This window comes from Harpia harpyja, chromosome 7, assembly GCF_026419915.1.
Source record: "Harpia harpyja isolate bHarHar1 chromosome 7, bHarHar1 primary haplotype, whole genome shotgun sequence".
NCBI classification, from domain to species: Eukaryota; Metazoa; Chordata; class Aves; order Accipitriformes; family Accipitridae; genus Harpia; species Harpia harpyja.
Window position 1 is genome coordinate 15,968,162 of NC_068946.1, and position 60,948 is coordinate 16,029,109.

General features: G+C 46.6%; 1 long non-coding RNA gene across 1 annotated transcript; it reads left to right on the plus strand.

Moving 5' to 3' along the window:
* The first annotated feature begins 11,245 nt into the window (after window positions 1-11,245).
* On the plus strand, window positions 11,246-59,842 carry LOC128144487 (uncharacterized). Its single transcript, XR_008236097.1, has 4 exons — window positions 11,246-11,788; window positions 39,234-39,346; window positions 58,808-58,923; window positions 59,704-59,842. It is a non-coding gene; the product is annotated as an uncharacterized LOC128144487 (long non-coding RNA).
* Window positions 59,843-60,948: the final 1,106 nt, after the last annotated feature.

A 60,948-nucleotide genomic window follows, 5' to 3' on the forward strand; every position in this document is an offset into this window, starting at 1 on the left:
AGCCCCCTGAAAGTCTGGATGCAAACCTGAAGTGCATTAAACCTTCTCCAGGGAGGGCGGTTTCACACTTGGAAAGCTTTGTGAGGTTTCCAGTGTTTGCTGCTTCCAGTCAGGCTGAAGTCCAAAAGTGCAAAGGCCTGTGAAAATGATTAATAAAGAACAAAAACCCAGACCCTGAAACAGGTTCAGCTCTGCAACTCTGAAATTCGAGGTTTGCAGAGGTCTCACTTTTTACTCAGGTAGATTTGCTCTTTTGAAGCTGAAAACCCATTCTTCAAACTGGATTCAACCCCAGGTGCTGTTTGTATAAGGGTTAAGAGCATCTCAAGGTATAAATTGCCAGTGTCCATCAACATCAGTGGGTTATACTCCTTTACGTGGCTGGGAAGTCTGGTCCGGGTGGTTCAGTAGAAGTAAATGGGATTTACTTGCATGGGTGGGTAAGTGCTTCTGTAAGATGTACATCTGCTAGATGAGCCTTCTGCCTGCAATTTGCCATTGTTCTTGATGGCAACCTCTTTTATCTTGTGTCAGTAAGAAAGTCCCAGACACCTCTTGGCCTGGATTTCTTTGTATGAGGCTTCTTGATTCCCCTCTGTTCTGCGAGACCAGCAGCTTGTTGCCTGTGGTGTGTGTTGGACCTAGGAGGTGTTTGGGGGAAGGGGAAGCTGTTTCCCATTTGAGCCATCTGCGTTGCTTGTAAGGAAAGTCTGCCTTACCAAAGGGTAGCACCTCTGGAGATGGTATAGCCTCAGAGATGAATTGTTGTCATGCAGAATATAAAAGGAAGCAAATGCTTGGGATTATGAGTCAAGTTTTGGTGATGATTTAGCATTGGCTGGAAAGCAGCCCTGGCTTGAAGGGTCCTTCTCTTTGGCCATGCATCTTCTGATCTGCTTCCATGTGTTGAGTGTTGTTATTCCAATGCAGAGATGGCTCCCATGAATAATAGGACATTCTGTATATCAGCAGCTCATCGCCTCCATCACGGGATGCCCGCTCCTGAGTTACAGGTGGTACTCCCGTGCTCATGGCTGGTATCCAGGGCAAGACACCTTGGCCTGGCTGAAGCCAATGGGATGTCATTGACAAATGGGAGCTGATCTCTGCTCAGCTAATCCTGATTTGTAAGATCAGACCTCAGGGCCTTCGAGGGGTTTCCTGTGACCTCTTGTAATCTTCAGCTGTTCAGAAAGTTGGGGCATCTGGCAAAGGTACAGTGAGCTGTCTTGAGGCCTGTTGTGTGGTTGGCATAACTGAGGTCTCAGTCTGATGTACTAGGGTAGCAGCAGTCATTAGTAAGAACAATTATATGGTCATCAATAAAAGAGACTGATAGCACTTACTGAAATTGGCTTCTTTGTACTACTTGTACTATATATATGCTATGCTATATATTTATACTAATATTGAGCTAGTCCTGGGAGTGGAGAACATGGCAACATAGAGCACCAGAAATACTACTTGGGATCTCACAAATCTCTTCTCCTTTCCTGTGGTGAGTGACCAACTGCTTCCACTTTACAAGGCATTGAATTACATCCACGTTGCTTAGGAGCTAAAACTGTTTCATCTTGCATGGTGATGGAAAAGGGAACTTTCAATGAACTGCAAGTTGTCAGATTTGTGTTACACAAGTAATACCTTCCTGCAGGGAGTCGTCATTAGCCGATTTAATTGCCTTCCCCGCTTCCATTGACAGCTGAAGTTGTGCATTAGAGGAAGACAGCAAAGGAGACACGTTCAAAACAAGACTCCGGAGTAACCCAGCATCCCATGCCTGTAGGAGAAGAAAGCTGGAGGCAACTGATGGGGGAAGAGCAAAGCCGTTGACTGTTTCCAGGACCTGTGGTTCACAGGTAAGGAGGGGGTTTTTTGCCCTTTGCTGCTGCATGCTGTAAGTTAAGCTGCCATCTTAACCAGGAGCATGTTCAGTTCTGATTTAGAGTCAGCTGAGGCGTTGTTTGAACTTTTTTGTAGTGCACAGCTTCTCTGTTTGGTTGCTCTTCTTTGTTTGCAGGGGGTGAAGATGAGAGTGTGGGTTTGGGAGAGCCAAGGAGCCCACGCTGAAGTGGTAGAGTTTTGCACCATTCTTAGCAGCAGCATCTGCTTGATAACCATCACTGTATTCGTCAGGATAGATAAAACTCATCCAAGGTGTTCTGCTGGATTGGCTTGACTGTACTCTTTCTCTGCCTCATGTGGTAGCCTTCTCCTCCTCCTGCAAACATGGGGCTGATTCGTGCCCTGCATTTCCATCGGTTCCAGGAGCCTTATCTCTGCCTTGCAGCTGCGAGAAGAGCAAGACTCTGTCCTATCTCTGGTGCTGCAGGCACAGCTCCGCACGAGCCGGCACCTGAAATCCTAACAGCAGGGCTGGTAGCGAGCACCAAGTTCTCTGCTCATCTTTTCCCTTACCCTTGCAGGTCCATCCCAGTCAAGGGTTATTTCTCTGGGCCCCTTCACAAACATGCACAAGCGATGATGCTTTGTAAAAGCTGTTTTGTAGCCATACCAGCATGGGAACAAGAGCAATGTGTGTTTCAAGCCGGCTCCCTCCCTTATGCAGTGATGCTCTTGCTGCCTGCAGTGCTCCCATAACCAAGGCGAGGTTTGTAGGAAGTAATATCTCTTGTTAGATTAGCTGATAGATTTGGGAAAAAACAGACAAGCCATTCTTCAGGCTAAAAGCATATCTCTTTTTCCCCAGTTGTATCAGCACTGGTTTTTCCAGTGGTATCTGCATCACGTGTAACCAGCTCATAGAGGACATGCACCGTGGTATCCATGCTATCAAACACTGTGAGACACTGCAGGAGTTATATGCCTGTTATTGGCAGCAACCTGTGATCTGGTAGAGTCCAATTCTTACGCACCTCTGTCTGAAAGCCCCTTGGTAGATGATCCCGGCTTGGATGGGGGCTTCCCATCCGTACTCTGTTATTCAGTCACTTACAAACATGCGAGGTAGAAAGCATCTTCTCTTGGTAGAAAGCATCTCTTCTCTTGGTAGAAAGCACCTCTGGAAGCGCATTCCCCAGGCAGCTCGTGAAAGCACATAGCCCCCTTCTAATCCACATTTAACAGACTGAACTGGCTTGTTAGGAAACTCCTCCGAGATAATATCATAGCTATTTGAAGTCTCTTTTGTTTTATAGTTTAATCCACTTATTTCCACCACCACCACCCCCCCCCCCCCGCCTCCGGCTGCAATAGCAGCCAGTTGTTTCTGGGCAAGTCTAATATGGGTTAGTAATATATCATGGGGTAAAATTACAGGTTATTCTTTAGTGCCAGACATTTGGAAGCATCTGGTTAGATAGAGAAGTACCCAGCATAGATAAATCATGTTTAAAAAGCTTGTAATATTTTTTTTTTAACTGCTTTTATTTTTTTTATTTTTTGTGTGCTTCCACCTCCTGGAGCATCTCCCCAGCTGGCTGTGGGGGAGTGATTGTCAGTGAAAGCCCAGCCCAGCGGATGCTCTGCTGGAAAGACAAGTAAGTAGTGGAAATGCTCTGAATTCACTTTTATACCTCATTTACTAGGGATTGCCTTTAAAAGCTGATTCTTCAGCTGAAGTGGGTTTCCTTTTACTCTCTTGGCAAAGGAAATATTTTGCACAGGGCTCTTGTCAGAGCATCTGTTCCCTTCATTTAAAAACTGGCTTTTTAAGCTATGCTTTTAAAGTATGTAGTATAGCAGTGCTTATATAGTAATTCCCCACTCCATTTTATGATAGGATGCTCTCGTCAGCTGCATATACCTTTGTCTGTTGGGATTGGAGTTTTCCAGCTGAGGTGTCTGCCTTGGACTGAGTTCTTCTGGGGAAGTACCAGCTCAGAGTGAAACAGTCATTTCTGAGAATAAGACTGTGGAAAACCAAATAATTTGGTCCACGTTGAAGCAAGCCTGGCTCTCTCTTGTGGAAAAGGCAAGGAGAAAAGAGAAGACATATTAGAGCTTTTCAGTTAATTCCCTGAATATGCCTATACATGGACCATGTTTTATCCTAACAATGTCTTCCTCTGCACCCAGGAATACAGGGCAGAATTGTCCTTATATTTGTGCAAGCGCGAGGGCTTTGGCCTGAAAGAAATGGATGGCCTGTCGTCGGGTGGAACTTGATCTCCATTTGGTGGCTTCCAGTAGGATGAAAAGAAGCAGTGAACTGGCTGGAAACATGATTAGTTTGCAGTTCGTGCTTTTATCATGTCTGAGACTATTTTTATTTTTTTTTTTTTTAAAGGCAGACCACATCACAAAATGGAAGAAGGTATATGGTTTCCATAACACATAAAAGCCTGGATGAGCTAATCACACTAGGGTGTCCCTGGGGTAGTCCATCATCCTAAAACCACCAGGGATGCGAAGTTGCCCGCTAGAAGGACGGAGCTGGTTTTGTTCAGGCAGCAGGACCTGCAGTGGCCCGGCAGGCAGCCTGTATTTCTGGCAAGGAGCAGCACCAGTGAAGAACTGGTGTGGTTGTCAGGGAGGGAGCATCCAAGTGAAGTAGGTGATGGGCAGCTTGGACTGCTGGGCCACCTCCAGCCTGGGACTTACAGTTTGGGAAGGAGAGGATGGTTCCTCTGTCCGTGCCTCCTTTGCTAATTGCTGCTGAGCCAGGCCATCCAGCATTTGCAGGTGGAAAGATCAGCTCTGTCAGCACCTGCCTTTTGGGTTCATTTCCCTTGGTATTGTAGAGGGAGTGGGTCAAACTGTTTTTTATTAGAGACTTCACCCCAAACCACAGTGATCCTGCAGCACACGTGTCTGCATGCAAAATGACCGTGGATCAGTCAAATGCAAGGTCAGAGGTGAACGAGGTGGGATTCAGGCTGTATTTCCAGGAAGATGGTCTGCTGTATTTGGCCAGAGCTGAGTCCAGATGCAGACCAGGAGCTTGCCCCGCAGTAAGCTTGTCTCCGGATTAGGGGTCAGCAGCCAGGCAAAACCCAGCCACACTTCTCTCCTTTCGTATTTGGAGATGCCAAAGGGGCAGCAGCTGTGGGACACGTCCCTCGAGGAGCTGTGTCACTCTGTCACCCTGCGAATGGGTGCAAGGGTGAATCATGCACTGCATTTCCCAGCCTCCGATAGCAGCGACGGGGTGGGGGGGCAAACAGCTTGGGGTGCAGTGAGCTGGCTGGCTGCTGTCCTAAAAAGAAGACCATGGCATTTTTCTCTCCAGGGTAGCCCTGAAAGTGAAGATATTCAAAGGTAAACAACAGCAATAAAAGAGATGCATTTACGTGAGCTAGAGCCCTGGCCTGTTGTTCGTCAGCTGATGGGCAATTAAACTCTCCCAACAGGTTGTCTGCCTGTACGTGATAAGATAGGAGGGTGTGAGTGGGGTATTATTGATAGTTTCTGGACGCACCGTGTCCTGGGGATTTACACTGGGGAATGATGCAAGCAGACATCTCCCCTGGAACACCCTTTATGTTCAATTCACAACCGATTTGCTTTGAACAAACCAAGATGCGTGTAATCTGCATGAGAAAAGCTTGCAGAGGGACAGGGGCTCAGCCAGCTTCAGCTGCGAGAGCTGATCCAATAACGTACTAACTTACGTGTGGGTAGCGTAACTGGGTGGGCTTGGAAAGGCCTTTTTGGCGGCAGCCCAGCTTCCAGGGAAAGCACGAGAGGCAGCTGACTTCCAGAGCAGGTTTGGTAGCTGAGGGCTGAAAACTCGCTGGATTAGCGGGTCCTGCAAGCCCAACTTGCTAGGCAAAATTTCTCTGAGCTGATTTCTGCAGGGCTTGATCTCTGTATTTATATGTCTTGAAACAAAGAGTGGCCGAAGCCTGCAAACGACATCGTTATCACTAATCATACAAAGCAAAAATGAGCTTCTGCAATGCTGCCCTTCCTGGGACAAAGGCAGGCATTTTGATGATGGCGGGGCAAAGCGGAAGTTCCAGAAGTTTGTAAGAATACGTGTAGAAAGGTAAAGAAAATGCCTGAGTTTGTAGAGGTAGTGTAGTGAGAGACATTTTTTTGTGCAGGGATGTGATGCTGTGTATGTAGCACCTGAGCCATGTGCTTAAATTGGGATGCATGCATGCCCTTGCCAGCCAGGAGGATGCTGCCACCTCTCTTTGTCGTGCACTTCGCTTTGGTCGGATGAGTTTGTGTGCTGAGCTGCCCACAGTGCCTCATAGGGTGGGTGAATTGAATTAGTCTTAGGGAGAGAGGTTTGGCCTTTCCTGCCTTAAGGATGGTGATGGAGGGGACAAAGCCAGGGGTGAGGATGAGGGGAGGTCGGAGGGTCTTGCTACCTTTGAGAGGAGATGGACGGAGCACAGGTGTTCTGGCCAGTCTCCCCAGCTTTTGCTATTCTGTCCCTTTCCATCCCAGCACCAACTGGGTGCTGATGCTGGCAGGAGAGGTTGGTACCCCAGCTGCCGTTGCCTCTGGCAACCTGTTGCCCTTGGCAACATCCTCTCTTGCCCATAGGCTTGTGCCCTTCAAACCTGAGTTTGGTGTTGTAGCAGAGTAAAAGGAAGGTGTTCTGCTGGGGTTGCTTTACTTCAGTTTGAGCTGACCTTTTCCAGTTCTCTCATCTCTGAATTAATCCATCCTCTGCTTCTTTTCAGTCCTGCTGGAAATCTTTACGTGCAGGGGCATTACTCAGCGGAGTATTTAGCCCAAGTGCATTATGGAAAGGCAGGAAGAGCTTCTGGTTGTGCTGTATCTGCAGCATAGGTGTTAAAGATGTATTTGTGAGCCAGTCAGAGAAGAATGCTGAGGAAATCCTGTTCGGGTTAATCTTGTTTAATTTTATAATAAAAAACAGATGGCTGGCCATCTGCTGCTTCTTGCAATCAAATATCTCACAATTAACAGTAATTTACTTGCCCTGAGACTTCCATGATCTTCGTGTGCGTTTTTCTCCCTTTAACCTGAGTATGTGTGGTCCCTTCCTAGAGCGGTGCTGAGCGTAAGCCTAGCCCTGGAGCTGCCTGTAGAAACTCGTGGTGGAGAGCAGTGCAGGGCTCCCAGGAGGCATCTGCTTTCTTGCTGGACCTTCCACTTAACACCCCCAAAACCAGAGGCAGGCAGTGTATTTTCTGCGTTTCAGACCCTGGAGGAACCACGTTCAGGGTAAGCTAAGCGAATCTCAGTACATATCTGCATATGCGTCGTTGCAAGAGATATAAGATGACACTAAAGGGAAATATACAAATTAGATCTATGTTTTCTACCAGGCTATGGGATTTCTTCAGAGCTCAAAATGATTATAGCTAAAGTGGGTTTTCTCCGTCAGTTTAAGTTACTGAACGTAATTAAACGATGCAGGTGATCCTCTGTACTAGGAAAGCTTTCTGAGGGAATTAGCAGCAAAATGCAATGCAGAATAAAACCCACGGGGCAAATATGCTGTTCTTCTGTGCATTTTTTCCTCCAGGAGGCTTAGAGACCCCCAGGATTCATCCCACATAAGCTGTTCAGTGGTAATGCCAGGTGTGATGGGCAATTACCAGCTGCAGAACCAGACAGCGCATCGCTAGCTCGTTTTGGTTGATCCCAAGGATGAATTTGGACCTTTGTGACTTGCAGTATAATAGAGGTGCCTTCTATTTCTGATAGCGCTAATGAATTTGCAGTCAGGCGGTGGAAGTATCCTGCTTTTCAGGGTGATGGGAGCCATGTCTATTTGATAATGCCGGATTTTTACATGGTGCTGGTGCAGCTGAAAATGGCATGTCTTGTTCTGAAATGCTAGTCTGCTGGTTCTGTTACATTATTTCCAGAGGTGACACTGGGAGTAGAGATTGGCCTCTTCAATAACTTCAGGCCTCTTTTGAATATGTCCTTCCCCAACCACCTCTGTAGTTTAATGTCATCAATGGTGAATGTAAATAAATGAATTCCAGATGAGAGATCTGCATGTAGGTAAAAGCTCTCCCAGGCATTCCTATGTGATTGCTAGCTGTTTACTATTCTAATATTTTTTTGCTAGCAGATGAAGAAAAGTAATTGAACTCTTCCCCTCCTCCTCTGCAAAATCACTGGCTTTGTATGCAGTCAGTGTGCTGGTGTTAACTTCATCAGGGAATCAGGTCATGGAGCTAAAAGATATATTCAGATAGCAGGGTACGCTAGACTGCTGCTATGCTTCATCCTCCAAGTTGTTTATTTAAATAGAGAGAAGCCTTCTGAAGGGCAAGAGCTCATTTTAACAGGGCTCCCAAAGGGGACTTCAGGCCATCGGTGGGATCTACAGAGCTAGCAGGTATAGGGTTTCATGCTGCCCCAGCCGCCAAATGATCAGATCTTGGAGGTGCAGCTTGGGAGTGGATCTGACATCCATCCAGAACAGCTCACCATCCAGTCTAGGTAACTGCAGTTAGAAAAACAAAGTGTTTAGTGGAATGGCATGAACACACAGGTCAATAAAATGGTTGTTGTTATTAGAGCAGTGGAAAAATGCTACGTATAACGATCCAGGACCTGCATACCTTGCGCAGAACACATTTTGGAACCTCTCCGTCCTGTTCCCCCCTTTTTCCCCCCTTTCTTGGTGGGACAAGGACAGACTCTTTTGTCCCTCGATGCTTACATTTTCCCCATAGTGCAGCCTGTGTCTACAGCATCTTTTTCAGAAGAAGGGTAAGAATGGATGATCCAATGATTAGGACCTGTATCTGGCAGGTAACCCCACAGAGGGTACTCTCTTTCTTCTGGGGTATGTGCCACTTTGGGATGTCGCTAAGGATGCGATTACAAGTTTTGGTCCAAACTCTGCTCCAGTTCAGGTTTTCCCACCCTCTGGGTTATTTATGTGGCATGGACAGAGGCCCTGCCACTCTCTGGGTGGGTTTGCTCCCACCTGTACATCCCCCATCCTTGTTCCTGCCGCCGGTATGGCATGAGCCCACACCGTTGGTGGAGCTTGGCTCCATCTGCTTGGTGTGCTTGCTGCCCAAGGGGTGTGCAGACCATGAGACTCGCTCAAGCGTGCTCTTCACCCTGCCCCTTGAACACTTGGAGTCGTTGACCCTGCAGGGCTCATCACCCCATTGCTGCCGCTCAGCAGGCTGGGCAAAAGCGTGAACACCCAGCAGACCTCTGATGCTGCTTTAAAGGGTCTGTGCCATCCCTGCTAGGCAGAGCAAAGTCAAGAGGCACTGGGGACAAATAAAGGATGATGAATCAGCCATGCCAGGAAGTGAACCTTGCTCTTTAGGAGAGCTGGATCTTGCCAGCACAAAAGCTAGATTACAAAGCCATTTCCTCCAATTACCTTCTCTGTCAAATCTCTGTGTCGTCTGGCACTAGGAAACCTTGGATCTAAATTCATTGTGAATTGGGGCAACGACACCAGAGATTTCTAAATTAATATCCTGCCAAGAGGAATTGAGCTTGTTTTTTCCAATCATGTCAGTTCTGATTCCTTTGCTTGTCAGAGAAAACTTTGGCTTGCCATCTGGTTTCAAGGGCATGAGTTAGGGAAATCGTAGGTTGCTCAGCCCAGCATGTAGAGCTTGTTGCACAGCAGCTGCAGGGAGCTTTATGTGGAAAAAAAAACGAAACAGGGCTTTGTGGGCTATTCTTGGCACCTGGCAAAGAGCAAAGGGGGAGACCAGAGGCACAGGGTGATGGTGAGAAGGAAAGAGAAGGCACCATCTCCTCCCTGAAACAGCGGGAATGTGTACAGGTTGTGCACAGGGAAATCCGAGTGTGGTGTGGGAGTCACATAATTCAGAAAAATGGATTAATAGGCTATACATATACTTGTAAAGAAGGTGGTTTTGTGGTCTGGAATTGTGTGGCGCAGGCAGTCAGTGTGTGAGTCCATTCTCTGACCCCCATTCATTCTTTTGGAAGAGAAATAGTAATGAATTAAATAACATCCAAAGCTTTAGGGGTGCCCCTAACCAGAAGTTAGGATCCTGCTCTCGCTTCCCCACTAGCTTTCTGCCTCCTCTCCCTTGGGAGGAAAGTCTGTGATGTCCCCCTTTCTCCACACACGGCTCGGTGCTGGAGGTGGCTGTTGCTGAAAGGATGGCAAGGAGATGTTTCCACAGAGACCTCCTCTCTGCAGAAAGGCAGTGGCATGTCTCTCCTTGGTAGCTGTTTACCAGAAGTGCCTCAGACCCCTTGCCATTATTCAACTCCGAAAAATGAACACAGTGTTGCACTTACACGGCTCTTGGAAACCTGCAGCAGAGTGGACTGGGATGCGTTACTGTCCTCTTCGGGTCTTCCCAATAGAAAGTTATGAAAGTTAGCCATTCTGGATGCATTTAAAGACCATGGTGTGTTTGCTCTGTAGGCTAGCTTAGATACATTCAACTGAATGTCAAAGGACTCCTTTGCACTGCAAAACCCATGGACCTTAATATTCCCGGGAAAGGAGCAGCACATTGACCAGCTACTGTGCTCTAATGCCACCTAGTTGGGGTCTGGTGACCCTGTTACCTGAAATGCATGCTTTTACAGGCTGGGATGACTCTGGGACAGCGTTCTCCACAGCTGCTGCTGATGGGAATGCTACAGACCCAGAAGGTAAGCTGTGGTGGGGTTGGTGGGAATTGGGAAGGTCTGCGTGTCCTTGTCCCACTGCAGACAGACCGGGACAGTCTTCAGAAAGGGGGGGTGCAGGTCATAGGGGAGGACCACACAGCAGCAGGGGACAGCTCAGTGCCTGGCACATCTCCTCCTCTAGGAGCAGATTTGGGGTGCCGGTGAGCCGGGTGGCTCCATTGCCAGACCATGCTGAGAAGAGGCAGAGCCAGGGATGCCAAAAACTACAGACCTTGAGTGCCGGCCACGTTGCTGTGAAGGGGGCTGGTGCGTGTGGCTGGGTGAGAGAAGCCCCCAAAGAAGAAATCCTGAAATCCTGTAGGAGCCGCCAGCCTGAGCAATGTGTGAAGGGCTTTTTAGGATGGTGAAGCTGATTGCCATGTGGATGATGGTTTATGTCCCTCCCGTTAGCTGCTCCTCTTCTTTGTGGGCGAAGGAGCCTCGTGGGGTGCGCTGGAGCTGAGCCCCCTCAGCCGGTGCCACAGGGGATGCACGGTTCCTTTGTCAGGGCATCAAGACGTCGGCAGCGGGTGCCCAGCCAGCGGGTCGCATCTCTGCAAAGGCACCGTCAGCCCTGGGTGCCAGCGTTCCCACCCAGCCATTGAGAAGGGGGCACCTGGTTTCCCCGGGCATCCCTGCCATCAGCTGCAGCTGCCAGTGCGGGGACCATCCCCCGGGGCCATGTGCCTCCCCTCCCGGCCCCTTCGCAGCTGCAGGTGAAGGGTCTCTGTGCATGCAGCATCTCGGGGAACGCAACGCTATCGGTGCCAACTGCCAGCCCTGCAGGGGGAGGCTGCCGCTGCGCCGGCAGGGAATTTGGAGAGCTTTCCAGATCTCTCCCCCATAAGCTGTTTGTAGAAAGCCATCTGCCCGCCCCGGGTACTGAGCTGGGGTCCGGCACAGGCGTGCCGGAGCTGGAAAGGCACAGCAATGGGCGACGTCCCTCTTCTCTTAATATTAAACCCACGTCCTGCCCGTGGCTGCCCGCACTGCTCAGCTCCTGACAAAAGGATGAAAAGATGGGCAGCCTCATGCTTTCCGGACGAGCCAGCAGCTGCGGAGGTGTTGGTGGTCAGTGCCGGGAGCACAGGGGCTGCGTGACCAAGCACCTCATTTATCAACCCCCCCCCCGCCCCCTGCACACCCAGCAGCCCCAGCTCCTTATCTCTCTTCCCAGCACTGGCGTGGTCCGTGACAAAGGCTGGAGCAGAAGAAATTGGTCTCTGTGTCATCTCTGCAGCCCTCTTCTCAGCTGGTGGGTCCTGCTATGCCCGTCTGGCAGCACTCTGGCTTGCTGAGTCCTGGGGTGTTTTCGGGTGCTGTGCTGGGAAATCCTGCTCATGGCTCCTTCGGCAAAGGGCCGCTGGGGGCTTTCTCAACCGCGGCTTTATAACTTCGAACAGATGTGGTTTTGAAAACTTCAGCTTTGAGGCATGCTCTCTTTTTAAACGGCTTCGGTGGAAATTTGCACTTCAGTGGATGTGTGGAAAAATGGTGTTTTCAAAGTGAAAATGAAATGAAAACCAGCCTCCCCCCTCCTCCCCCTCCCTCCCCCAGTGAAACGTTGTTTGGAAAGTGAGGCCTCTGTTTTGAAATATTTGAAGCACGGAGACATCCTCCATTTTACTTCTTCCGCTTTGCTGTTCCTTTCTTTGCTTCTATTTCCCTTATTTTCTTTATGTCGCGAGTCCGTCCCCAGCCAGCTCCCCTTGCTCCCTTCATCACTCATAGGGTGCAGGGTGTCACGAGAGGTCTGCTGAAGCGTGTCAAGTCCCTATTTTTTTCCAGGTTTTTTTTTTGTTGTTGTAAAATGTGCTCAGAACTGAAACTCTGTATAGAAACTTTGTACCTGAATTAGGGTTTATAATTTATGCCCGCTTCCCTGGGGCTGTGCGTGTGAGCTGGCTGCCTTGGGTCCTGCCCGTGCATGGGAAGGAAAGCGGATGGCTTCCCAGGAGCTGCTGGTTTACCTGTGGCTGGGGAGCCTGTGTGCACTGGCAGCTTGCTAAAATCCTCATGTTCTGCTGCACATCCTTTCCTCTCTGGTTGGGGAGATGTTGCTGTGTGCTGCGGTCCCGTGCCCGCAAGGCAGATTTGACGCAGAGGGCCTGTGCTGTATAAGCTTGTGCGTGTGTCAGCTTGGACATGGTGTCCTAAGCATCGTGTCTGAGAAACCCTACTTATTCAGAGGTTGTCCCCTTTGCTGGGGAAAGTCTGTGTGTGGAAATAGCTGGTACTGGTGCCAAGCTCTTCTTCCAGCTCATCATTGCGTGGGTGTGCAAGAGGAACGGGCAAGACCTACAAGGCGGGATGCAGTGGGGTGATCGAGGCTGCAGTGGATGATGCAATGTCAGTCCTTTCATAGCTGTCTAGACAGAGAGATGCGAAGGGCACGCCGGATGCCAGCTGCATGTCACAGAGCCGGGCTGGTGGGGCTGAGATTGGAGGGATGCTGCTGGGTGCGGGGGAGGATGGACCCGGCGCTGCGGATCGGTGGCGATGAGACGCTGCGTCTCTGCATTGTACAAGGAGCTGCTCACGTGGTTTCAGTCGAGCCAAAATATGCTTTCAGAAAGAGAACGGACCAGATGTCTTATTATTGCTGTTCACAATGCTGTCCTCCGAGTACAACGATCCATCAGGGGGGCTCGGCGCAGCCCTACAGAAAAGTTCCTGACACGTTTTTACAGCAGGGCCAGGTTCTCACCACTTGTGTGCATTTGTACCCCTTGACAAATAGCTGTTTGACTTCGGTTTTGTTCAAAGTCGCGGTGGTGTCAAGCACAGGGCTCCTATTCAAGTGCCCACCAACGGTGATCCACAACTCGCCGTTTCCTCTTCTTTTCTTGCTTTGTTCCCCCGTGACAGTCACTCGGGAACTTTTTCTTTTTTTATCTCATAGGGTTTTTTGAAAGACAATTTTAAAGGATTTATCCACAGCAAAACAGTGCCTCTAATAAGGACTGTAAAAATGGCTTGGGAGTATATGGTGTGAGGAATTCCCATTTGCATTGATGTGTTGCTGACATGACACTTAATTTTTGTGGGGTGTTTTGGGTTTTTTTGGTAATTTTTTCCAACAAGTTGATTTGTAGAATTGGCTGGCAAAGCCTTGCTTACATTGAGAAATGCAGCTTTTTCTACAATGGACTGGCTCATCCTTGATGAATGGTTCTTCTTAAAGGTGGGACATGTGCTCCTAACTGCTCTGAGCACCTTGGGCATGGAGGAGAATTAGTTATGAACTGCGGTGTATGTCCTGCTGTATAAACAAGTGTATAGGTAAGGCGTTGACTTTAAACTGCTTTCTAAGTTATGTGTGTGCCCAAAGTTGCCTATAGAGACTGGACCCCAGATGTGTCATGGGCTGTACAAACACATAGTGCAAGGATGTCCCAGCCTGCAGCAACTGGCAGTGGGAGCTCCCAGGGTGCTGGTAAAACCCATGCAGATCAGTCCATGCAACCCTGGCTGCACAGTGCCAAGATGACGTTTCTGTCTAGGTCCCCTGGTTATTAAAAGTTTGGTTTTATATATGAGGAGTCCTTTGTGTTCTCCAGACTGTGACTTTCTGCTGTACTTCTCTAGCTGAAGTTCTCCTTTGAATTCAGCAAGTATTTTGTGTGCTCAGAGAGCATTTTCTATCACTTGAGCCTGAAAGGAAAGAGGATTTATGAAATGGGGAGCGTGAGGCACCAACTCAGCAAATACCAAAGCACGTATGTAAGCGTTTGCACGTCAGAGATGTAAGTACGCAAGTGGTCTTGATCTTAAGCCACTCTGTAGTGCTGGGTCCAAAGGCCGAGCTGAGAACATGCAACACAGTTTGCATATTGGCATTTTCAGGTGTCTTGTCTAAGGAGAGCTTTCTCTCTGCTGTGATCCTGCATCTTCTTCCAATCACTCTCAGTATCAGCCTGTTTAATAGATGTACAGTGAACCAGCACCCTCAGCAGGTACGGAATGCCACGTTGTCAGTGCAGTAGATTCATTATCTTCTCATGGTCTTAGTCTCCATTCCCTTAAATTCTGGTAAATACATCATGATGTATCTGACCTATTATTGTTTCTCACTCCTTCTGACCTGTTGATGTGCCCCAGTATGGGTCATCGTTATTGAGATCTTTGGTGGCCCTTCCCATGCTCTTATACTTTCTCTAGAGTTTAGCTTTCACTCCAGCCTTCAAAGTCATCTCACAGGGCATTGCAAGCTTCTTTCTAGCCAGATAAAGCCTGGGGGCTTTACCCTTATCTTGTGGCAGATAATATGAGCATCTTGATTGGTAATTGTGAAGTCAGGATCTGTAATCAATTTTTCTGTAAAACACTCAACCTTAAGGTGCACCTTTATCCACCTATTAATTAGCACAGGGAAAGGATACTCATGTCTAGAGGCAGAAGACAAAAATAGGAGCAGGGAGGAAAGAGAATTGGCTCCTTTGTTTGAATGATAAATATTGTTCCCTTTGTGTCTTAAATGAAACAAAAGTTTGGCTAAAATGAGTGTAGTTTCAACTCTTGGAAACACAGACTTAAAAAGGATTGGAGAAAATAGTCCTGGAATAGGCACCAGAGACTCCATCCAGCAGATTCCTCTCATTCCAAGGCAAGCTCAGCAATACCTGTGTGATTCTTCATAAATGTTTGTTTAACCTGTTTCTGGGACTGTTGCAATGTTCTTTTTTGTAAATGCGAGGCTCAGGAGCACACACAATTGCTTGGGTTCTCATGTTAACCCCTGTGAGCTGTGGCTTTGGGAAAAGCACCAAATATCACAAAAGCTGTTAACACTTCATTATTTGCATAAATTATTTTTCCTTTTTCCTTTTTAATAGCAACTTGGAAGCAGTTTAAAAATCCTGCCATGGACGGCTCTGTCGGAGAATAGATTTTTTTTCACAAGTCTTCATGCGGAATTGATTATACAGTCCTATGTGCTAGAGCCCTCTGTGGAAGGAGAACTTGATGTACCTCCATATAAATCTACGGGCAGTAGGGCTTGTTCTGCCAGATTCAAAGGAAAGAGAAGAGTCCCCTAGGGATGAGAGCAATAGCTAACAAAAGCAGATAGTGTCTGACAAATCTTATTAATATTGAGGATTCAAGGTCTGCTGAACTGGAGAGCCTGGCAATATATCCTTGTAGTAGATGGTAAGGATACCTGCTTGAGGACCAGGCAGCTTTGCCAAAGAAGAAATGCAGATTAAAGAAAATTCAAAGTAGATAGTTGAAGTGTTTGTTGGTTGGCTGGACTAGCTAAAAAAAACCCAAAACAATGATCAAAAGCAATTTCAGTTGACCCCATTGAAGGCTTTTGGGGAACTCCTGGGAGAGAAGGTAAAAATGCTTTTGATCCAATATCTTTCATTTGCCCTGAAGAACTACATTTTTTAAGACTAACATGTAAAAAAAAAACACACTAGGATTTTTTTTTTATAGTTAGAAAGTAGCCCATATCTATATTTGGTGTGACTATAATCTATTGCTAAGCACAGCCTGGGGTGGTAGGCTAACAGCAGCTCATAGAAACGCCGTCTCTACAAGTGATGGCAAGCTGACTTTTCACCTTCTGATCTGGGCTGATGGCTACCTTTGGAAGACCCTCATGGCGATTAAGGGATGTACTGTGATTGCATTTCCAAGCCTCCGATACTCACGTATCCCACTAGAAAGCTAACGGGAGAGCGCCCTGTTGTAATACCATGAACTGCTTTGGGGACATTTAAGTGTAAGTGCGTTAAGTCATGATTTATATTCACCACTGAGCCTTGAAATTTCTTCCAGGAGATCCCAGCATGCTTGTATGTCTTGGCTCTGCAGGTTACAGGGATGTTGAGAGATAGCTGAGCTATCATGGGCAGTTCTGATTTGCGGGGTTCCTTGAGGCAGGCAGCTTCCCTGGTGGGTGTGATTTTTTTTTTTCTTTTGTGTGTTTTTCGTTTGTTTTGTTCATTGCACAATTCCTTGGCATAACGCCTTTCACCTTGTCTCCAAATGATTGTTTTTTCCTCTGCGTCCCACTCGGTGACTCAGGTCAAAGGCATCTTATTCAGTGCAGTATGTTTCTTGGATTTTTTTGCTTTTCCAGATGTGTGTGAGCTCTAGGATCATAACTGGAACAGAGACAAGTGTTATCAGTGGCTTTGGTGCTCAGCTGTAGTTCTCCCAGAAGGTGAAAGGGGATGAGGCTTGGACATAGTATGAAGGACCCTCATTTTCCATCCCATTACAGTTGATGACTATACCCCTTTGGAGCTGGTTCAGGTGGCAGGTAGCTCTTGAGCTGTTTTATTCTCTAGCAGTGCTGGCAAGAATTTCAGATGAAACTATCACCAAAGTAGTGGCTTCAGTGTACTCTCTGCAAGACGCAGTGATTCAGCACAGATCCTCTCTAGGGACAGCCTCACGAAATGAGGGTGCAAAGTCCAAAACTGGAAACTGCCCAGACTTCCCTACTCATCTCCCAGCTGATGCTGCGAGTACCTCTTCTCAACATGGTTGATCTTGGGAGTCTTTATGGTGGCTTAAGGTTCTACCTCTGCATTGGTCTTAACAGCCTGGAGTCTATCTACTGACTGAGGCTGACTAGGACAGAGAAATCAGGTACCTGCATGTCTCAGTTTGAAGGCTCAGCTTCCCCAGTATAAGTTCATGGGATGAGACCTCCTTGTAAATCCAGCTGTGGCTCCATCCATTGGCCATGGAGCTGCAGGACATGATATGCCCTCACTCTCCCCCTGTAAGGACTTGTGTTGAAACACTTGCCCAAGGGAACAGGCAACCTGGGCCACTTGCCTTTTGTTCCCCAGCCTGAAAGATCCCCACCACAACTCCACCTCTGAAACCAGGCTACTGTGCAAAAAAAAAGGTGGCAAGACTGATGGGCGAGGAAAGCAACCAGCACCTCCTCCTCCCACCACCTGGAGCACTTGTCTCTCCCTGGGCACTACTAGGGGGCTGCCTGCTGGGTCGTGATTCCCCTTTGGAGAGCGCAGCACCATCCATGTCTCCCTACAAGGAGTGTCCAGGATCAAGCCACACAGGTTTCCAGCTTGGATTCTCCACAGCCAAAGCAAATCAAACTCTTAAATACTTCTGAACTCTTGAAAGACCCTCAGATACTGTGATGACGAGCCCAAAAATGCTTGGGTTATTAGCTGCTAATAACCGTGGAGGTATGCCAGCGCTGGGAATAGCTCATGCTGTCATCACAACATGGAAAAAAGGCTGGCTGAACAGTCGAACGCCTTCATGTAGATGTTTCTGAAGAGCCTAGGCTGATGTGCTCAAAATGGGGGGTTTAGCTACAGGGCTGTTGTGTAGCTCCTACTAATTTCTGATCTGGCTCTTGAAATCCTGGCCCATATGTAAGTCAAGCTGGCTTTATTCAGCTTACTCTTTCCTATACGGCAGGGAATGCCTTGCTCTGAAGTGAGAAGGAATGTGCCTCTGGTATGCTAAGACTATGGATTTCTGATGATATCTTGTGAAAATGTTTCTGACTGGGGTTCTGGCCTCTTGCTTCCTGGGATACGTGTTTCACTTTGCACTGACTTGCAGTGAAAAATATGCAATGTCAGTTTGAAGGATTGTGCTTTCTACCCTGCTACCAAGCCAGATGTTTTTCCCCTAGGCAGATCTTTGGTTTTTTATTTTTTCTCCTCAAGCTAAGGTTTTTAACTGAATTCATACTGGTAGAGTTTCCTCCCTTTCGTGTTGTGTAAGGTCCTGGCAGTGGGGTCAGGACTTGTAATCTGCAGATGGCCTGAGGTCTTGTGATCCAAAGCACCATGAAGTAAGTTGGAAATGGCCGGGGGGAATTTCTGTGTGTTTCAGAGGGAGCAGTGCCTGATGCGGAAGCACATATGCTTTTGTCTAAACTAAAGTCCGTGCAGCCAAACCCCTTTGTATTGGAATTATAATGTTAATTAGATCTGACCAGGAATTTCCCAATGTTGATATACAGTGATTTTTGCAGGTTGAGATTTCCAGCTGAAAGTGTATTGAAAGACTGGAGAGTTTTTGCCAAAGCATGTCTTTTAAAAACAAAACAAAATCCCCAAGCCCCTTTTAGTGCACACCTAACCTGACTTTGCCACGTTCTCCCCTAAATGACATGCCCAAGGTCCCACAAGAAATCTGTGGCAGATTAAGGAGCAGGAGTGCTGCTTTTCTTTTCCTTGGACCCCCATCTGGCGTTATGGGATCGCCTATTCCAGCTGGGATTGACCTCAGCCAGAGCTTGGCTTCTCCGAAGCGGAGTTAGTGTGTCCTCACCATCAGTGCTTCCACCAGCAGGAATGGAGGAGGGAGGAAAATGGAGCTGAGATCATATAAAGTGATCATTACAGGAAAAAGAGACTGAAACCACATCCATTTCTGCTTCCTGCCTGTGATTTTTCAGCTGTCTGTGAGTAACTGGATGACTGCTGGGAATAGTGGGAACCCGACTGTCATCTCTGCTGTTCTCTGTCAAGACGAGGCAGCTCTGAAAGAAATTAGCAATATCTTTTTTCATCTTGGTGCCGTAAGAGTTTATGTAAGTTCCTCCTCTGTGCTCTGACTCCTGCCTATCAGTGGTGAGGTAGTTGCCATCTCACTGCTCCTCTGGCATTTCATTATAGTACAGCTTCATATAGGTAGGAAGAAGAGGAGGTTGGAAGTAGCCTCTTTAGATGACACCTCTAATGACCTTAAGAGAAACAAATCATTAAGAAGCCTTCTTAGACTTCTAGCTAAGTTTCTAGCTCATGTTACCAAGCACACTGTACCATGTCCCTTCATCCGAGGCTCAACAAGGCTTAATGGGCCGTGCAAATAGCAAGGCCTTATGTGTATGCTGCAACATATCTATAGCACCAGACACTGATTCATGTGCTAAGTTGGTACTGATGGGTGCTTTAAGTTGTGTATTGCATCATTGCCATAGTCTTTGCTTGTTACTTAACCATAAGGAGAGCTTTAGACATTGCATGCATTTTGATTATAATTGCTACAGATGTCTGTAACCTGCAAAACTGACCTTCTTGCAACTCTTTGACCTTTAACACATGAATAGCAATGCAATCTTGGCAGCACCTTGCTTTTCTTAGCACTTTGGATATCATAAAATTACAGAGCATCCCAGGCATCTCAAGAAAATGCGTGTCTTAATTTATTCCAGCCTTGAGAATATTCTTAGGCCATTGTGCTAATCGACCCTTCAAAGGATGTGCGTGCACTCTCTTCCCCCACCGCTTCTAAACCTTGGCTTGAAGGATGCTTGTACAATATTCAGCTGTTCTGAGCCTTGAGTTGAATCAATGTTCCTTATCTTTCTATGGATGGTGATAATGACTTTGCAGACCATGTACTCCTAATGTTTCTCACATAAAAAAAAGTCACTGAAGTCTGGAGAGAGTCTCCTCAATGTTTCTATTTATAAGCCCAAATGAATATGGGCCCTGCAGAGATCATCATCTCCTGCTGCTTCTCCCAGCACCAGCCTGTGTGTTTCTTCTCAGTCTTTGGCTTTCCTTCCACTTTCTAGAGCAGTTGTCATGCTGCCCTGAAGGTCCTCGGATCCTATATTCTGCCCAACACAGGTTCTTCTTGGAAAGTGTTTGTGCACTGCAGGTAGTTTCGTTTATTGCTGCTTAAAGCAAGACCCATGTGGCTACCCTGGCATCTCTGCTGCTCCCAAATAGGAGCTAGTTTTCTCACAGGAGTTGTCTTCTCAGTGGTGCTATGGGTCACAGCGTGAAAAAACTCCAGCCAAACAGCTCTGTCCTGAAGGCCTACGACTGTCGACTGGGAACCTGGCCCGAGGTAAGCCAGTACCCAGTCTGCACCCTGCACCTTGGCCCAGGCATCAGACCAGCCCCATGAATGAGCCAAGAGAAGCTGATGACATTGCTTTGCCCAGAGGCTGCTGCAGCAGAGGAAGTCTAATCACAAACTTCAACAGGCTTTGGATCAAGTCTACAACAAAGCTGTTCTAAGAAGGCAGTGTCAACAGACTGCTATTTTCCTGCAAAACCAGCTTAGCTTGGTGCAGGAATCATAAGATCTCTCATTCAGAGGGCTCTAATCAGTCCTCCTCCTCCTCTGGGCCTGTTAAGTGGGATCCAACCCATAAGCTCTATGATTACAGCAGATACCAAAGACCTATGTAAGGGCTGAACAACTCCTTTTATTTATTTTAACGATTGCTTCAAGTACAAGGTTGGTCAAAGTAGTGCTGGTGGTGGAAGAGCAAAGAACTTATGCCTCTTCACATGAAACGTTACTTCAATTTCCAGCTACTTCCGGCTCAGGGAAATATTGTTTACAGATGGTGCAGTCACAACGCGGTTGTACGCCGCTCTGTTATTCTCAAGATGGATTTATTACTGCAGAGAAATCTTTCTGCTATCTTGTTTCCCCTCTTCCCTCTCCTGAGGTTCACTCTCCCCACCATGTGGAATGGTTCTGCTCAAAATCCATCCAGTGGCAAGACGTAAAAATTCAACATCTATAAACTTGACAGACTGGTTTGCTGTTGTTTTCTTTAAATCCCAGCCTAGGCTTGGCATGGTGGACAGAAACGCCTGGTGTGTCTCCAGAAATGGAAACCTTTAGTCCTTTTTGGGCCAGATATGGAGAGACTCCGTTCCTTGCAGGAAAAGCAGTTGCCATGGTAGATAGCAGCCTTGATGTGAGGTGTGTTGACTTCTGTCACATCACATCTCTGAGAGGAGGTGGAAAAGGAAAAATGCTCAGCATTTCAGAATGAAAGGAAGGTTGAGTTGCTGCAGGTCCCTGCCTCTGACTTCTTTGCTCACCTGCTGGCATGAATTGGTTCATCAGCTTGCCTAGACCAGCTGATAGAGGACAATACCAGAGGTCATTGAGGACTTCTGAAGAAATAATAAAGGATATGGCTGTAATGCTGTGAGACAGACCAGAGCCGGCAAGAGCTACTTGGGAATCTTAGGAAAGGGCCCCTCCATCTCATAGTGTGGCCATACCTGAATGGTGCCGACCTCTGGCTATGGCTTCCCTTGAGGCCATCTGTGAAGACACCCATTTTTAGGCTCCCATCAGCCTGCCTTGAAAGCTGGGGCAGGTCCAAAAGACCATTCTATATTCAAGCCAGCTGGTACATGTCTCACAGGTAAGGTGAATTTCTTCCTGGCTACTGTAGTGGAGGAAACCAAATTATCCCAGAGAGCCATGATTCTGAAAGAGCAATTCTGTCCTTTTCCACCCAAAGCAGAGGTCAGGCAAACAGCAGTTACTCAGGGTTAGAGCTCCAGGCTGGGTTACGTATCTCCAGCAGGCTATTTCTGAGTCTGCACAGGTCTCCGTGCCCTGGTTACACTCTCTTACATTTCCAAACCTTCTTGGCTAGCAGCAGTATTTTTGAAATAGCATCTGCGGAAATTATGGTCTTGCTTCACTGCATACACTTGGATGATAGCTGGTTATGGCTGTATCTTATCTGTAGCTTTTTAAATCTAGTGACCTGCATATAAATGCATTTTGTTTATTAAAATTAGGTAAAACATAACTCCTTCCATAAATGATCACTGTTCTTCTTGAGACCTGCTCAGTGATTCCACCTTTTTCTTTAATTCAACATTTCAATTAATTCTTTCTTTCTTTTTTTTTTTTTTAAAAAAAAGGGAATATGTACTAGTTATGTGTGTACAGACCATATTTGTGTGGGTTTGGTGCTGATCAGCTGCATGTGTGTTTACAATAGCCCTTGTGTTATCCCAGCCGGCAGCCTAAAAACATTTCCAAATTATTCCACATCAGAAGCAAAGAGGGTTTGGATAGACTCCTAGGGGAAGGTCTTGAAGTGGTGCCCAAACCTCAGTCCCAGTGCTGTAAGTCAGGCACGTGGCTGATATTTTATCCACCCCAACTTGGACTTTTGCAAGCTGTTTTGTTTGTGGAGGAAATGGGAACTTGGGAGCAATTTTAGTCAGTGATTTCTTGGAGATGGGCTTCCTCCTGTCCTTTGTCCTCTTTTCCTCTCTTGACAGACGTGCCTGCACTCTGCCCATGTTTTCTAAGAAATGATGGAAAATATGTGCACGTAAGCACAACGGCTAGCCTGTACTAAAACAAACGCTTCAGTGGATAGGGACTGACCTGGTTACAATTTGTGCCTTTGGAATGACGCTGATTTTATGCATAAAACATTTAAATGACTGTAGGTGGATGAGCACTAGGGATTTCAAGTTCAGCTCTGTCACTAAGGTTTGGTGTTTGCTGCTAACCTCAAAGTAGGCTGGGAAGTTCAGACGTAAATGGTGCTGTAATAAAAAGCTGGAAATGCTCCGGTAAATGTTCCAGGCTTTGTCCTCGTTAAGTGTCACGAAGGTAATGATGGAAGCTTTTAGACTGCAACTTCTGTGAAGGAGAAAGAGGACTGCTGGTCCTCAGGGTCTTCAGCTCTCAGGCAGTTTTGTTGCATGGCCGCCCTGGGATCGAGCATTGATGGACTTTCCAGGTCTGAACTTCACAGGCAATGCCCTAGGATGTGGCGTCCTGAGTCAGGTGTTTCCCGACCAAGCTCAGCTCTGCAGCTTGGAGAAACAGCTGCCCTTTGGACCAGACAGCCCTCCCTGAACTCCCATGAACAAGCCAAAATCTGCAGCGGTCATTCACGAAAACATAAGTCATTGTTTTGTAGCTGTGTCGCAGGCTAGTTTAGGTCAGCAGTGGCCGAGGATGTCAGGGGGGACAATCCTACATAATTTGAAAAAAAGCAGTATTGTGTTGTCTCAAAAAGAACTCTCTACAGTGCGATTTCAGGTCTAGAAATAACTGAGTAACTTGCTTTTTAGTTGGACTAAAGATGACATTGTTTTCCAAAAATGTTGGCATTACTGTGGCTTGGAAACTCAATACTTGAGCCAGCTCTGGTCTTGGACCTTCAGTTACTTGTATAATAGCCCACTTTACTGTTGGAGTAAAGATCACTTTTAAAAATGTAATTTAAAACCAGCACATGCATTGATTTAGGAATGCAAAATTATTTTATTACTATCTCATCTCAAAACCTTTTCCTTGACTGTCTGCAATTCTGAATTGCAAAATGTATTACAGAAACACAACTGTCATACTTTATAATGTGAGATAAGACATTCTATGGTGGTGGTTTGCCTCAAAAAACCCTAAAAAAATCCAAAGCAATGCAAGAATAATATGTCCAGCATCAAAGCTAGAAACAGGTGGATAACATTTTGCCCATCTGAGCATTGGCTAAAGGGTTGGGAGGAGGATGTGCTTCGGATGGGATGGACTAAGAGGTGTGTCTCTTACAGAGATTGCTAATTCCTTTAGTTAAACCGCTTTATAGAGGTCATGCTCTGAGGCTGAGAGAAAGACCTAAACTTCTCCTTCCTAGGTGGTGCAGAAGTTCAGAAGAGTATGCACAATGCACGTGATCACTTGACTCCAGGATCTGGAGCTTTCAGGCTCTCGTCTTTTCCTCTGCAATTTTATAAAAGAAATTCAGGAATCTAGTGACACTGAATGACCTTACAGAGAAAAGCAATAATCACTCTGGAACTTGAGCCAATCCTTTTCCTCATTAGGGCAATGAAGCTTTTATCGCTCCTGCAGTAATGATGCATTTTTAAAGCATTTCACACCTACTTTAAATCTCAGTAAAGACCGTGAAACTTCTTTGGTCGTGGCCACATGGTATCTATTGTTAAGCAGACTGTTAAAATGAATCAACCCAGATTAAGCAGCCAAAATTACCACTTGCTATCCCTTGCCTGAATCTGTTCCCTCAGAGACAGCCCCATAAAGAGGCTGAATGCTGATTAAACACTTCTCCGCCAAGTGGAGTCAGAAAAATTCTGGCAGGAATTGCCTGTAGAAAGCATGGAAAAAAAAATGTACGAGACGTAAAAGGCTCGATGTGTCGGTCTGCTTGAATCCAAACCGTCCCCTGCCGCAAAACCCTTCGTTAGCGAGCCTTCCATCTGCCTGATGAGAGCTTCTGTATCCTGGCCCTGAATTTCCTTGCTCTCTCCCCAGGGGCATTATCTTGTGAGTTCATTATTACTGCTGGCTGTAATTCATACTCCAATACGCAGTGCTATTAGCAAAAAAGATTAAAAAAACCCCATTGGTAAATGGCCTTGATTTGCCTCGGAGCTCAGACTGGAGGTTTGAACTCTTCCTTGGAGGCAACCATCCAGGGCAGGACTATGGGAAGGAGGCTCAGCCCATGCGCCTTCAAATGCACTTGTTGGCAATGGAGGGCAGGAGGAGAAGGAGCAACTTGCTTGTGACCTTTCCCACTGGGCTACTTAAGCAGAAGCAACTGGACCACGTCTAAAAGGGCTATTTGACCCCCAGGTAGGCTGGATCCTTGAGCGCAAGGGTACTGCTTTGTGCTAGCTGAGCATGCAGCTCTACAGCCTCCAAATAAAGCTCATGGCTTGCAGAAAGCTGAATGAAGAGTAGCTGTCTTGCTTGCTGGAGAACATGGCTTTGATTTCACCTTCCACCACTGAGCTGGTTGTTCTTGAGCCAAGGGATATACTGAATTTGGACAATCTGCTATGTTACTGCAACCCAGTTTTGAAAAGAAAAATCAATGCTTTGTTTAGATTTTGTTTTTCAGCCTCTTTTCTCCTCTCCTTTCCTCTGGTCTTCCCTCTCCCCCTCTCTGAAAGCACGTACATCAGTGAGTCTTAAGGGAGCAATCACGCTTGTTCACAATGAAGGAATTTGATCTCCTGGTAATTATAGATGGAAAATCACAACATTGGGAATTTTTTCATTTGAACAGAGGGGCATTCCTGCCAAGACTTGGATTGTCTTGGAAGAAGGAGAGTGCTGTCAGGATCACAGGATGCCAAGCTGGAAAATTCGGGGGCCAGATCCTGTGGCTGGAGAAAGCAGGTGCAATGCCACTGACTTCAGCAGAGCTCTGATTTGTGTCAGCTGAGGATGCAGCTCCTGTGGAACTGTGCTGGGATCCTGAGAAATGCTGCGGGGTGAAAGCTTGCCTTTCAAAACACAGCAGATGACGTCTGAAACCCAGTAATCTGTTTAATATCATGTACAGTTCCTCTCCACCAGCTCTGTGTAGTCTGGCCCTTCAGTCCAAGTGACATCTGGTGTCAATAATTGTTTTTTACTTTTTTGTAGTTTTGTTAAAGGCAAATAACTTTCACGTAGGGCTAATGGAGGAGCTACCATCTCAGCTGATGGATGTGTTGTGCAGCCCAAAACTGAAGAGAGTGAATCGCAAAAGTGATCACGGACTACAGCTCTGCACCTCTAACAGGGCCTCTCATCTTGCAACTCTCAGTAATTTTTGCCCCCCTGCCCCAGCAAAAACTTGTCCAGAAGCTGGTCTGAGATGGATGTAAGACCATCTGGTGCCCAGTGCGTCAATCAATGAGATCAGCCCTGGCTTCTCCTGCCCGGGTGGCTGCCACCAGCTCTGCCCAGCTGCATCAGCTTACCCAGCAGAGGGGATTTGAATGGACCCGATGCCAAAGTCTGGAATAATTCTTCAATTGCGCTTACAGTGGAGTCGTTTATTTTGGTAGGTCAGTGTTTTTACTGCAAATATGCTATATTGAAACAGGGACCGCAAGCGATCATGCCAGTGGGGCTGCTGTAGCTGAAGATGTGCAACTGCAGAGGTTGCTGTGGTTTAGGTTGTGCCCCCTCATTTATCTGAATCGAAGCAATTTGTGTGCTGACTTGTACCTAAACGGAGAGTTCATTTGTGTGCCTGGGTTCGTCTATCGGCTCCAGTAACTTCTGGGAAGGCAACAGTGGGTGAAGGGCATTGCAGATGTGCAGCAAGCCTCCGTCTCTCCAGTGGTGCTTGTCTCCATCCTTTGCTTGGAATTCCTTAGCTTTGCAAATGAAGTTGAAAGATCAATTCAAGTGCTTTTTTGGGAGCCATCCCAAATAAAATTGGGCTGACTTGGCATGAAGGTGGGAGATGAGTTTCACATGGGGCTTTGCCTCCTTTCCGCTGCTCTGGTATTGCTGTCCCTTCAGTAAAGCTACTGTGGTTCTGGGGGAAAGGCTTAAAAGAAGAGGGGAAGAAAACAGGAAAAAAAAAAAACCCCAAAGGTGGAAACTGCTCTTCTCCAGGGTGTCACCTGGTAGAGAAGGACTGAAAAGCCCTGCTCCTGAGAGCCAGTATGGACCTTGGCTAAATGGGATCACACATGGCTCACAGTGACAGCAGGATGGTGTAGGCGGGAGCAGGACATCTTTCTGAAGACAGAAGGCTTCAGGGGCTTGGTAGTGTTTGAGGTATTTTTAATTCCTTTCAACAATTTACCTCTCTTTTGTCAGCAACAAGCAAGTTGGACTCTGGAGAGAAAAACATCTCACTGCTTGGGAAATTCCTGTAGAGCCTGTCCTAGCTTTTTGTCCAAGGACATCTCAAGGCTCGCTTCTTCCCTGTCATCATCTTTTGGCAGGAAGAAGCGGCGATGGAGCCCCCGGAGACGGTGCATTAGCTCCATTGGCAGGGTCCATCCAGCAGGTCTCTGCAGCTGGGACCCAGGGCAGCGCTTGGGTTTCTGCCTGCTTTGCATTACCCTCCCCAAACCTATGGCTCATTGTTGGCCACGCAGCGAGGCTGGAGGGCTCCCATGACATGCATGCCAACCCAGAGGGCCTGGTGAGCAATTTCTGGCAGTCTCTGGGGCTAATTTGCATTTCATTTGGTCACGCCAGCCCACCTTAATGAGCGGTTCTGCCTTGCATTTGACTTTTTTCCAGGATGCCAGGTTTTGGACGTTGCAAGGAGGCAGAAAATCTGCAAACTTTACTAAAGAGGAAAATATTTAATAAAACCTTAAACCAGTGCATATTCTCTGGTGCTCTGGAAATGCTCCTGGCATTCCCTGGTGTGAACAAGCAAGGATGGGCTAGCAAACCCTGCGGCACCTGCCAGATGCCATATTCTCTTCTAACTCCAGATTTTACTAATACAACTTGACTCTAGGCTGAATATCCCAGCAGAGCTATTGCCTTATAAATAGAGAGGTAATTCATATGTTCTAGCTCTCCGCAGCCGAGCTTAGGGAATTTTTCAGCTGTGGCTCTGGTCTGCAGTCCCACAGCACAGCAGTGACCTGTAGTGAGGAAAACTGGAGGAATACTGCAGTTGGGTAACTCTCCCCAAAAGCGAAAGAGGTAAACAGAGATAAACAGGTGCTTGGTAACGGATATCCTTATTTTCTAGATAAACAGCAGTTCTCTCTATTTCTTCCAAGCTCTGCCTTAATATCTTATATCCTCTAGAACTCACTTGGCTGGTTGCGTGTCATTACATCTATCTTATGGTGGTGTTTTCATCTGTTAAAAATAGATTTTTAAAAGCAGATTTTTCTTTTTCTTTGTGCTTTGCCTCATAAAAGACTCGTTGCCAAGTGTTTGAAACCCTGCGTCAATCAACAGTATTTTCTACATATGAAAAGGAGAATAATTTGAATTCAAATGTGACTTCAAAACTTAGAGTTTCAGGGGTTTTCCCCCCAGGGTTTGAAATAGGTGTAATTTTAAGAGTGTTTCTTATAAGTACTTATGTCAAACTAAATTGTAACTACAATTATTTTTTTAAGAGAAAGTTGAAATTACTCATAATGACACTTTTGGACAACTTCACTTGAAACGTTGATACTTTGAAAGCTGTGAAAAATCTGGGAAACACTGTGAACATTTTTAGATGCTTAGTTAAAAGTTAATCATGATTCTGGGAAGGGGCTTATTTGTCCCTAACACCCTGTATTGTCACTGGTGATGGAAACCTATTCCAGGCTTTTCTCCTGGACCTTGCTCAGTAAAGGACTTGTTTCTGGAATTGTTGTCACATGTAGCCAGAGCTTGTGACTCTTATAACTTACTCAGAGTGAGCCAGCCTTGCATTTTCCTCCGCAGGCTAATGCCATGCTAATTTAAAAACTGCAACGCTGAAAGGCAAACAAAGAAGAGGATTAGACCAAACTAGTTCCACAGCACACATTGTACATACTAATGTCTTGTTGAAACAGGAGAAGGCTGAAAAAAATACAGCCCATGGTTTAACAAGAAGGCAAGCTTGCTTTCTGAATCCCTGCCTCCTTTTGCCAATCAGATAGGGAGTATGCTGCATTGCTAAAGGAGCCAAGCTAATGAGATTATGGTTTATCACTTTGGAAAATAAAACTCTACCATTGGAAGAATACAATTTATATAGGAATTGTGCTAAACCCTCCGTATGATCGCTGGACTCTCTTCCTGAGGTTGTCTAGGGGAAAGTGCTGAGCCTTGCAAATGTTTCCACATAAATGACTGCATCTCCAAGCAAAAAACCTTGAGCCACTTTATGTCCTGAGTTTCATCTCAGCCAAGCAGTGGCCCGAGCAAAGTCAGGCTTGGCAAGAAACAAACGTGCAAATTTCAAATCCAGTGTTTCAAATGCGACAAGTCACAGATCTCTTACTGACCTGGCTGCGTAGGCTGTGCCTGCTGTGTGACAGAAAACGCGCATTCCTTAGGATTTTCCCCAAGTGCTGCCACCTAATTGCACTGCTAGATGTGGGGCAGCAGGAACAGACTGTCTGCAAGCAGAGGAGGAAAACCTCTGCACTGGTTGTCTTTAGGAAGAAACCCTCTGCGGTGGTCATCTTGACTGATGCTGTGCGTGTCTGTAAGAAGAGCTGTAGTGTCTGCTCGTGTTTCTCCAGCTCTGTAGCTCTGCGGTCTCCCACCCTCCAGACAGCAACTGCCCCGCAGTGCAGTAGCAGCATCGGGAACCCCAAAAGGGAGAGCTTTCCAGCTCTGTGCCTGTTTCTGGCAGGTTTTAAAAGTAGTTTTACAGTTGCGTTTCTTTATCTTTGTTCCCTGCAAAATCCCCTGCTATGCAGAGCAGACAGTGCTGCCGGAGAAAGCGAGCTATCTCTGGAAAGAAAGAGTATTCACCCACTGCAGTCACTGCGAGGTAGTAGAGGGGCTATCTCAGCAACCCTTAAACTACTAGCTCAGTAGTAGTTCAAGTGCGGGAAGAGCAGCTGTCAGCATAACGTGCCTCTGTGGTGGGCTTGATGGGTGAGGATTTAACTCTCTCCGCTTGATTTCCCTGTTGCTATGCTAAAGGTCTGGCTTATAGGGTCAGGGGATACAGCAGCAAGCTGAACTTAGCCTTTAGCTCCTTTCAACCCTTCCCTCCCCTGTTTTGCTTTTCGCCAGCAGGAAAATATTTGCAAGACGGCATCGGGCAAAAGGTGGCTTGCTTTAGCTCTGACACAGGCCACGTAAACAGCTCCTTGGGGCTGATTCCCAGGACCACCGAAGTCAGTGGCACGAGTCCCACCATCACTTAAGGCTCCGCTAGGCTTGCTCCTAGCTGGTTATCGGAGAACACGTGGGCTGTAGTTTCTGTGCTAGAAATTCCTGACGTTTATGGACTTTTGACTTAGTTATTTTTGGAAAACATTAGCTATGGCTTGGCATCCTGCCTAATCACTCCTCCTGGAGTATCGGTAATTTGCTCTGTTTGGGGAATTCAGAGGCTTCCCCCTCCTGTGTCCAATTTTTATTTACAGAGCCTCGTACCAATCTAAGAGCTAACTGCGGTGCCAGTTTTCCCTTAGAAAGCTAAGGGTAATCACCCCTTCTCGCTTTATCCAAACAAACCTGGTGTGCCACATTCCTCCTGTCTGCTGTTATGGTGGAGAAGCAGTCCCAGGAAAGCCTAAGTGTGATGTGAAAAGGAGCAAGATAGGAGAGAGGGGAAAAGTTGGACGTCGTCTGCTTGGGGAAAAGCTGGTGCTCTGGTGTAAATATCTGGTGATGGCAGTCCTGCTGCTCCCTTGGGTGGCAGTTTGAGTGCAAATGCTCTAGTGAAGCTCTTGGAAACTCCCTTTGGGGTTCAGGGTTATTTCAAATCAGTTTTGCTTGTTTTTTTTTTAAATTTGCAGTATGCTAAAGCTGACCCATGAAGCCCTGGGAGTTAGCTTCCCCTTGGGGACTCTCCTGGTCTCCCCACCCTCAGCTCAGGAGCAGTGTTTTAAATCCCAGAGTTTTAAACACGAACGCGTGTGGGTTCTTCCTTTTCAGTTCACAGCTTTTAAGGAGGCAGTTTAGAAAGAATTTTTCCCCTTTTACAGAGAAAGCTGTGTTTCTCACCCACAAGTCAAGAACAGAAGATTTTAAGATACAAGTACCAAAGCAGAGTTTTGAATTAAAGGACTCGGTGCTCTGTGCTTGGCATTTCTCCCCCTGTCCCCCATCCTCACTAGGTCTCAGACAAAGCACTTGGTATTTCTCAGCATCTTCCTAAAGTCTGAGGCTCTCCGTGGTTTATCCTCGCCAGCCTCACTGCAAAGCACCACTGTCCTGCTCGAGCTCTGCTAGCACATAAATAGCTGGGATCTATGAGATTGGAATGGGATTCGAGGTGATTAAACAGTGGCTATCTGCTAAAACCAAATCTCAGCCAGTGGGAAGCAGATAGGGCTGAAGCATCTTCCCCTGTGACCCACAGGCGCCCGCATCAGTTGGACCTGCCATCAGTGCAACCCACGTCCCGGGGGCTGACATTCACCTTCACGTACACCCCTTCCATCTCCCTCCTAATGAACAGGAGGTTGCAGGGTGCCTGTCAGGGCAGGATTTGCCCTTTAGTGTCAATAACTTCTCTGACGGCCTATTTACGCTTTCATCTCCCGGCCATTACTGCTGATTTATGCAATTTGCAGCGCTGAGCGATGCGGCAGCTGCAGGGAGGAGATGAGAACCAGAAACCCTGCAGGCTTCCTAGGAGACGTCTTCTCCAGTAATAAATCTGGGATGGAGGCAAGCCTGCTCTGATCCTCTGTGCATGCTCTGGTGTGTCAGGAAAGGACCAAACACCCAGATGATGCTCTCCAAAAGACGTTGCCTCTTTGTTTGTTTCCTCTGCAGCTTTTTGGGATGCTGGAGCCTTATAACCACGTTGGCTGGAAGATGCCTTTGACTCAATGATCTCCGAACGCATTCAGCTGTCAGCGGCTCTCACCAAACACCATTCTCCCTCCGTCACGCATGAGCACTTGCATGTAGAGCTCCCCAGGCATGGGCTGGGGCCCATGGGGATTACAAAAGGAATGGGGATTACAGAGAAATGTAATATCTGTCAAGCCACAGACCGTGTGGCTCTGATCAGTGATTAGAGCCACACGGTGTGAGGGGCCGTACAAATTGCTACCGATGGCGATGTTCTTTGCCCTACAGATCTCATCGTGCTTGGCTGTTAATCTCACTGTGGGGGCTCCGGGTTGTTTCTGCCACCGCTGTTGAATGCAGCAGATGTTTACTGAGTTATTCCTTGTGTTGCATGAGTGAGGGTGATGGAAATGTTGGGCAGGATGAATTTAGGGTGCCTCCTGATGCTGTGCCTAATAGAGGTGTGCTGTTGTCGCTTGAGGTGCGCCCCAGGTAGATTGACAAGGTGGTGGCATGGAGACCACCTCGCCTTCTCCTCCTACAACATGAAAGGGGATGAGGTGCTTTGCCCCATGGGCCTTGACAACTCATCTATTTTCATTATGTAAATGAAACAGGAGGACAGCAATAATGTTCTTTAATGGAGAGGCACACTGACAGAGCGCAGCAGAACTAATACTAAACAAATCAATTGTCAGTGTGACAATTCCCATTCCCGTTTTATCTGAAATACCTACCTAGCACTCACTAAATTTGTTTGCATGCTGAAATAACCGAGTAATGAACCTTTTTTTGCAAGGAAGTGCCTTTTTTCTCTAAATTGGAAGGCCTTCTCCCATATGTGGCTTTCTCTATCAGATTACCGATTTGTTTTCCCAAAGGAATTACAAGCTATATAGCAAAATCTCCACTTAGGGCAGCAGATAAACAAATGAAACATGCAAGTTAGTTGAATTTTCAATGGGTTATAATATGCTGTAGGAAAAAAATTTAAAGAAAAAAAGAGGGTTTTTTTTTTACAAGCTTCTTACTGAGGGCACAATCTGGTTTCTGGTGTCTGAACTGTTAATGTGAAAGGGAAAACCTGCAGCTGTTAGCACAGAGCCTGGTGAAGGGCTTACTTTCTCTCCTTTCCAGTGTTACAGGTCTCTAATCTCCCAGGGTGAGAGGCTCAGCTCCTCGCCCTGTCTCCTGGCACTTCCCCATGGCCTTCTCCAATTCTTTCATACAAACGAGGAGATTTTTCTCTGAGTGAAAAAGCAGTTTTGTCCAAATGCCAGGTGGATGTTTCAAGCAGGACCAGTCTGGTGAAGTTCGTGGGGAGGGTTCTCTCTCCTCCGACAAGGAATTGCAATGATGTTGGCAAGAAGAGGTTTGGTTTAATCTGAAACCACCTGGTGAAATATGCTGGATTTGGAGCGTGGGGTTATATAGGGCCCAAGGCTGTCCTTGGCAGTTCTGGTGAGGGTCTTGTGTTGCATGGTGGTCCTGAGGAGACTAGGATAAAACCTACGCCCTAGCCACAAACTCCCTACCTGCATCTGAACCAGGCAGGGAGATGGTCAGCATGGTGTCTTCTCCTGCTGTCTGGTGAAAATAAGGAGATGTTCATGGGGACTGAGACTTAACACCTTTCTCTTGCTCAGGATTGCTCAACTCGTGTGCTTGAGAAGTGGTTGCTTGTGGTCTGTCTCCTAGCAAACCTTTCCTATGTACAAGACATAGACCTCTATCAGAGCAAGGCTGAAGACCTTGAGAACACCCCGCAGAGGCATAGGGCATCCTCCAGGGTATGAAACTCCTCTGCTTGGGCAAAGGAAGGAAAACATGCCTCCTGACTCCTGCACAGACACTTTGGAGGTTTGGCAGTAAGTTAATAAACTTACAAGTTAAACTGTAGGCTCTCTCTGCTTTTCTTGAGAAGAGAGCTGGCATGGCTTCAGTGCATAAGTTGAAGTTCAGAGTGAAGCAACCAAGAGGAATTAGTGCCTTGCTGATTTCTGGTTCCTGAATGCCTGCAGTCTATTAATTTCTGGGGGAAAAAAAAAAAAAGAGAGGTGAATTGAAATGAAGAAAACTGGTACAATCTTGCCCGAGCCCCGTGCCTGAGGAGATGTGTCCCATCTCTTCATGTGATGCTATGAGGCAGATACAGCTCATCCATCACTCTGAGGCATGCGTCCAAGCCTTCTAATCAGTGAATATAACCGGAGGTTTGGAGCTTAAACTGGTTCTGACCTGTATTTTTTAATTAAGGCATTTTTTAATATAACCCCTGCTTCAGGTCATCTGATAATACTAATCTGGACATAATGCCTAACCTTCTTAACCCTAGATTGTTACTTCTGCACTTTAATGCCAGTCTTAAAGAAACATTGCCCCATAAATTTGATGCCAGGTACTAAAGAGGAACAGAACCAGCTGTGAATTAAAATGCTCTTAAGGAATAATTAGATGGACCCTGAAGATCAGCTCCCAGCTGACATTCTTGCCCGTAGGGTCAAAGGGGGTGTCCTGTCTTCCTATTGCCAACCCTGTCCCTCATAACGGCTCCAACTGAGCAGGGGTAGTATGTCCAGACACTCTTTGGGATTGTTGTTTTCAGCTGGCTGATGGCCACCTATTCCACTTGCATCTTGGAGACCAGAGATTTTTTATAAGCATAAGAGCACTGTGGAGGAGACCCTTGTTCCTATCAGCAGACGGAACAACTGATGAAGTCAAGGGATTAACAAAAGAAAACCAAGCACCGTGCAATTTTATGAGAGCCTTTTTTATGGGTTTTTGCTTATCCTGTATTGTTCTGCACGTAGCAATATCATGCTGAGAATCACAGGGAGAAATGCTAATTCAGTGTTTTTATATAGGGCAAACAGCATGCTAAGTGCATTCCTTAAGTCAATCCAGAAACCACCTCCTGCAAAAATTCATGAAAGGCACATGTAATGCCTTGTCAGGCTTGACTCTTTTATCTGGGATAGTTAAAATATTTTCACTAGGGGAAGAAAGGTTGCTGGGTGGTTTGTTTGTTTGCCTGTTTCTGGATAAAGGTCTTCCGAAGGTGGAAAAACACCCGTCTTCCATCTGACAGGCAGAAAGGTGCTCTCCAGTGCAGCCCCTGGGTGTGGTTTGGGCTGTGATTGCCTAGGGCAGCCATCGTGGAGCTAATGACAAAATATACATAACCACAATTTTTTTCTTGCTTAGTGATTATGGTAAGCCTTCTTACAAGCAACCAGCATGGCATACCAGGAGAGTAAGGCAGAGAAAAATCTTCCTCATCATCTCAAATACAATAAAAAGAAATTGAGGAATGGAAAGAACAAACAATTTGACTGAAAAAGCATCAAAACTCCAAATCATTCCCACCAGTTCTCCAAAGTACAGTGTTTCAAACATTCATGGGCTCAATTTACCACCTATTTGATGGGGGGAGTGTTTACGACACATTCTCTGCATTCCTTTACCAGAAGTGCTGTAAAATTGGACTTTTTCCCCCTGTATGTGATACAGAGAATGACTCGCATCTGGAAAATTTACCTTACAGCTCAGCACTGAGCTCTTCTTACAGCAACTTACCTAAAGGGAAAATCAGATGTGACCCTGTACATTTGCTGCCCTCCAAGCGTGGGTGTGCAAATGTACCTTTGTATACTTAAGGTTAATTTGCATCATGGTAATAGCAGAAATGGAGAGATATGGGCTTATGTAGAGAATCTATAGGCTCTAATGGGAGAGAACTGGTTAAATCAACATTATGTCATGCCGAAGGGCGTTTCCCATGGTCATGGTTATCTATACTCAGTGTGGCAAGAGTGGGAAGGAGAAACTTGATGTTACAGTTGGTTAGGTTATCTGGAGGCATGGAGAAGGTTGGAAATGCAGTGATCAGCCAAGGCAAAAGCACTAAACACAAAATGTTTGTTACCTGTGCTCTAAGGGCATCCAGGGAAAGGTAGCAGAAAAGCGTGGTTAGTGGCAGTCCTTGAACTACTAGCTGGAAAGATCTCAGAGGAGGACGTTGTAGGAGGGAATGGTGCTGCTTCTAGCTTCACGGGGTGCTTGGAAAATGTCGCTGGACATCCCTGCACTCCTGGCCCCACAAATCTGCCACCAGGATCAGCCACTTGCATGTCACCAAGCTTTGGCTGTAGAGGTGTCCTCAGCTGAGCAGAAGACCCAGCCAGGTACAGCGACTGCAAGCTGAAGTTAGAATATGGGTATTAGATTAATGCTTTCTAAAGATGAGAGGGTTTTAGCCATTGGAATAGATGTCCAAATGATCTTGTGCATTTTTTCTCAGCTTTGTCTCAAGCTTGTATCCATCATGCAGTGGCAGATTCCTCCTCAGCCCTGGGTTATTGGACTCGATGGAGGAATTTCTGGGTGAAAAGCACAACCCACTCTAACGCAGGAGGCCAGGCTGGGTGTTTCTAATGATTTCTTCCTGCTTTCAAAGCTTCTGATTAAATCTGTGTCGTTTCCCACAAGTTGGGAGCCAAGCCCAGAGGGTGAAATTCCATACGATTCAGCGATTAATTCCACCTTCATTCCTGCATGCCGCCTGATTGCAAGATCTTAATTGGTGCAGAAAGGGGAATCTCTCCTTTCCCAATACCTTCAAGACAGTAGCCCCAGCTTCCCATCAAACCTGCTCCTACAACACAACAGTGCTATAACTGCTCTTCCCAACTCGAGTGGAGTTGCTACTGTCTCTGCTGATGATATACGAGGGTGTCATGACTTGTTATGTTATGTCAGACGATGTGGTGGGATAATAAGAGCTGATGGGATGCAGCAGCAGTCGTTTTGAAATTGAAGGAAAAGGTTCTCTGTGCACCAAAGAACACATCTGTTTTGTGGCATAATTCAAATTAACTTGGGGGAATTCGCTGCATCTCGGGTGTCTTCCATGGTGACATGCAATGTAGAAATGCGGTCTTGGAAAGCTTTTACGAAAGCTCAGCAGCCAGAGCAGTTTTAAATTGCCTTTTTTTTTTCTCTTTTGATTAAAAAAAAAAAAAAGAAATTCTGATGGCAATTTCCTACTCTTGACTGATTCTAACTAATTTGTGCTTGCACTGATTGCAGTTTTATAAACAGGAATTCCAGGGCTATGTATCGCTCTACCAAGGGGGGAGATGTTTAGCTTTTCACCTTTTTCCTGGATGAAATGTGAATTGCCTGCATTAAACTTCGCTGTGTAGAGCGATGCTGGGAGACCAGAGAGCAGCCGTGCCTGCTGCTTCCTGGCTCACATGGGAGCACTCCAGTCCCCTTTGCAGGGACTCCCAGGAAAATCCTGTCTGTTAACTCCAGGTGCTCGGCTTGCACCCAGGGGAATGCAGTTCAGGGGTTGATGTGTGTGAATGGAACTCGGGACCCTCCGGAGGGAAGCAAGCGTGCTGTGGTGCAAACTGAACCTCACCAACCAGGAGCCATGCAAGACGCATCACCGGGGGAATTAAAACTTTAATCCCTAAGGATGCAGCAGAGAGATTATTTCCAGGGCAAGGAAGCATGAGGTGGCTGCCGCTCGGGCTGCAGTGGTATCTTCAAGCCTGGTCCAGATGACAGCCCGTGCTTGCAAAGCTCAGCATCTTCCTCTCAAAGACAGAGATGGGTGGAATAAGGGTCCAGTGGGAGTCTAAAGGAGAGGGTTTCACCTTCCAAACATATGTCCCAGTGCTAGCTGAACACACGGTTCCCCTAGCTGTCAACAAGCAGCTTGTTGTTGGGAGCCAAAATTGTTCTGATACATCCTCTATGTCAAATGTTGATAAAGAGCTCTCTAAGTACCTTTTTTTTCCTTTTAATCTTAATTGAAGTATATCTCTTCCCTTAAATCTGGAATAGAAGTTTTGAGCCTCTCTGAGCTTTGTAGAGATTGCAAAATCTGACCAATCCTTCCCACAGGAACATCTGGCAGAGGAATCCTTGCGGCTTGATCGGGGGCAGTCTGCTCAGAGTGGGTCTCCCCCACGGGCTGTTCACTACAGGTAGCTGCAGAAAATGACCCTGCATCTGATCTTGTCGATCTCAGAATGGACCATAACTCTGGGGAGATGAATTCTCTGCCATGGGCCAGCTGGATGAGCAGGAACGGTCACGTCAGCTCCCGTGCCTTAGTTTCCCCAGTTGCTGAAATGGCACCAATGATGTTCTTGCTTATATGGCACTTCAAAGCTCCCGAGGAAAGGCTGGGAGTTATAGTCATACTCAGCCTCTGAGCTTTCAAGGTGCCTTGCAATTCAATTAAGCACTGAATCTCGCTAACAGCAGTACAAAACGTGTGACTTCTTGTTCCAATTAATCTCAGATTGTGGTACTACTCCGGAGACTGCGTGGGCATTACTTATTGGAAACATACCCCAATCTAAACTCAAAACACTTGTGGCTGATAGAGCTGACCCAAGGGAAGGGAATTTGCCTGCAGTTTTGCCTGGCCTGCACACTAGCTGCATGGGGCTGGGGTTGGAGGGCGAGCTGGGGCACCTTTGGGTGCTCACTTTGGAGCTGCCCCTTCAAGGGGAGTGATGGGGCTGAGCAAGGTGGGACTTTGTCCTAACGATGGGGTGGAGCTGGCTCGGCGGAGGATATAGGGCAGGAGCTGAGCCAGCAGCAAGTCTGGGAATGGGGATAGCAAGGGAGGAGGAGGATTTTATAGCTGTTCGCAGTACTATGGGGCTACTGAGAACACCTGCTGAGCTTGCTTCTTGCTCGTCCTGTCTCAGCTATGCCATGCTTGAGTTTTTCCTGCTTAGCTTAATAAGCATAGAGTAGGGAAAGACAGCAGTAATCTTTGTTAGAGGGGAAGCTATGTTAATCAGCTATGGAAAGCAAACATCCACAGCTTAGGAGGCAGGCAGAAAACCCTGACACAGTGGGGGTCACCCTGTTTATTGCCCAGCCCATGGTATCTCTGATTACCTGCATGTAGGAAGGCTCTGTGTACGCCTGCAAGGTAAGCCTGTGTTTGGCGTAGAGAGCAGGGATGTTGCTCTGTTAGGAACCGGGGATCTTTTAGAAATGAGAGGAACCTGTACAGTCCTAAAACCCACAAGAAAAGATGCTTTTCTGGATTGGGTCCTGGTGCTATCCAAGACCTAGATCAGGAGGTGTTGGTCCAAGAGATGCTCAGTAGTAGCGAATACAATGGGCCCCAGGTGTTGGGAGCAGGTGCTTTAAGATCTTTAGCATCCCAGAGGAGAGTGATGAGAACAAGACAGAGTGCCTTTTGCCAAAAAATAAAGCTTTGGTGCTCCTGGGTCTTGAGTACTGAGGGTACTTCTTGCCTCTGCATCTGTGGAGGAGCATGGTGGAGGTACAGGTAAAATGGTGGAAGACAGGCAGTTAGAGACTGGAAATGTTGGATTTGCTCAGTCTGGAGAAAGGAAGAGGGGGATTTACAAAATCACAAAGTTATCAGAAAAGGCAGATGTGGGCCTGTCTTTTACCAGCCTGTGTGTGGTAAGTGGGTGCACCTGGTGAAGCCAGAGGGAGCCAGGACTGAGACACAACCTGCTCCATCTGCTCTGAGAACATTTTTCTTCTGCCTTTTCTACTTTATTTTGGAAGTTATTTCATCTTTTCTAAATCATTTTTATTTTATCTCTCTCCTGTTCCACCCACCCCAAATGTCACAGCTGATGCTTTGAATACAGCTTAGCAATTTTTGTTCATGGGAAGAAGCACTACAAGAGAGCGTCTTGTCTACCCTGCCCCAGGAAGACTTACTTTATGCTTATCTATCACACACGCAGGTGCCAGAACCTGGAACAGGAGTAGCTGTTGGATTTCTCGTTCCCTCCCTGGTCCAGGAGCCTGTGCAAGACTGTTTCCATCACGATCATCAGATACCGGCGCTCTGTAATGTGTGAGTAGGTGCCTGGGGATGTTTTGAGAGGGGCCTTTTAGGGTTTCCTATGTTCTGTTTCTGAGGGTCAACGTGAAAAATGCAAAGAGCCTTCCACCTTCTGCTTTTGGCTTGCTGCTTTCTTCCTCCCACAGGTAGAGTTTTGGACTGGAATTTGGATCTTGAGGCCAAATGCAGTGGTTCCAGACAGCCCCCTTTTTTTGTGAATGTATTTGCATGAGCTATCTTTTGTAACTGGCTTTATCAAGCTCTTGCTCTGCCCAACTCAGAATGTGATTCTTTGGCAGGTTGTATTTTGCTCTCTTTCTTTTATTTGTTAATCCTTGCATTTACTGGCTGGTGGGTTTGGTAGCAGCTGGCTGTTTCTTGCCATCCTGGGTTCCAGGGTTTGGGAAGGCAGCTGGAGGCAATTGAACAAAAAAAAGTGGGGGCTTCCCTTTTTTTATCATCCATGGTCTGGTGCTGCACTCCCTCTGTTTATCTAGTTCTGGTTTCAGTGCTTGTTGGACCCTGATTTAACTCACTAACCTGGCAAAAAGGGATCCAACAACACCACTGAATGATTTTTCTGCTGGGTTTGTGAGTTAAAACAGTTCTGAGTGTCTGGATGAGAAACCCATCTCAGGAGTCTGCTGCTGTTTATGTTGCTGGCAGAAGTCCTGCTGGGTTCAAAACGGAGTGGACCCAGGGCAGGACCTGCAGGGTGTGTGTCCTTCGGCTGCCCCAAATTTACAGCAAGTGTCACTGAGCCAGTGATGCTGGGGCTGAGTCCTAGTCCATTTGCTGTGTAGGAGTTTTGGTGGGGAAAATACTTCTGGGTTCGTGGTGGTCCCTGGTCCTTTCCCTTGCTCTGCTCCCTCCCTCCCATGGCACCCACTCTTCTGTTCCTAGTTTTTGGGGATTAGGGGGTGAGAGGTCCATCTGCCCTGGAGGCATGTTTAGCCTTGGGATGCTTGTGATGTGCAGTCAAGAGTTTTGTGTCAACATCATCCCATGTGATGCTTGGCTTCATACAAAAGCCAGGTTCTTCCCCCACATCCCCTGCTTTAACTTGAAGAGGAACATCTCCAGCTCCACCTTGAGCTGGTCTGGAAAGAGATTTTATTTATTTATTTATTTTAACTACTACGTATTTAGGTGGTGCCCTTTGTCTCATCCTATGGAAAAATATCCCCAAATCTTGCATGTAGTTCTCAAAATGTGGGCATGTCTCCACTGGCTGGGTACCTCAATGTTCTGCAGCTCCTGACACCCCCCCCCCCCCCCGCCCACCCCAGGGGCTTTCCTTGAGTGTGAGGGAGCTAATTGCATTGTTCCGGCTCTTTTTTCCTCTCTGCTGTTGCTGCAGCCTGGTCAGAGGGTTTGAACAAGGGGGTTATGTTCATTAAATGGGGAAAGGTTGCCTCGCTGGGCTTGCGGTGTCCTTTGGGCAGCTGAACCCAGAGGAAAGGGGTCTTCGGGTGACACAGAGACAGGACTGGATGGGTGCAGCTCCTGTCCGCAGGGAAAGGATTTTGTGTGTGGGTGTGTAAACTGGTGGCGGGTGGAGCTGAGTAGAAAAAAGGACCCTGTTCCCCATGTCGATGAATGCATCAAGAGGGTCCCATCCTCCCGATAAAGAAAGAGGAGGAAAATCAGTAATGAACAAATAGGTTTTGTGTTCCTGAGGGCCTTTCCTGGTTGGAGTATTTCAGCTTCACCTTCCTCCTGATGGCTGCGGAAAGTGAGTTCAACAGTCTCCCAGGGCTCGGCTATTCAAGTTTTCCAAGAGAAAAACAGCTTTTCCAGGACTACTTTCCCCCTTAAACAAAAGGGATGTTGTCCAAGGAAGGATTTTGATTTTATGCTTTTTAAGTCGGAAATCTTCTCCTGCAGAAGGTTTCTAGCTGGCTTTCACAGCAAGTTTGCTCTTGCCACCTCTCTGGGGGTGCTTGGCAGTGCCCCCGAGCACGGCTCACTGCAGCGAGCTACACCCCTGATCCTTCACATTAGTCTGGCTAGCTTATGAGAGCAAACATACTGCAAAATAACCCTCAGACTGCAGTGTCCACCCTGTCCCTGGTGCATATGTTTGATGCCAAGGGCTCATAGCACATGCTAAAGTATTGTGGGATAATTTATCTGTCCTTTCTGGGGTCTTGTAAAGAGCTGTCCAAAGACACTGGAGAACAACCAGCCTTATAGACAAAATGGTTGTGACAGCAGCTACTATGTTTGTTCAGCTCATCTTCTGGTCCGTGCTCTTAATAGACCACCCAACGTGGCCTCATTGCGATGGCTCTCTTGGGCTAAAAGGAAGATGGGTCTTGGGCTAGGATCAAGAGTCAGATGCAAAGAAGGAGTATCATGAGTAGAGATAGTGGGGTTTTTTTGGTTGGTTGTTTTTGGGGTTTTTGTTTTTTTTTTTTTTAATCTCCACATCTTTGTCCCATCATATGCCTCCAGACTGCCTGGAACAAGGAGAAAGCTCAAACTCCCCTCAAAGGGATAATGGAAGGAAGAAGGAGGCCTCGTTTTATTTTATTCCTAGGAAAATGGCATGCATTTCTCATTCTGCAGAAGCCCAGTATAAGTTAAGCTGCCAGATATTTATGATGGGAATTTGCTAAGCATGTACAATTCATGGTTCACATTGCTGCTTAGCCCCAGCAGGGATTTCTGAGGAGCCGTGCTGGAGGCTTGACATGAAGGAAGGGTGTGCTTCCATGTGGCTTGGCACCAGCTTCCCAAAGGAGTATCCCAGAGCAAGGGAAGATGTTTGATAGCAATTGTTTCCTACTGCCATGAGGATCTAATCTCCTGAAGGAGTGGCTGGGCTCGAAGTCAAGCTGTGATAGCTCTCCCCTTCTTAGGGTGCAACGCGTGCCTGCCTCTGCTAATGTAATCTCTGCTTCTGGTGGTGGCCTTCTCCCTCTGGCTGATGGCCATCCATTTATCCTGTCATGCAGCACCAGAAGGCACCAGATGTTGAGATATTCAGACTGTTGCTGTCCCTGGGTGAATCACCTGTACCTATGCATGTGTCCAGTGAGGGATGTGTTGGCAGTACTGTTTGCAGGGGGAAAGGCTTAGCTGGGGTTGGTGGTGCTACTGCCTACAACCCTCCATGCTGAACTGCTTCAGCCCTGCATCCCCCAGCTATGAGCAGTCTGGAGTGGTCAGTTCACGAGGAGCCACCCAAACTCTTCCAGCATTTAGGTCCTGTAAGCATCAAAAGGTTGTGCTGGGTGCAGATGGGTGAGGAATGATAACCCCATCAGCTGCTTGGTCACTGCTGAGCTTTCCTGTGCCGAGCTGTGGCTGTCTATAGCCTGGTGCTCCCAGACAGGTTGGTGCTGCTTCTTGGCTGCTTTTCAAATGTGGCCTTGCAAATAATGAATGAAAGGGTCAAGTGGTGACTGCTCCAACGTGGCACTTGACTTTGGGGCTTCTCTGGGCATGAGCCAGAGCTCAAGGTGAGTCCCTGGGCCATGGAGGTCTTCTCTGTCTTCTTCTCCCAAGAGCCCTTTCAGAAACCAATTTGGTCCAGTTCCACCATTAAAGAAGTTGGGTTTTTTTCTGCCTGCTCCCAGAGGAATGCTGTCCCAGCATGCAGTTGCACTAACATTGGGAGCTGCACCCTTCAGGCTTTCCTTGTTCCTGGCAACACGTGGACCCATGTCTTGTGCTAACAGGGCTCCTTCACTGTAATATAGCTTTTCCCTTCTTCCCCACTCTGAGATTTTATTTGTGTGTATATATGTACATATACTTATCTACCCTTTTTCTGCCCTCCTCTGCTTTTTTAAATATGTTGAGCTTTATTAAGCTTGATGATCCCAGATTCCCTCTGTAAGAGTATTAAAAAAACAGATTAAAGGAGTGAGGCATCTCCACTCTTATGCAGGTACGGTCATGAAATGGTGAGGATGGAAGGAGAGAGATCCAGTGTTGGTGATTAAGCTTACTTCTGGCCAGTTTTGGCTGTGAGAGATATCCCCAACCCTTTAAATCAATGTGGCAAAGGAGCAGCCCCAGCAGGCAGAAGCTGCAGGGGATGAGCACAGTTAGCGCTCTTCATCCATCCAAATTTGAGTGAATACCCTACCAAAGCATGACTTTGCGGTGTCTGTTTTGCGCTCATGACCCCTTTGGCTTGGCCAGAAGGCGATGGGTGACAGATGTTAGAGATCTCGTCTTGGAAGGGGGAAACTGTACTCTAAATAAAATCCTTCCTCGTGTCCTGCGGTTTCCTAAAACTGCTCATTTGTGAACTACAGATATTTATCTATCCCCTCCTGTATATGTGTGTGTATATCTATAAATATGAGTGTGTGTAAACATGTGTTATGTGTATATATAGAATGCTTTATTCCATTACCAGTATGTTCATGTTATTTCAACAATAACAGCCGTACTGGGGCCAGAAAATGCATCATTATCAGAGCTCGGCCTTATAAGTATTGTAAATTTTTTGATGTCAAAACATTAGTGGCTTCTCTAATGTCTCGTAAGGACACTTGATGCTAACCATCCTTATTACCTCATCCATATGCATGCCAACTATCAAATCAATGTACTTTGATTTCGTGCTTTTTAGCCATGAACAAAACCACATGCCTGCTTCTATTAGAATCACAGGGTGATTTTGCATGTACTGAAGGCTAGGCCAGGAGCTGGGTGGGACAAGACAGACCCAGTCTAGCAACCTGCCTTCAGTGACTCTTCGGACCAGCCTGTGGTCCTGTGGGGCAGCAAACATGCGATGGAGCAGAGCAAGACCAAGAAGCAAGGCAGGAGAAGCAGCAAGGGAGCTGAAAGGGAGCTTGGAGCTGCAGATGAGCAAGAACAAGCTGGTAAGAAGCCAGCAAAACCTCTGTAGGTCTGTGGGCATCCTGGCCCTGCTCTTTTAGCAAAGCAAATTTGAGGGCTGGCTCAGGGATGTCAAAGCAGATGCCAAAAAAAGGTGTTGCCAAGGGCATTTTTCATGTCTGAGAGCCTCCCTTCCTGCTGGGGAAGATGAGGGTATTTTTCCCTGACTTTACCTTTGGATCTGAGGTTTACTCTTGTGGGTATTGAGGCAAGTTTGTTTATTGCAAGTAATCTAAATATTGTGTTGTATGTGTATTCAAATCTATATGCAAAGCAGCAATTGCTTGCCTAATTATTTTTTCTCCTGCACATAATTTGCTTGCACACTTCAGTGTAAATCAGGAGTATGTTCTCCAACATTGATAAATCCTGGGCTCATATAACCCCAGTGGGGGAAGAACCAGGCTCTATGTGTTTATAAACAGTGAGAGAAAATACGTATCTCTGCACACAGAGTTTACATTCCACGTGGGCTTTCTTGCCAGGGTGTCCAATAAAAGAAAAGATGCATTTCTTTTCAAAAGGCGCTGGAAACATCTGGCTGGGTGGCACCATCACTGAATCCCATGCATGGAATCCAAAGAAGGTCAAGCACGATGCAGTGGCCCCGTTAATTCGGGGGTGCTTGCTAGGGACTAACAAGCTCTGTGATTAAGTAAAAGCAATCAAAAGCTGGAAACCTGGGCCCTGGGGCTCTCAGGAGAAGGCTTGGTGGTGGAGGAACTTATTACTTAATTTGGAAGGTGTTTAGAGGCCTTTTTCGTCATGGTTGCCTATACACAGTTGTCATTCCACGCAATTCTTAACTCACTTGGAAGAATTTTTGGCAGGTTCCTAATAGTCTGAGGTTCAGAGAAATACTTTAATCATTAAATATTACTGTTGCCTGCTCTCCTGTCCCAACATTTTACTGTTCCTTCACAAGGTGTCAAGGCTGCTTCTTAGCAGTAACTAGAAACTAGCTGGAGATGGGGAAAGAGAACACTATTGCCTATGAAAAGGAGAAAACAAACAATAAATGTGAGTAGTTCATGCATGCATCAGCTTCTGCATCTTAGGCTAACGGTTCTGCAAGACCTTGCTGTGTGTCTGATGTGACAAGTCTTTTTTTATGTAACATAAAGGTAACGTGCACACTGCACTGTCAAATTAGCCAAGTAACGTCTGATTAGATTTAAAGGGTGAAAGGTAGCCAAACAAGTCCAATTCTGTGCATAAAGTACAAAGTCCTCTGTGGTCCAGTGTTGAAGTGCTCTTTCCAGCAAAAACAGGTATAAGACCATATAATAGACTTTCCTGAATTATTTTGAGAGCAAGTGTTGGACAGGGTTGGAGAATGCACCCGGCAGGGAATTTTTAACAGTTAACAATGGGTTGTGTAGAGGACAAGCTTCTCTGTGCTCACCCCAAATCCTTCCTCTAGCAGGATCGTTAAAGTTACAAACATCAGAACAACTGACTCTTTCAAATACCCTCTCCAAACAGGCTGCACTCAACAGTCCTTGACTTTGAGATACCCTCGGAAGAGAAGCATTTTTAACAGATTTCCAAATGTTCAGTGCTAGCAAAGGTATTAGGTGTCTAATTCACCTTTTTAGGCAATGGATAACAACATGATAACCTTTCTGGGTACTACAGCAGTATCCCTCTATCAGCACAGTGACAGGTTAATTCATTTGTATCTAACAAAAGTCTCAAGCCTATTTTTCCTTTCTTTGCATTTCAGCAAAACAAAAATACTTGAAGGGGGTCTGTGTGTCAGTATTCATCTTTCACCTCTGGGGAGTATTTTTCTCTGTAATCCATAGTTTGGCTCGTGCCTTTTCATGGCTCTTCATTACACATGCACTCTTCACTGGCACATTGGGGTGGCTAGCCATGCACCTGTCCTTGAAGATGCTCAGTGGAAATCTGACAAATACATGAGGCGATTCTTCCTCCTTCTCTAATATCCTCAGTTTGCTTTGGTTTGTTTTTAACAGCAAATGGACTGGAGGGAAAGATGATGCTCTGGTTGGTACAGCCTCCCTGTCACCAGCTCCCCCTAAAACATCTTTGATAAATGAGCCTCAGTGCCGGTTGCCTACCATCCTGCCGGGACCACTGACCCGACCATGCTCTCCCTTTTAGGAATGAGGACAAAAGCAAGATTTAGGGGAAGTCACCAGTTTCATAATTCTTCCCACATTTTACCCATAGCTGTTAAATGTACGTGGGGCATGCCATCGGTCATGAACCCTACAGGCTGGTCCTTGGCTGCAAAGCCCCCTAAAGGAGGAATTTTCCCACTGCTAATCTTTTTGGCAAGGAGCGTAGCCTCGCTTAATGCAATTGTTATTTTTATCCATTGCTGAATGCTCTGCAGCTCAAGCTGGGTGGTCTTTAAGACGTTGTACACAATTAACGTGGGCTGAGTCGGGGAGTGGAGAGGTATTATCAGGGAGGAACATGCAAGTGTGGGATCAGCTGAATTCCTCTAATGCTGCTGGGACAGTAGTGATGGCTGATGGTGAGCTGAAGCCGCACCTTGCACAGTTCAGCAGAGGTGAACTGGAAGGGGCTGTCTTGTTCAGAGGTCTGTATCTATCTGCTGTCCATCTCTTCAAGGAAGAGCTATGTAGAGCTGTCAGTCCCAGCAGGATTGCATCAGGTCAGCAAATCTCATTGGACTGGTCTTGTCAGAAATGGGACTGACAGGTTTGTGCTCAAAAAACCCATCCGAGGAGTGCTGGCTAAACCCATCTGTCATGGGCAGAGCTGACCAGAGAGGACTTCTGAACCTGAGGCAAACCAATGGAAGGCTGAAGGGATAGACTTCAGAGCATGGTCTGTGATGCAAGTAACACCATGTCTTGCTGAGAGCCCACCACAGCTCGTGCTTCACTGCTGGGCAAAGCCAGAGAGAGATCTCCTGTCTGTCTGGTCCTCAAGGGTGACTCTTTTGCCTGTGATGGAGTTGTGTGTGGCCAGAAGAAAAGCGACCCCATGGTTTTGTGACCAGTGGGAAGGGCCAGCAGCACTGGCATTGCTGGAAGGAGTTTGGAAGCCTTCTCTAGCAGAGAGCCTAGAGCTGTCATCAGTGGGACACACTTTGAGGACTTCCACTTCCCCAGGCATTTCTTTAGAAGAGAATTGAGAGGGAGTGGAAATGATCTTCAGCAAGGGATTGCTTTTTTCCAGCTTTTTTTCCCTGCTAGTGAAAGCATTTTACAAACAACTGATTAAGTTTTGCATCATCCTGTGGCAGCTGTAAATGGTAATAGATCATTGCTTTATTTCCCTCTTCATTTCTTCAGTCTGGAAACCTCAGCTAGTCATTGGCAGATCAAGAGGTGCAGGCAGTTAATGAAACATGTAATTGAAAAAGAAGGGAAAAAATAAAATCTCCATATGCATGAAAAGTTACAGAAATCCCCATACACTGAGAAATAGATTGGTGACAGGTTGGAAGAAACACTCCAGTTGTTTGGTAGTGTCTCATGGATGGATGCAGCAGCTATCACCAGCTTGGCCCAAGAGCTGTAGGTAGCACTAGCCTGTCTGCTAGAGGTATCATCTTGGGAGTATTGCCTTGTCTGAGGTGGGACAGCCCAACCTGCTGATGTGCTGGCGTTCAACTTGATTGAGTTGCACATCCCATCTTGGGATGAAGGCCAATTGGATCTGACATCAGAATTTAAGCTGGGCTGATTAGATCCTGCCTGGTCTTGGACTCGGTCCTTTATTTCTTTCGCACGGTCTTCTCTTGGGAAGCTCTGTTACCCTTTACTGCTTTTTAAAGAAAAACAGCAGTTTGTCAAGGGAACAGCTGGCATGCATCCAGCAACCATCTTCATCATGCTGTGGGCTACTGTGCACTGCCAAAATAGCACTGGCCTTCTCTGCCCTTCCTCAGGGATGGTGAGGGCTTGTGCATGTGTCCCATCTCTGGGTGCTCTCCCCATCCAGCAGACACTGCTAGGACGTTCAACAGCTGACGTGGTTTTGGAACGGAGGGTCTGCAGGTTGGATGTTTGCCCATCGTTGGATGGAGACCACCAGCTCATTTGCTCTGGAGCAATGAGCTGCGAGAGGCTTACAGCCATCCGAGTTTCCACAAGGCAGTATTTATCTTTGGAGGGATCCAATTCGCTCTTTCCTCCCCTTCCTTTGTCCGCAACCTCTGCCTTTTTGGTTTAAACCATTGTACTGCAGGAAAGCCCAAAGGCTGTAGCGTGAGCAGGCATGCAAATATCTGGATCACTGCAAGGCAAGAGGCTTAGAGGGATGAGGTGATCCCAGGAGAGGCATGGCAATTCAGCTCTTTTTGATTAAGTTGGGTTTTTTTTTTTTCCCAGTTTTTCATGCAGAAAAGGTATTATTCTAAATAACACTTTTTCCTTATTTTCCTTCCACCTTCCGTCTTCCCACCAGAAAAAGGGGAAGAGGGATTTGTGAGAAAAGCAAAATAATTTTGCTTTTGGTTTAATTTCATTCTTTAAAAACTAGTTTCTTTTCTTAGTGGAAAACCAGAGAAAATTAGTGTAGAAGAGGAAAATAATGTTCTCCCTCAGCTATAGGGATGCTGCATGGCAAAATAACTTTTGACAGAGCAGCTGCCGGGGACTGAAGGGTTGCCAAACCCATCCTTTTCATGAAACTGGAGTCCCTGAACATCCCTGTGTGCCAGTAGCTGCCAGGACTGCAAGGAGGCTGCCAAGTGCATTGGTGCTGTGTTGTTGACCTTCCAGAGATACCATTTCAATTCCAGCTGTAGGGCCGCAATGAGCACCATTAATAGGTCCTAAGGATACCCAAAATGGGGGAAACTGGGATCTTTGGTATCTATGGCAGAGGACTTAAAGGAGATGGTAAGTTCCCCAGCAACCTTTAACTCTAAACCCCAAAATGACAACCCCAGAGGCAGGTTTAACTATTTCACATCTTCCTCCTATGGCAGAAATGTCCAGCTTTACACTCTCTAAGTAGAAATATGCTTTTCTGAAATAATTTGTGACACCAGCCCTGGCAATGGTTGTTCCTGGATGCTGCACCGAGCGGTGGTATGGCCAGGAGCAGCGGTGCCTGGTTCCTGTCCCAGGAGGTTTTTGACTACTTTAAGAGTTGGAGAGCAATCCTGAGGGTATCTGAATGATATCCTATAAATTGACAGGAGTACCATCACCTTGGGGTGCTGTCCTATGCCCAAGCCAGAGGGAAACGTGACTGGAGTGGGGCCAGCAAAGAGAGGCAGAAATGATGAGAAGCTTGGAAAGTCTTCCACAGGTAGAGGAGGAGGTTAAACAGGTTAGGGCTGTTTAATTCAGTGAAGAGCAGAGTAAGAGGTGCCTTGGTGGGGTTTATGAAATAGTGAGCGGTGCAGAGAAGGTCAAGAAACCACTGCTATCTACCAGCTCATATATTTTACAGGACACCTGATGCTACTCTAAGGGAGGGGTGGAGTATTAAATAATACTTATTAATATATAATAATATATTAATATTAAATCAAATGTCTAAAGTAGGGGAAAAAAAAGATGGTTTGCAAGTATATGTCAGTGCTCCAGCTGTTTTTGAGTGATGGTGTTAGGACGGATGATGCCCAGGCCTTGATAGGAGCGCTTCTCCATGGTCCATGGGGGGTTGCAGGATAGTCTCCTGCCTGCCCCACAAGGCAACCAAAATAGTTTCTGATGGATTTGGAAATTCAGCCTCTACTTGGCAAGATTTTTAGGATTTGAGCCTGTCCTAAGGCTGAACTTCTAAAATACAGCTTAGCTGTTTTGCATGCCAACCTGGTAGTGTCAGGATGTGGCGAATGACCCATTGACAAAAGGACTGGCCGGGCTCGGAGGCAAGAACCAAGGTTGTCTGGGCACCCAGGGGCCGGTCCCAGGGAGGACCTGCCCCAGCCGAGGGATGCCCAAGGGCTCTGGCAGATGAGCCATGGCAGCATATGGCCCTTCGGTCGAAGGCAGCAGGGTGTTTGCTGCTGTAAAGCTGTCATCAGCCTCTGGCCATCAGGAGCTGAAGCGGTGGTTTACTCTATAGGCTATGTAGCATGATTTACTGTGCAGTGCTGATGTTTCAAAGAGACAAATGAAGTTAGGACAGGCTGTGTCACCAGATCAAAAGTAACCCCATGGTTCCCCTGACACTTACAGACCACACTGATTTACCCCGCCAAAAATATTTGCTGCATTGGGATGTTCCGTGAAGCAGATTTGTCTCCGTTGCAGCAGAGTGGTGATCAGGTCATTGTGGATGGTGTAGGGGCTGCAGGCGTGGCCAGGGTCCTGCAGCTCTGTGATGGAGCTGGGACCCCCGTGGACTCCTCTCAGAGGGGATGGATGGAAGGAGAAGGGCTTCCCGGGCTGGGTCACCCTGCTTCGGATGCAGGAGCTGGCGTGTGGTGCCTTGCCCTGCTAATGATGCTGCTCTGACCTCTTCCCATTTCCCTGCTGACACTGGGGACTCTTGGCCATGCTTCTGGCTTTGTTTTGATCTTCAGTAATAACAAAAGAAAACAAACTGATTCTTCGTGTTCATCCTGGTCTGAAGATGCTCGTTAGACTGGGAACAAGAGGCGGATTTTCTCCAGCCTGTGTCAAACACCCGCGTGCCAAAGCTCACAGACTTTGCTGGGTGTTGCTCTAAGATTCGTATCTAATGAGTGCTCCCTGGAGAGGGATATTTAAAATGAATAAACAAGGAGCTTCTTGAAAGGGGTTGTTTGGGCGGTGGGTTACAGCAGCAGGGCTAGGAGAGGAGCATGGGGAGGAGGGATGGGATGGAGGGGGTGGGAGCTGCTTGGGGAGGGCAAGCCACCATGCTGTGCCGTCCCATGTATCCGCTGAGCAGCCACCATGCCATCACTGCCTGTCACAGCACCGTGCTGGCACTAGTGCCTTTTCCCCTCTGGGAAATCACTGTCTCTGCTGAATCAGGTGTGTTATAGATTACCGAGGCTTAGCGCAAAGCTGTGTAAAAACAGGGTGGGATCAGAGGGCTGGGGCTGCTCTCCGAAAGGGCGCAAGTTGCAATGCTTAGAGCCTGAAGACCACAGGGAGGGTCTGGCTAGTGCAGCCCTGGGGCAAGAAAATGGGCTGTAAGGGGGAAACTTTACTCTGCAAGGTGGGACTTCAAGAGCAGTTTCTTCCCTCTGTCTTGTTGTTTCAAGGGCCCCCTCTCAGTTCAGTCATTTTCATGCCAGGACAAAAATAATAATAATAAAAAAGGGATAGGGAAGGTTTAGTGGCTTCTCTGCAGCTCCTGATGTGAAATCTCTCCCTCGTGCTCCTTCCTTCCCCAGTATGGCTGGTGCCTGCTGGCCTGGCAAGAAATGATCTCCTTGTGGTCACTGTGCTGCCGTCGTTCCCCCAAATACAAGTGACAGCAAAGCATCCCACCGGAGCCTTGAATGAGCAGGAACACTTTGCAGGGAGAAGCCAGCTGGGGAGAGCACCTCAGCCATGAGCCAGCCCCCTCCAGGCAGCTGCATCCTCCATCAACCCAGGATGCCCAGCAAAGCACAGGCCTTAATACAACGATAAACACACAACTGAGATTGTTTCTTTTACAGGGAAACACTAAAGAACGGTTACCAAAGCCACAGCGAGTGGGATTACCCGTGGGCTTTAGGTAAGCTGTGAGATGAGGCGTCCCTCTTCCATGGGATTGGGATGCTCAGACCACGTTCCTTTCCTTAGAAGGGGCAAGGCGGCAGGAACATCAAAGGTGTATATTTTTCGAGTGTGGGACAGCTGCAGAAGCTTAAGCCAGGAAAGTTCATCAGAAAGTTGGGGAGCTGCTCTCTCTTGTTCTGCTGCCCAGCCAGAAGCTTGCTGAGCTTGCTCTGCCTCCACAGCAGCTTGCAATGAAAGTGTACCTTGCTCTTAAAGGGAGTTGTGGTTTGTGTCAGACAAATTCATTGCCCGACATGTGGAAAAGTGATGGTGTCACCAGAAATTTCAGATATATTTTAATGGTTTTTTTGCTGGTGCTGTGCCCCGCCTCCATAAGAGAGGTTTCAATTTTCTGGGGGTGAAAAGCATCCCCTTTGCCAGCTGCGCATCAGGAATTAATTCCTGTGATGTGTTGGCGCATATATTTAAGGCTGGATGTAAACAAGACTGCAATATACAAATGGTTACTGCCCGGAGGGAAAGGTCTGAAGGCAAACATTGTGCATAGTCCCATCGGAGGATTATACTGAGCTCTGATCCCCTGCTAAAATAGGAATGGGTGCTGCATATGAGCCTTGCTGTGTTTGCAGTCACTGCCGCTCCTGGTTCTCCCCTGTGCAGCCAGCCTTGTGCATGCCACCCTTGGCTTTGTGTTGTCAGACAAGGCTGATCGGATTATCTCCATAAGGAAGATTTATTCTTTCACCAGCTCAGTGCTGACAGCTCGCCCTCGTTTCACTTTCTGCGGGGGGCTTGTCCTGCCTCTCTGCAGGTTCAGCCCCAAAAACTGGGGCCAGGCTTGCCTCTACTATAAAGATTTGGATAACCATCTCTGAGCAGGTTTCATGGGCCTGTGGGGGTGATGGCTGCAAAGTATTATGGATGGGTGATGGAGAGCTGAGAGATCGTGTTTGCAGAAGCACACAGCTGATGTGCTTTTTTGCCACATTGGTACAAAAGAAAAATCATATATATGTGTAAACTGCAGGGAATTGGCAGGGCTAAGATCATTCAGGTTGAGTTAAACTGAGCATGGTGTAGCCTGTCTTGTAATATCTTCTTATGAAAGCCAGCCATAAATCATTTTGATGCAAGTATTTTAACCACATGGTCCCATCGTTCCCATAGTGCAGTTAATCTAATACTGGAAGTAAATAATTTGGCCGCGTTTCATCTCCGCCTGTCAGAAAGCTCTGCCCTCTCCCTCTCACCCACCGAGTTTTGTCAGGAGCAGAGGTAAAACAACAGGTTTGTCCGTGCTGACTGACCGACAATTGGTTGATCATAGAATCATAGATTCTGTGTTTGGGTACAACATGTTTCACAGTGATTTCTCTTTTTCCTACTTTATTACCTAGAAAAGCTTACCTTTGCTCAGAGGATGCTCAGCTTGCTTGCTTTTCAGGTTAGAAAAATCAAAGGTCACACACTGCAGTGGCAAATCGGCTTTTCTCTAGGTCAGTTGTTCATCAAAAGGCACCGGGGATAAACTTTTGCTATAAAAGCCAAAAATTCTTCCCTCTGGTCATGAACACATAGAGCCAAGTTAGTCTGCTCAACAGTGCTCAGGATCTACTCCAGATCATGGGGCAGATGTTGGCTTTTGGTGGCTCTGTCATCAGAATCCATCCATCTTCAATGTTAAAATATTAAGTTGGAAGAAAATATATGCATGTTCTTATAGCAACCCATGATTTGTTTAAAAACAAGGACCATGTGCAAAGTGGTATTTGTTATGGTAAAACTTTACAAAAAAAAAAAAAGGAAGAAATGTAACCAAGCCTTTGAAACCTCAAAAAAGTTGTGGGATTTTTTTTGGCAGGAAATGAAAAAATTTCCTTTTCCTTGATATTCTTCTGTTTTCTTTTTTTTTTTTTTTTTTTTTTCCTGAAGACGATGTAATTTCCTGACTAACCCTAATCTGAGCTGTATAATCAAAAGGAAGGGAAGACAAACTGGGATAGCTTCTTCCTGTAAGGAAATTCTTTCCAACCTTTATTTGAATTACTATGGCTTTGTATGCCTTCTCCTTCAGCTATAGCTAGAAGTATTATTTGGCAAAGGTCCTTGTTGCAGAGATGGGGGCTGGGGATGGAGGAAAGAGAGGCAATGGGGTTATAGCTAAGGGTATGTAAGACCCAAAGTTGGAGAGAAGGTTCTGAAGTAAATTTTCCTTTGTTTTATGGCACATTCATGTAATCTAAATTGTGTTTTAGGTTTATTTTTGAGATCATACCCTGGCTTGTGTATTTGAGAGTATGGTACTCAGAGTAATTGCTCTCATTATCTGATTAATATGATTGGCTCTTCCCTTCTATACAAAATTATGGCAGTAATTAAAACTTGCTCACTTTGCAAATGGGAAACATTTTGCTGCTTGTAAAACAGACTGGAAAATTAACAGCAGTTACTGGAAGGAGAGCCAAGCAAACGAAGAAAATGTTTGCCTCCAAAACCATCTCTCCGAAAGGATGCAAAACTTTGTGCTTGAGCTAGCCTCCAAGAAAGCTATGGAAAGCTGCCGTGGTGTAGTTTGGTTTGGAATTAGGTTTCAGAAAGGCTCATAACTTCATTGAAAAATGGTCCTAGACTTGACGCTGACAGATTTTGCTAGCGGTACTCATACTTGGCTCAAACCAGGACTTGCAGCCATTTTGCAAGCAGGAAAACATTGGAAGATCTGTTGCTTGCATGAGTTTTTCAGCCACATCTGAAACAGTATTATGAAACCGATCTGATTTGGGTTCCCACATCAAAATGGGAGTCAACTGATCCAGATTCAGTGTGTCTCATCCAAACCGCAGCTCATTTTTTAAGAGGGTTGGATTTTCAGCTCTAGTTTCAGTCTGCTTATAATGGGAAAATGACTTTTATTTTGGATGATCCCCAGGAATTTCTCTATCTTGCAAACTGCCAATTTCCAGATTTGTGCATGGCATAGAATGAGGGGGAAATCTGACATCTTTTCAACACCTATGTACGTTTGGCATAATCCAATTGCTTCTGCTTTCGGCTGAGTCAAACTTACTGCTAGAGAAAAGTGGAAAAAGTTGCATGTGTCCTTGGGAAATGCAAAGAAATTTGCATATGAACAAAGCCCATCTCTTATGAACTCCCCCAAAAGCCCTCCACTCCCAAGCAGAGGGTCCACAGCATCCATCCAAGGGTGTAAGGACCATTTATTCAAACCCTGGTTCTCCTTATCGTTTTTAGCCACAGAAATTTCCCCCTTCTGCAAGACTTATGGCCTGATCTAAAGAAAAGAAAATGTAATACTTGCGTAACTTCTTAACAACATGGTTTTTTCGGTCATTTACGTGGTGTTCTGTAGCATAAAAAAGAGCAAACACTCAGGAAATGTTTGCTTTAATGCCCTTGTCAAACCATGCTCCTGTCCCTGGAAAAAGCCAGCAGCAGTTCATACATGCTGCTCACTTACGAGTGTGAGCAGGCTTATTTAAACAGCACGTTCAGTATCAGTAGATGCTGCAAAAATACAGTGTTTCAGACTTGACTGATTTGACTTGTAAAACTTCAAGAAAATATTGAAAAACATTCTGGTGTTTGCTAGGGGGGAAATATAGGCTTTAAGCATGTATTGGGATTTTTTTTCTTTGTTTCTACAACAAATGACAGCTTCTAATGCACATATTCGAGACTCAATAGTATTTATCACTGCCTTATTGAAAGATCATTTTCAGGTCCTTCAAAAAAGCAGGGCAGGGAAAAAAAGGTTTCTGGTTTAAATCGGGGCCTCAAAGTGGCAGCTTTTTACAGAAAGATGTGACAATCTTTGTCCAGCAGAGAAAAACAGGTCAGTTATCAGTCCTGGGCCCTTTTGCTCCAATATGGCACAAAGAGGTACTGTGAGCAGGGTTCTTCCGAAAAAGCAGATGATGGGTAAGCCTGCATCCTCACTGATGTGAATTCCTGACCCAGTTTCTGTAGCAGACTAGCTCAGGAGCATGAAAGAGCTGCTGGGGATGGAGAAAATGCCTTGCAGACAGGCTGGCGCTTCAGTGCATGCGAATGTAAGGTAACCATCGCTGTGTCAGAGCATGTCACTGGGCACATCACAAACTAGCTCACTCAGACCCAGTCCTCCAGGGATCCTGCCCCAAGACATTGCCGCACAGTTCGAGGATGGGTTGATGAATAAAAATCCCAGCTAATGTGATAGATGGGGAAGAAAGTCTTGTAGTCACTGGTTGTGGAAGGAAGTGGGTAGTGTTTTGTAATATTTTCCACCAATTCCACTATTTTTTTAAATTTTTCCACTATTTTCCGACTGCCAGCCCCCCTTCTACTCTCTGTCCATCCTCTTTCCCACATGAGAGTCTCGATAGACACCAGTTTGTCCCCTGGGCTTGCAAAGAGCTGGTGTGTGCTTCCACCCATCCCATTCTGGGTTTGGAAAACAAGAGATTGGTGAGATCCCTGCCCTTGCAAAGGGCAGCAGCTGGGCTGAGGCATCCTTATCCCACCAAAAAAAATATCTCCCAGGGTAGCAGGCACCCAGTGTGTTCTGTTGCATGGCAGTGGGGAAACAGGAGCTTGTGCCGATGCTTTTAGCTATCCCCAAAGGCTGGGGTGAGGATTAATGGCATCCATAGGAGCTGCTCCCTCCACAGGGAGGGCTGAGAGCCTCCTCCAAGCTACAGTGTGTGGAGAACTGGGGGATGAGATGAAATGTTTTTGATAGTGTGAGTGTAAATAGCTCCTGAGTCAGCTGCCCTGGGGGGCTGGAGGCTGCTCCATCACTTGAGATCACTTGGCTTGGTGCTTGATGTGCTCTTCCAAACGTAATTGCTAGCTCAGGGCTGGTTTATTGGGTTTTGCTGTGTGCGCTTGCATGGCAGGGAGGATTAATTCTCTCTGCTGCAGGGGTCACTGGATGGGGCCATGCAGAAGGTCTCCCGAGGACGAGGGTTCAGAAGGACTCAGGGACATCAGACACCCATCTCCAGCTTGAAAGCAAAAAGGGAAATAAGTGCTTTATCCCGCTCCTCCCCAGACTGCCACAAAAATTCCAATTTGCAGAAATATGTGGATGCCTTTTGGCCTTGCAATGAACAATCCACGGTCTCACCAAGAGAAAATATTCCTTCAAGTGCCCATTTTGTGCTCCAGTTTATCCTGTCCAAGTGTATTTCAGTCCCAGCAGCTCTCTCTCCTCTGAGGAGGATTTAATATTAGGAGGCTGTTGGCCTTAATTCAGCAAAGCACCAGGTCATCGGCAGTGCTTGCACATTCATGGCTTGCTCCCTTCTTAATATCGTATTGAGCATGGGTTCCTTGGGAGACAAATGTTTGGAGCGAGGAGACAAGTTGGTTTTGTTCCTGTTTATTTTGTTTGCTGTCCAAATTAATAATAGGTTAAAGATGTCCTGCTGATTAGCCATAACATCCCAGCAGCATTATTTGTTCTGTCACAGTTGAGATCAGGGTCCTGGTGTGCTAAGGAAAGAAGACACTAACTCTGCCATGGAGATGGAGAAAGGAGAGGCTTCTGGCCTTAAGAAGAGGGGTGTCAGCCTTAAAGTGGCCTTAAAAAAATGGACTCACAGCTGGTGGCATGGATTTCCCCAGCAGATGAGAGCAAGATGGCTGAAAAGCAGATATGGGGAAAATTCTAAGTGAATTGGAGGTCTTGATTTAAAGAAGGAGGTGTATAAATGCTGATGGTGTTTTTGAAACTAAGTGGAAGCATCTCCAGGCATCCCCTTTCCACAGGAGTGGAGCAGGGAAGACTTTGCTGGCCAAAAAGTGGCACCAGCTCTGCTTTCTGGGTGCCAGGGCATGGGCTGGTGGATCTGGCTGGATGGCAAAGTGTTTATCTCACCCATCCCCAGGACCTGTGCTCTGCGGAGGGATGCGGGTTAGAAAGTTCACATAAACCTATCCAACACTTCACATCAGTTCACACCAGGTCCTTCCCTGCCAAATTCGGGGATATTCAGAGTTCCTGTCTGCTCCCCAGCCTCTCGCCATCCGGCAGCATGATAGGAACAGCAGCCTTGCTTCGCAATAAATCAGTGCTGCCCAGTGGTCCACATCTGGCCAAGTGGGCTCTGCAAGTGTCAGAAAAGAAAATACTGAAAGCTCTTTCTTGCTCAAGATCTATCTGTGTATATATATGTTTACACATATATATAAAATGGAAGTGTATGTATATATATAATACATCTATAAAAGAAGCTTGTCTAGAACCACAGCATGCAGCTATTCTCTGTCAGCAGGCTTTCCATGAGGCTAGGCTTACACATGGGGACCAGATGTGGCCATCCAAAAAGGTCTGTTCACTTCTATACCCTCTCTTTTTTTTCCATCCTACTTATGTACAGCATGAGACATATGGGGCAACCATCCATCTGAGGCTAAGCGGAAACCAAGAGTGATTGCTTACAATGCCATAAATAGCTAAATAACCAAATAGCCGTTTTCAATAGTAAATAGGGATATGTGAATTAAGAATGAACTCTCTGAGCAGTTTGTAGACATTCCAGTTTCATGTTTTAATATCTTCATGTGGCTTTTTTCCTCCCTTCTTTGCTTCTCTTGGTGGGAGGTGACACATTTAACAATGTTTCCCATGAGCGAGAGGCCCACTCTGGTTATCTAAAGCAGAATTAAAAAAAAAAAAAAAAAAAGACTAGGACTCTTCAAAAGGAGCCTAGCAGAACCAGAGACCTCAGGCGTCTTGGGAGCCGTATATTCGGTTCTTTGAGGGGACCCTGAAAAATCCCATCCACACAATATTGGCAGTCAATGCAAGGATTGGGGGACGCGTTTCCAGCTTAGAGCCTTTGTATGAACTTTCAAAGTTTTCATGAGCTGTCTCAGCCAGCCACCCTTCTTCTTGACAGCAACAAAAGCTGTCCAGAAAGTCAAATTCCCATCGCATGGAATAAACTTTCTGATGTTTTTCTGTTTGCTTTTGTTCCAGATCAGGAAGAAAAGTTCAAGTTTGTTCACTGAGTGGAAGTTCTTGTGAAATGTAGAGTCAGAAACATGGGAGCGACCTTATTGAAGCGGACCATTTAGTTTCAGTCTAAACACCAGGTAAAGTGGTACAAAACATGGGTGTCAGAACAAAAGGAAAGGGTAGAATAACCAACATGAAAAAGCTGAAATCAAGCTTTTAGTTTCAAACTTAAATGTTTCTGAGGTTTTGCTGTCCAAACTCCTTCAAAATCAAAATTCTCCTGCAAGTCAAATGGTTTTGGATGAATCAGGATTTACTATTGAAAAACTGCTCTGGGAATTTCAGCGGTTTGCCCCAAACGCAGCTTGCTGTCACATCTGTGCTCATCTTTATAACGCAGGGTTCATAACCACATGCAAAACTTGGGATCCAGCTTTGAGCAGGAGGTTGGACTAGAGATGTCCCGAGATGCCTTCTGACCATGGTGATGCCCACAGTCTTTGCCATGGAAAATAGTAACTTTGCTAAGAGATAATGGGGGGGGGGGGACGGACGACACAAAAAGCAAGAGGGGAGGAAAAAAGGCAAGATAGCAAAAGAAAAACAGAGGTGGAGGAACATGCTTGTCAAAGACCTACCTAGAAGGGAAAAAGCAGGAAGAGTGCTTGTACCTTTCCAGGCTGAAAATTTAAAATTCCTTCCCTGCTTTTCTTCCAAAATATCCCCAAAGTAATCTCCTCCAGCCACCCTACATACCTGATCTCAGTTCAGTGGTGGAGGAGGGATTTTCCCAGGCGCATCTTTGGGAAGGTGAAATCTCTGACTGTGGGGAGCATCCATTAATGGGGAAGGCACAGGACAACTGGCTAGTTAAGCAATAGGCAGGTGTCTTTAACTTTACCCACTTCGCTTTATAGAGCGGGGAGAAAATGGCAAGCAGAAATACCAAATCATACGGCAGGAGCCATTGCGTGAATCGAGAGGGAGGAGCAGTCCCAGTTGCCGAGGCTCAGCACCCCATGGCAGAGGGAGCACTCGACAGATCGAGAGGTTTAGTAAGGTAAGAAGGAGTATTTTGATTATCTGGTACTGACTTTCTCCGCAAATCTAGGAGCTGCGTAAAGTCACTTGGTAATTCTTGCCTGTGCTGGTAGCTGTGCTGGTCTTCCTTGAACTTGGTCTGCTAAGGGAATTAGAGCTTACAGCCACCCCTGACTTGATGGGATGGTGGCATAGGAGGGACAGTGTGACTAGTTCAGCCACAGCACCTGAACGCCTGGTGTATTTTGGCTAAGTAATTTTGGTACTAGCGCGATGCAAGGTTGATGGTGTGAGTCCTGCTGCAGAGAGCTGTCTCCAAGCCCCTCAGTGTGCTCGATAAATAGGTTGGATGTTTGGTGTCGTAATTCCAACAGTGCTCGGTATTGGCTCAGCTCTGCTTTGTTCGAAGTCAGTGGGAAGCACTGATGGCGAGCCAGCACGGCTCTTACAATCCCTTTCTCTCACTAATTACTTCTGGCTGCCATGGAAGCCCCAAGGACTTCAAAGGGATGACACTGGATTTGCACGAGGCTGTCTCTCTGGATCTTCCATCCCAGTTTCTCAGCCCATGGTGGTCCATAAGGCTTCAGAAGGGGACCCACTAAACAACTGCAGAAAACATTAAAATATATTATGTGTTCCCACAAATGCACATTCCCACACAGACAAAGGCAAGGAAAATGGAGAGAAATCAAAGCGCTAAATGAACAATTGAAATGCAGCTTTTTTTCTCTTTTTGGTTGTAAATGAAAAAGCATGTGCACAAGATGGAGTTGGGTTGTGCAAAAGGTGAAATGGTTCTTAAATAAAACGCGCAGAAGCGCATACTCTGCCCCGCACCAAGAGCGCTATGGGATGCTGCAGCGGTGGTCCAAGGCTGCAGGCACCATCCTTTGGGGCAAGTCCAAGCCTGAGCCCTTAATGCCACTGACCTCTTGGTGCTTTTAACATCTTGTTCTTAACTAGCTGCACATCCGCCCTCAGGCCAGACACAGCATACACCCTTCTGGCTACGTCTTAGGACCACGTAGCCTTCCTACTTCTCTGTTAATGCAAGACCAAAGATAGACTGTTCCAAGCAGATTTATTTTGTCTCTTAAAATTATTAATGAGTCTTCAAG